At 36.6% G+C, this 70,638-nt stretch overlaps 9 protein-coding genes across 15 annotated transcripts in view; 2 read left to right on the top strand and 7 right to left on the bottom strand.

Annotated features, from left to right (window-relative positions):
• Positions 706-1,575, bottom strand: LOC18781936 (ethylene-responsive transcription factor ERF084). The gene has a single exon (XM_007217506.2). The coding sequence runs from the start codon at positions 1,573-1,575 to the stop codon at positions 706-708; it is 870 nt and encodes a 289-aa protein (XP_007217568.2).
• LOC18784355 (acetylornithine aminotransferase, mitochondrial) lies at positions 13,121-22,299 on the bottom strand. The gene is made up of 3 exons (XM_020560920.1): positions 21,019-22,299; positions 19,279-19,713; positions 13,121-14,047 (listed from the first exon to the last, which is right to left on the bottom strand). Exons 1-3 carry the CDS (start codon positions 21,403-21,405, stop codon positions 13,514-13,516), a joined length of 1,356 nt encoding a protein of 451 aa, XP_020416509.1. The 5' UTR covers positions 21,406-22,299; the 3' UTR covers positions 13,121-13,513.
• Positions 22,799-25,573, bottom strand: LOC18781991 (F-box/LRR-repeat protein 14). 6 transcript variants are annotated; one of them, XM_007217662.2, is made up of 3 exons: positions 25,323-25,573; positions 25,159-25,191; positions 22,799-24,479 (listed from the first exon to the last, which is right to left on the bottom strand). In XM_007217662.2, exon 3 carries the CDS (start codon positions 24,437-24,439, stop codon positions 23,033-23,035), a length of 1,407 nt encoding a protein of 468 aa, XP_007217724.1. In that variant the 5' UTR covers positions 24,440-24,479; positions 25,159-25,191; positions 25,323-25,573; the 3' UTR covers positions 22,799-23,032. The 6 variants fall into 6 exon arrangements, with proteins under 6 accessions (XP_007217724.1, XP_020415942.1, XP_020415939.1 ...); XM_020560353.1 differs by lacking the exon at positions 25,159-25,191 and adding an exon at positions 24,664-24,713 and having other exon boundaries at positions 25,323-25,572; XM_020560350.1 differs by having other exon boundaries at positions 22,799-25,191; positions 25,323-25,572.
• On the bottom strand, positions 26,104-31,858 carry LOC18782169 (BRCA1-associated protein). Its single transcript, XM_007215221.2, has 12 exons — positions 31,548-31,858; positions 30,776-30,891; positions 30,570-30,678; positions 30,307-30,421; positions 30,101-30,198; positions 28,544-28,650; positions 28,183-28,417; positions 28,030-28,083; positions 27,788-27,925; positions 27,586-27,650; positions 26,841-26,895; positions 26,104-26,679 (listed from the first exon to the last, which is right to left on the bottom strand). The coding sequence occupies exons 1-12, from the start codon at positions 31,788-31,790 to the stop codon at positions 26,551-26,553; spliced, it is 1,464 nt and encodes a 487-aa protein (XP_007215283.1). The 5' UTR covers positions 31,791-31,858; the 3' UTR covers positions 26,104-26,550.
• Positions 34,244-40,124, bottom strand: LOC18783227 (3-isopropylmalate dehydrogenase 2, chloroplastic). Its single transcript, XM_007215414.2, has 11 exons — positions 39,666-40,124; positions 39,212-39,341; positions 39,004-39,115; positions 38,618-38,693; positions 38,421-38,509; positions 37,193-37,279; positions 35,935-36,051; positions 35,692-35,799; positions 35,494-35,547; positions 35,261-35,413; positions 34,244-34,673 (listed from the first exon to the last, which is right to left on the bottom strand). The coding sequence occupies exons 1-11, from the start codon at positions 39,877-39,879 to the stop codon at positions 34,599-34,601; spliced, it is 1,215 nt and encodes a 404-aa protein (XP_007215476.1). The 5' UTR covers positions 39,880-40,124; the 3' UTR covers positions 34,244-34,598.
• LOC18783301 (F-box protein CPR30) lies at positions 55,289-57,213 on the bottom strand. Its single transcript, XM_007216629.2, has one exon. The coding sequence runs from the start codon at positions 57,211-57,213 to the stop codon at positions 56,146-56,148; it is 1,068 nt and encodes a 355-aa protein (XP_007216691.1). The 3' UTR covers positions 55,289-56,145.
• Positions 60,605-63,483, top strand: LOC18781758. The gene is made up of 4 exons (XM_007216279.2): positions 60,605-60,738; positions 61,103-61,167; positions 62,348-62,638; positions 62,750-63,483. The coding sequence occupies exons 3-4, from the start codon at positions 62,360-62,362 to the stop codon at positions 63,326-63,328; spliced, it is 858 nt and encodes a 285-aa protein (XP_007216341.2). The 5' UTR covers positions 60,605-60,738; positions 61,103-61,167; positions 62,348-62,359; the 3' UTR covers positions 63,329-63,483.
• Positions 65,859-67,888, bottom strand: LOC18784055 (60S ribosome subunit biogenesis protein NIP7 homolog). 2 transcript variants are annotated; one of them, XM_007214975.2, is made up of 2 exons: positions 67,628-67,888; positions 65,859-66,708 (listed from the first exon to the last, which is right to left on the bottom strand). In XM_007214975.2, the coding sequence occupies exon 2, from the start codon at positions 66,651-66,653 to the stop codon at positions 66,090-66,092; it is 564 nt and encodes a 187-aa protein (XP_007215037.1). In that variant the 5' UTR covers positions 66,654-66,708; positions 67,628-67,888; the 3' UTR covers positions 65,859-66,089. The 2 variants fall into 2 exon arrangements, with proteins under 2 accessions (XP_007215037.1, XP_007215036.1); XM_007214974.2 differs by having other exon boundaries at positions 65,859-66,700.
• LOC18783442 (putative UPF0481 protein At3g02645) overlaps positions 68,483-70,638 on the top strand; it is a 2,174-nt gene continuing 18 nt past the window's right edge. Inside the window, exon 1 of the mRNA XM_007217360.2 lies at positions 68,483-70,638. This exon is cut by the window's right edge and continues 18 nt beyond it. Coding sequence (XP_007217422.1) covers positions 68,696-70,381 — 1,686 coding nt within the window. The 5' untranslated portion in view covers positions 68,483-68,695 and the 3' untranslated portion in view covers positions 70,382-70,638.

The raw sequence follows: 70,638 nt of genomic DNA, 5'->3' as shown, positions 1-70,638 counted from the left end.
CCACTCGGCTAGACATCATATACATATATACTGTTGCTCGCACTCCAATTTTAACCTTTTGATTCCCATATCAAAAAAATATGTAAACATAGAGTGGAAAGCAATAGTAAAAAAATGGTGTCAGTTTCATGTAAAACAGTGCAGCTAGGGTTTGGTTTTTAGCTAGACTTTATTGGTTATAAATTGTACTTGGTTGAGGGTCCTTTTTCTGATCCTGAGATCTCAGTGAGTGCTGTGCATAGAAAAAGGTCACTACTATTTGGTTGGTTCTAATTGTACTCCGAGTTAAGGCCAGGAAATACTCAAAGTCTCCAGGCACACATCATCATCATCATCCGCTCAACAAAAATGTATGCTCAGCATTCAGTACGGATACAAGATAAAATCCTGCAAAATCAGAAACTTATCAGACTGTTACTTGAATGTATGTGTAAATATATACCACATGAAGAATCTTAAACAAGGTCAATCCTCAGAAGTTTTCTTCAACACTAGTAAAAGCCCAGGTCACAAACATGAAAATATTCTTGAAAACTCGAAATCTTAATACTTTATATATTGGTTACAAAATCCACCAAAGCCATTTGCTTGCTTACATTGTCATGCACATCCAAGTTCCAACCCATGCATGACTTAAGAACCCAGAAAGGAAAAAAACCCAAATTAGAAAGTTAACTAAAGAACAGTTAGAACACATAATTTCCATTATGGGGTTGTTTTACCAATATCACTCTTTCTAACTCCCAGCTTCAAATCAAGCTCCACATTTTCTTTGATCTCCATAACTTGGCTTCTAAGATGGGTTGGAGCCTCACTAAACAAATGAGCCACACAAGTCACCACTGAACATTTTCTCTTGCTTTTCAAACCCTTAATATTATTTTTACCCCTAATCACTCTCTTTGCGTCTGAAGAAGAAGATGATGAGCAAGGTGAGGAGAGCGGAAACACTGATGGGATTTCAAAGTTGGTCCGAGCCTTTGCACCTCTCAGCCTCCTCGCCGCCGAGTCGTAAGCACGCGCCGCCTCCTCCGCCGTGTCGAACGTTCCCAGCCAGTGCCGGCACCTCCCGATTCGGTCTCTTATCTCCGCGGACCACCTTCCCCATGGACGCTTCCTCACTCCCCTGTAGTTCTTTTGCACCGAAAGGTTTCCGATACCCTTCTTGTTGTCGGCATCTTTTTTGGAAGTTTCGGCTGAACCGATACGCTCCGAACAGTAACCGAATTCAGGAATTTGTGTCGTTTCGCCGTTGGTTGGGACGTTACAAGTCTTTTGGCTTCCATAGAGGACATGTTGGCCGACAACGGCCGCGATTCCGTCAAGAACCGGAGGAGTTCCGGTTTGGGACTCCGATTCTTTACCACTTACACCACAAATCGGGATTTCAGCCGAAACGTTGGTATGACATGGTGGGTTGAAGATGTTAAGCTGGTTTGGGGACGAAACAGAAGAAACCGAGAAGTGGGTTTTGTTGAAAAAAGACTCGTAAAGAGAATTCGCCTCGGACAGAAACCGAAACTTTTCGGGTGCATGAAACGTTAACGGGTTACGACAGAACGGAACGGAGGCCATTGTCTTACTGTTCATAGTTGTGGTGAACGGAGAAAACGTGAGAGACATTAATGGAGGTTTTGTGAGCCCACAACCCACAGCTTAAGAATTTATATATACAAAATAAAATAATAAAAAAACCATTTTTAATATTTAAAAAAAATCAGATTTTATTAAGATATTGCTGTCAAGTTCGATGAGACCGTAATCCCTCAGATTTACGTCATTGTCTATGCTTGGCAGGACGGGGATAAACCATTTAAAATGTCGATAGTACCACTACCATACTGATATTGGACTCGTGTGGTCAAGGGGCTGGTTGAGTCATTTAAGTTCCTTATAAAATGTGTCGAGTTATCATGGAAATGTAGAATTACGGAGTAGCCTCTATTGCTAGGGCCACAAATTACTCCATTAAATAATTTGCTCAGGTACTTGTTTTGTTTTATTTACATAAACAAAGATTTGAAAAAATGAAGTGTATACTTCGTAGATGTTGCCCCACTATTTTGCAAGAAGGACTATCACAAGGAGGCTCGACCTAGCCAAGCCCTCTAGGTGAAATACTTTCTTATCTTCGTTGTATTGTTTTTTTTATTTTTTATTTTTTTATGTAAGTAGTTTACATTACGAGAAACAATAAAGAGAAATAATGTAATTATGTAATAGATACAAATATGTCTATGTTAATGAACATCTAACTATGTCCACAAAACTAGATTATATGTATTTTTTTCTCAATCACAAAAAATAGTCCAAAACCAGTTGATAAAAAATGATTTAGTTCAAAACCAATGGCAGACTCAAGAATTTTTGGACTACATTTTTTTTTTTGGGAAATCTTTTATAATCAGGAATTTTTGGGCTAATTAAATTTATATTGTAGGATTTTTTTTATTTTTTTATTTATAGAAATTATGATAGTATTTCAGTGGGTAGAAGAAAGAAAAAAAATCTAATTTGGGTGGCTAGAATAACTGAATTCTAAAAGATAAGTGGGCTAATATTTAATTGTAGTGGATTTTGTTGTACAATAAAGACTAAAGTACAAAACCAGCATTGGGCGAAAGCCCAGTTGAACCCCTTCATAAGTTCGCCCCCGCTCAAAACTTTATGTATTTAAATGTGAAGTTCATATATCTAGTATGTGGTTAAATTGATCAAATACATGGATGAATTATATTACATCACATAGAATTGTAGTTGACTTCTTGTTAACTTGTGGATAAATAGTCTCACTTTAATACCATGTAAAAGTTAAAAAAATCATTCTAACTAAAAATATAGGGGAAAGAAACTGTGTTCGCACCCAAATTTCTCTCTACACCTGTTATACTCATACACCGTTACTTATTATAAATGTAGGGAGTGTAAAGAGTGTAGAGAGCATTCTAGAGGTGTCAATAGAATTCTTCTAAGCTCAATTTGTGTTTTGAAAATATAATAATGAAATTCAATAGACATAAAAGGTTAAGAATAGCTCTTATTTTTAAAAATTGGCACACAATTTGACACCAAGTAGTTCTCAAGATTTTATACATTGGTATTGAAGGTTTCAAGTTTTATATTATATGCCCACTCAAGATACGTAGTCCACTGCATGGAGTCAATGAGGGTTCATCGTGTACATAATGATTTGATGGGTTTTAAGAGTTCATGATCTCGAGACTTTGGATGAAGGGCAGTTAATGGCCGTTGGATTCAGTATCGGAGGGCGAGAAATGCGTCACATTGTGGTCAAGAAAAGATTGTTCGACTGATTACATCCAATTTGTGATGTTATTTCTCGATTGCTTGCCTTAAGAGAAGACAAGTTCCGATATTACGCAGGTGCACGAAAGTGACCGTGAGGATGCAGGTGAAGAACCGTCATGCAAGAGGAAGATACCGTGATCAGTGATCTTGTGTAAAAATAAAAATAAAAGTTGACGATTGATATGATTTCATCATGTCAGTCAAAGGTTACTTGGTACCCACTGAAACATTTTCATATTTGAAAGTTTTTTGGTGATTAAAATTTAAATTTATTTTGATTGAATTTCGATTTTTGGGGTCAAAACTCTCTTTACTTGTAGCCTTGCGATGTTAGGTGATGTCAGTAGATCCTACGGTCATGAGGTGCTAGTGCAACTGCTGTATTTGTACATGAAATTTAATGGAATTATTGCCTCCATAATATAAATATACATTATGAAGTTATCATTACATATATGTAGTCAGAGATATGCTCCTGGCCCATAGATAAAAACAAATTGATGGCTGGGGACAAATCATATGGCATGCAATAAGAACACGTAGATGAACACGGTTTTAGTGGCCTTCATAGCTCAAATGACATATACCCTTTAAAAAAAACTTAATTGCAATCGAAATAGCAAAAGTTATCCCGGCTAATAATTCTATTATATGTCAAAGTGTTATTATTCATGTCAGAGTATTATTGATCGTTAATAGTAAAATAATGATATCTTCATTTTACAAAAGTCTTTTTCCTGCACTGCACTGGAGATATTAAAATGACATTTATCTTTACATTAGATATTCTAAATTTGATTATCTCATCTTTCAATAACGCTTGTATAGAAATAAATAATAATGAGTGAAGTTTGGTGGAAAAATAGGTTCATATTTTGATTAAAAAATATGCATCATCTGACTTGGACATCATTTGAAGAATTGTGCAAGGTTTTTTTTTGAGGATCTTTCCTATTGATATAGGCGATAATATACTAAACCTATATAAACTACACGGATGCTAGGACTCGAACGCAGAACCTTACCTAAATGAAGTAATTACTTCAAACTATTACATTAGTAGGCCCTTTACTTGTGCAAGGTTTTTTAATGCAAGAAAAAAGGTTCAATTTTACTAAGACCCTTGAGATATTTGGCATAATTTTATAAAGCCACCACACGTTTCGTTTATTACACGAGAACTTTTTACAATCATCCACTTTATTTAACTGAAAACGTTAGTTGATGGAGTTTGATTAGAAAAATGTGTACATTAGCTTCTAACCCAATTAACAATTGGTAGAATCTTAAGATCCCCCAATTTGAAGTAGGTCAAGTCATTTACAACTCAGCAAACATTACTATATTGAAAATAAGATCCCCCAAATTTAAGAAGGTCAAGTAATTTACAATTCAATTTAAAATTTTGGCCCCAGCAGTCTAAATATTTTTCTTTTCTGTATTTTCACAAATATGTTACGCGTAGGATATGAATGTCTAATTTGCAGTCAATGCATATATACACACAACACAGGACTTGAGGCTCTTCCCAACAAGATTCTATTGCCTGACCTGAACCCTAATCCAACCACCTTAAAGAAAAGAAAAAAAAAACTATACAGTGTTTGTAGGATAGAGATTTATAATTCCTATGCATATAAATCCACGAAAATTTAGGCTTTTCCCAACAAGGTTTGGTCACCTCACCTAAACCCTAATCCAATCACCTAAAAGCTGCGTGCCTGTCTGAGGATATGCATGCATGGAGTTGATGCAACACAAATAGCAAAGGAGTTGCATTAAAATCTGCACGCAAAGGTCTAAACCTAATTACGTTTCTCAGTTGAAGCCTTAAGGTCCCAATCTTTTCTACCTTATCAAATGTGTGCACAATGAGCACGCAAAGGTCACGTGAGAACCTCTCAGAACATGAGCTTTGGAATTATAAAATAATGCAAATCAATGTTTCTCATTTTGGTCTTAACCTTTGCAATAAACAAACCAACTTCAGAGGCCTTGTAGAAAACTGTGGATACGAAAAATTGATCGGTGGTCCATAAGGTGGACTATATTATCCTATCCAGAAAAAAAAAAACAGATTAGTTTATTTCAAAAGTGAACTTTGAAGTTTGAAGTCAATCTTCTTCTTCTCGTTAATCTTCTCTCTGACACACACTCAGGCATACAGACGAAATGTGAATCTATTGAATATAAATTGTTGGCTTGTTTTGGGCAATACCCAAGGTGATGGTGTGTAATGAACTTATCGATGTTTTGATATTTGCAGAAACATTTGGTGGGAACAAAAGAGAATGTCTGTCTATATATATGACCCTAGGCTCACTCTATGTTATGCGTTTGAGAGAGAGAGAGAGAGAGAGAGATGTGTATAGAGAAAGGAAAAGATTGTTTTCCCAAGAGAGAGGAGGGTTGAAGCACGCGAGGGTTTTAGTGTTTTACACTCTTTGGACTGAGAGTTTTTGTATTGCCATGAGAGAGAGAAGTGGAACATTTTCTCACTTGGGTTTCGAGAAAGAGAGAGAGAGAGTCAGTGAGAAAGATAGGGGGTCAATTGAAAGTTAGGTACAAGTTCAGGGGGAAAATCACTTGTATACCCTTATATAAAATCAACAGACCGTCATCTTTATTGAAAACAACAACGTTTTTTAATAAAACTGTTGTCTTTACAGATAAACAACGATGGTGAAAAGATGTTGGTCGATTTAACAACGGTTTTTAAAGCATCACAATGATAGTGGATCCATCACGGGACTCAATAGAAAACACGAGGTGTGGCAAGAAAACGACAGTACTCCTCCGAACAACCATCGGCCGGGTCAAGTAGTTTTAGCTTCTCACAGAAATTTATTCATGTGCTTTCTTTTTTGTAACACGGCGGCGTTTTCGTCAGCTAGCATCGTGATTGGGTTTCTTGTGGCTAATTTTCCATTTATTTAGAGATACGGCTAGACTTGTTTTGTATGTCAGCTACGTACGGTCTGTCAATTGATTCTTTATCTTCAGCCTCTATCCACAAAGGATTCGTATATGTTTCTTTCTTTGCACCCTATCTCCTTAGGCTTGCGGTTGAAGTATGCAAATCAGCGGCGGCTCATGCAAGTTGGAACTTGGAACCCTTAGCTGCAGTTCGTGTGTTAATTATCCGATTTGTCTGCTTAATTTAGTTTGAAAAAATTACTGACTATTGCTAAATATTGTAGTAGCGGAATAAAAAGGCCATATGTTATGCTTCGTCATGTTGGTAGGCGTCTACGAGGTTGCTCCTTAGGTAGCTTTATTGAGCCTTATCATTCAACACTTGGCTGTCAAGAAGTATAGCATTTCCCATATATAATATAGTACTAAATTGAATAGAAAAACAGGTAATCATTTTGATATATGAATTACTTTAGTACTAGTTAGAAGCAGATCATATAAAGTAGGTCAATTTCATGTTGCATTCCAGATGACTCGAGGCAGAACACATTACTAGGAATCACATGTAAGATTTTTATGTCTTACATCTCACTCAAGTGGTCTACTAATCAACATAGAGTTTCAAACCAATGTGGAGACTAGGAATTTGATTATAACTGGACTTGTAAGTCTTGGAAAGAAGTGTTTCAGTTAAGTCCAAGACTGCTAAGGTTCCTAATTCATAGTGGATGACTCCTAATTCTAACACAATAAGGAGAGGTTGAGGACTCCTTGATGGGCAAGGAGTTCCGACTGATGCATATAAATACATAAGTCCCTGCTCATATCGAATGACTCCACTCTAGAGAGCTCATACCCCATCTGTGAGACGGTATACATAAATCGATATTGAGGAGAAGTGTTGTGTGTGTCAAGTTGCTCTTTCAATCATTCCAATGGCTACAGAACAAGGTAGTGTTCTCTTATATGCAATCTACTTAGTTAACACCACCTACAAAAGAAGAAAAATTATAGAATGATATGAAACAGAGCACATGTGTTTATGGCATGGCAGTGAATAGATCTTACTCATTAATTGCTCGAAGGAATTGCATGACATTCGAACTTTGCCTTTAATCCAGTAACTGTGTTCACTGTTCACAAGTTATGAAAAGAATCAATTCAGTCATGTAGATCATACAAAGCAGGTTGACATATTATAAGAACTCTTTACTGAGGAAGCAGCAAATTGTTGAAATTTACTTACCCTTCGGCAAACTTGTATTGTTGAAATTTACGAATAAGAAATGACCTAATATGGTAAATTGCAATACCTTACTGAAGTAACACTGCAGAAGGCATTCCTTCACCACATCATCACCCATACCATAAAAGTATAGCAAGTTCAACAATACCTCACTGAAGTATAGAAAGATTTGCTAAAATATGAATATGGTTTGAATACTTTGGGTTAGGTTTTATTCTTCTCCATAAGGAGGTATATATAAGAGTTTATATGAGTGCTTTACAAGGAAATAGATACAGTAATCAATTAGGATAGTATCTCCTAATTATACAATGATTGGTCAACTACATAGAATAGGAAATTAAATCCCTTAATTAATCAAGGAAATAAATCTCCTTGATTAATTAGGAGACTCACATCAACACTCCTCCTCAACTTGTTGCATATATGTCACCAATGCCCAACTTGGTAAGTGAGTCATGAAATACTCTGCCACAAACAGGTTTTGTTAAGATATCTGCCAGTTGATTTTCTGATTTTACGAATGGTAGGTGAATGATCTTCTTCTCAATTTTTTATTTGATAAAATGTCTATCCACCTCAACATGTTTGGTTCGATCATGTTGAACTAGATTATGGGCAATATCGATAGCTGACTTGTTGTCGCAATGCAACTCCATTGGCTTTTTTGGCTTGAAGCCCAATTCTGTCAAGAGTCTTCTGATTCATAAACTCTGTGAGTCATTCCTCGATACTCTGCTTCTGCACTAGATCGAGAAACCACATTTTGCTTTTTACTCCGCCAATTGACTAGGTTACCTCCTACTAATGTAAAGTAACCAGAAGTAGAGCGTCTATTTGTAATGAAACTAGCCTAATCAATATCTGTATATCTAACAACTTCAAGATCTCCATTTTTGAGAACATTAATCATTTCCCAGGGGCTGACTTTAAGTATCTTAAGATCCGATCAATTGCATTCCTATGAGCAACACTGGGCGAAATATAAACTGACTAACCACACTCACAGCATATGCAATATCTAGTCTTGTGTGTGCCAGGTATATCAATCTTCCAACAAGGCATTGGTACTGTTCCTTATTGGTTGGTTCTTGGTCCATGTCTTCACACAATTTGTGATTCATCTCAATAGGTGTGTTAGCAGGCTTACATCCAAGTATTTCTGTTTCAGTGAGTAGATCCATTACACACTTCATTTGAGACAGAAATATACCAGTTTTTGACCTTGCTACTTCGATTCTGAGTAAGTACTTCAAATCACCTAAATCCTTTATCTCAAATTCATGAGACAAATACTTTTGCAACTTCAGTTGCTCTTCTACGTCGTTTCCAGTTACGATTATGTCATCTACATAAACAATCAATACAGTAAGTTTTCCTTCATCACGCTTCAAGAACAGGGTGCGATCTGAATTACTCCGTGTATATCCAAAATTCTTTATAGATTTAGTAAATCTGTCAAACCATGCATTGGGAGATTGCTTTAACCCATATAATGACTTTCTGAGATTGCAAATTTGATTTTTCTTGTCAGGAGCTGAATTACATCCTGGGGGTAAGTTCATATATACTTCTTCTTCCAAGTTTCCATGTAAGAATGCATTTTTGACATTAAACTGATGTAGTGGCCAATCGAGATTTGTTACTAGAGACAATAGGACTCTAATAGTGTTAATCTTGGCTACTGGGGCAAAGGTCTCCTCGTAGTCTATCTCATATCTTTGTATGTACGCCTTCGCCACCAGTCTAGCTTTATATCTTTCAACGGATCCATCTGCTTTGAGTTTCACAGTATATATCCACATGCATCCTACTGTCTTTTTTCCATGAGATAAGGGCACGAGTTCCCATGTGAGATTCTTTTGGAGAGCTCGCATTTTTTCATTCATAGCTTCTTTTCATTTTGGGTCTTCTAGTGCTTCAGTTACACTTTGGGAAAAAATATGTCAGCCAACTGCTTCACATGTGCACATGTGACTTTGATAATCTGTTGAGAGATATATAATTATTAATGGGGTATTTCCCTTTGGCTTTAAGATCTGCTTCATATTGTACTCGAGGTTTGCCACGGTTTTTCCTTTTTGGAAGCTGATATGTAGGCTCTGTGCCTTCTGAAATCAAATCATCATGGGATATTTCATTCGTGTTATCAGTTTCAGGAAAATTTTACCTGAATGACTTCCTCAGTAGGTGATTAGTGCGGTATTGGAGCTGAAGCGGGCAAAATCTCATAAACCGGTTCAATTTCCCCATCCTGATTTTGGCAACCTGGAGACAACTGAAAGTTTTCCCCTGGCGACCGGTCGTTTTGAAGCAGGTTCTCTGTAGTTGAAGAACTAAGGGGGGCGACCGATTGCTTTCCACTGTCGACGGGTAATTTTGATGCTGAGTGACTTCCTGAGGAAAAAAAATCGAGAATTGGAGCAGTGGTGGATTCTCGATTCTCCTCCTGGGCTGTTGAAAAATATGTCATGTTCCTGAAACACATCTATGGAGGTAAAGACCTTCTGACTAGGAGGATGATAACACCAGTATCGTTTTTGATGAGGTGCATAGCCAATGAAAACACACTTTTCGGCTCGGGGATCCAATTTGCTTTGTTGGTGATCATGTAAGTGGACAAATACAACACAGCTGAAAATCCAAGGTTCCAGGATTAGGGTGGGAGGTGTTTGGATATGGTGGTGAAGTGTTTGAAGTGGTGTTTGGAAATTTAGGATACTAGAGGGAATCCAATTGATAAGGTATGCTACAGAGACGACAGTTTTGCCCCAAAAAGATCGTGGCATATTGGCACCAAAGAGAGAGGCACGAACGACTTCTAATAACTGTCTGTTCTTTCTTTCAGCCACTCTATTTTGTTAGGGGAGTGTAAGGGCATAAACGTTGATGTATGAATGCCATGATCTTGTAAGAACTGGTTAAGATCATGGTTGAGAAATTCTCCGTCATTGTCAGAATGATGAACCTAAATTCAGGCATGAAACTGAGTCTCCACCAGTTGATAAAAATGTTGAAATCTGGAACTGACTTCCCCTTTAGTTTTGAGAAAGGAAACCCAAGTCATGCGTGTGCAATCATCTATAAACGTCACAAACCATCGCGCCCCTGCCGGAGTGGCAATTTTAGCAGGTCCCCAAACATTAAAATGAACAAGATAGAAAACGGAACCAAACTCTTATTTGAACTTAATGGGAACAGCACACGATGGCTCTTAGCCAATTCACACGTATCACACTAGAAGCTAGAAACATCAAAAGCGAAAAATAATGATGGAAACAACTTCTTAAGATAACCGAACGAGGCATGCCCAAGACGTTTATGCCATAACCAAATTTTGTCTCTCTCCCCCTCAGAACGAGTTCCACTGTTTGTGAAAGCTTGACCAACCTTGACCTCACTATCTGGTGCCCAGTCCAAGTAGTAGAGTTTGCCCTGTCGAGTACCACAACCAATCGTCTTTCCTATGAGGATGTCCTGAAAAACATAATGATTCGGCCAAAATGTTACAGTACACCCCAAAGTAGTAGTAAGTTGTGCAACAAATAGTAAGTTATGGTTCAAAGATGGAACAAGTAATACAGAATCCAGATGTAAGGAAGTAGAGAGAGATAGAGAACCCTCCCCAACCACAAGGGAGGGGGTACTATTAGCATTAGACACCACTGACGGAGTGGATGATTTGCGACTAATAAGTTGGCCAAGATCAAATGATATGTGATCCGTAGCACCGGAGTCAATAATCCATGCGGATTTTTGAAAGGACGTATGAAAAGTAGAACCTTTGGTGATGGCGATATAAGCATGAGTTCGGGTAGCCGGGTCAACAGGATTGACCGCATGCTTTTGTGAGTCTGCAATAAGGGGGAGAATCGTAGGGGTCCTAACAATGCAGCGGAAGTAAGATGTGATATGAGAATATAAGGAACTGTGATTGGAGGAATTTGATTTGAGGAATTTGATGTATGAATTTGATGTAAGAATTGGATTTGAGAGGTATGTGTATAAGATTTGAGGGTATGTGTTTAGGGATTTTGATAAGAGGATTTGAGGACTTTAGATTTGAGGGATTTGGATTTGGGGAAAAATATGAGGAATTTGATTTAGGGTTTTGGATTTGAATATGAGAAATTTGAGATAAGGGTTTATAGACAACCTAGGATCGATTGGTCTGATACCATGCTAAAATATGAATATGGTTTGAATACTTTGAGTTAGGTTTTATTCTTCTCCCTAAGGAAGTATATATAGGAGTTTACATAAGTGCTTTACAAGGAAATAGATAGGGTAATCAATTAGGACAGGATCTCATAATTATACAATGATTTGTCAACTATATAGAATAGAAATCTCCTTAATTAATTAGGAGACTCACGTCAACAAGATTACTCAAAAACAGTAAGTACGGGTAGCAATAAAAATGTCAATGACGTGGGTGTAAGAGCATGCAAGAGGCATATGGTAAAAAGAAAGAGATTATATTCAAGTGATGTGAAAACTCTTAACTCAACGTTGGCCCCCCGGCAAGATATAGATTAGAGACGTACACACAAACTCAATAAATTAACCCAGAACCTATAGAAATAGGTACGTTAACTTAGTTCCCTTATGCATTGCCATTTAACAATGTCAAAGAGTTGTCGTCCATAGGTGCGCAGCTGATGGAGAAAACCAATTTTGGATATTGTAAGAGCTTCTCTCCTCCATGGTACTCTTGCACTCTCATTTTGTGTTTTGTTCTTCTCTTGTGTTCCATTAATTATGTTTCGGTTACATCTCACTCGAAATTTTGGGATAGTTTCTACATACATGTTGATATCCAAATTCTAGATCAAATTTTGCCTAATATTATTAATTTCAATAAGGTTTTGATCGTGGCAAATTACCAACTTCAGCTCCTTCATGCATGTTCATACTTATTTTCTAAAGTTGACTTTAAGAACTCATCAATATAGGGTTGGAGTGGATTCTCCATTGTTTGTTTTTTAACTTGCCCCTCACCACACCCTCTGTGCATAAATTTGCTTTCTCATGTACTGGGGTGTGCTTGTGATTGGTTTTTCTTTTTTCAGTACAAGAGGTTGGGGGAAGGGGTTCACCCAAATATTCATTGGGTGCATGGGGGGTTTACACCCTCTGTGCAAATTAATGAGTGGAGGTGGAAGCTCAATCAACTGAGCTATACTCTACTGATTTTTTTTCTTTGTTTTTTATTTTATTTTTATAGATACAAGCGAAATATTCAGTTTTTTTAAATAAAAAAAAAAAAATGAGATACAAGCGATTTTAAGGAAAGGGGGATTGAACAACATCAATTCAAATGCATATAGGTAACTACTCTAAACTACTTAAACAACTACAAGCCTCTTGCATGGATAGAGAAGTTCTAATGAAATACAATCATGTAGCAACATACGTGTGGATATAGAAACTCCCCCTGTTTGTTTAGTTAATTATTGATTATGTATCATAAGCAATCATTGTTATTTACAGTTGGTATATGTATAAACTATATATTCAATACGAATATTACTATTAATTCCACTGATTTTCAAACCTAGCCAAGGGGTGAGTTTTACTCACCTCAATAAGCTACAATCTCAAGTGATGACTTTCAGGTCCTGTGCAGGGAGGAGCTGATGTGCTGAATTAGGGTTGTGGCCTGCATCTGTGTCTTGTTGTGTTTGTCTTTCTAGTAGTGTTATGGGACTATTTGATCATATCAATGTTCATGCTTGTAATTACTATGTACTTATGAACTAGTTTCTCACAAATAAGAATCAAAGAGATGGATCTTATCCATCCATATCAAATCTAACAGCTAAGATGTAAACCCTCATGAGAATACCTACCACCATAACCATTACATATAGCTCTATGTATATAAAGATGCAATTGATAGCTTAACGATCGGACTGCGCAAAACAGAGACATGCACAAACTGAGCTAACATAAAACCCAGCAATAACGTACATGTCATATATGAAGCTAAATTTTCGACCAAAAAATATATGAAGCTAAATGGTTATAGGTACTTGAACTTCAATTAGAGCCATCAAGGACCGGCAAACATTCAAGCAATACCTCAGCTGCATACTCCAATTCTTGCTTAGAGATAATCAAAGGGGGCACAAGCCTGAGAACATTTCCTTTTCCTGCTGTTATTATTAGAAGACCCAAATTTCGACAGGCATCGACGAGTGGTGAAGCAGAAACATCTAGCTCTACACCAACGATAAGTCCTGAACCACGTACTTCTCTCACGTGTGGATTTTTTCCCAGCTTCTTTGTTAACAATTCTTTGAAGTACTGACCTTTGTTCGAGACGCCGGATAGAAACTCGGTCTTTGAGATTTTGTTCAAAACAGAAAGGGCGGCATTGCATATAAGCGGCCCTCCAGCAAATGTGCTTCCATGTTCTCCATATTTTATTGAAGCAGCGACTTTTTCTGTAACTAAAACAGCTCCTATGGGGAGGCCTCCTGCAAGAGGCTTGGCCAGCGTCATTATGTCTGGGAATACACCATAAGCTTCATGTGCCCAGAGATAACCAGTTCGGCCTAAGCCGCATTGAACCTGGGAGTAGTTAAAACATCAAGAGGAGCTTTTCAGAATCAGAATAGGATACGATATATCACAAAACTAAGTATCCCCAAAAGTATACATATATGAAATATCAGAAACTAATTTAGAAAATATAAATAAACAACAATTTCCATAGCAATCTTCATCAGAAAGTGAAGTTAGACATGTTTTTTGGGACTGAAAACTGTTGGTGTATAGGTGTAGCTGCTGTGATGGAATTAGAATATGAAGGTTCTATTCTTGTTAGGAAGGCTGCCTTGGATCATAGTCCAAGTGTACAGCAGAGAATGTAATAGCATTTTGCCACCTGTCATTATCTTATAGGGTAATGATTGAATGACTAGATTTAGTGATGTAATAGGGAATATCTCCTCCCTAACGGTTTTTGTCAGTGTCATGATATATACATGTTTTGGTGCTGGGCTGATACAGCTAGCATTCTTCTAAAAGCTCTCTCTCTCTCACACACAGAAATCTGACCTCTCTTTACTCAAAAGCTCTCTGCATTTTCATTGAGATTTATTACATGTTTTGATTGAATCTATATGCATGATAATGTTCTGAATATGCTAACATGGCCTCAGAGCCAGGTTTGATCTTGTAATACTGGGAGTTTCTCTGTGCTAAGCTATTGAAGCTGCAGCTGAGCTTGAGTTCTGCAGATCTAAGTCTAACATGGCTGGATCAAGTGGTGGTGAGTTGAGAGCACCAATTTTCAATGGTGAGAACTACGATTTCTGGAGCATTAGGATGAAGACCATCTTCAAATCTCATGGACTGTGGGATTTTGTGATCAAAGGACTTGATGGTATGGATCTGAAAAAGTCAGATGAATCTGGTGATCAGAAAAAGGAGACAGAAGAATCAAGTGGGAAAGGCATGGTTGCTGAGGTACTCATGAAGGATGCCAAGGCCCTTGGATTGATTCAAGGAGCAGTTTCAGAGGAGATATTCCCACGAATATCTCATGAAGAGACATCAAAAGGTGCCTGGAGTATTCTGCAGCAAGAATTCCATGGAGATAAGCAGGTAAGGAGTGTTAAATTGCAAGGCCTTAGAAGGGAATTTGAATATACAAGAATGAAGGATGATGAATCCTTAACTGTCTATGTTACTAAACTATTTGATTTAATTAATCAAATGAGAAGTTATGGGGAGGAATTGCCTAGGGAGAGAATTGTTCAAAAACTGCTTATTAGTCTGCCATCTACCTATGACTCTATATGTTCAGTTATTGAACATTCTAGAGATCTGAATGAGATTGAGGTGCAGGAGGTTGTTGCCTCACTAAAGAGCTTTGAGTTGCGTTTAGATAGGCATTCTGAAAACAGAACAGAGAAGGCATTTGCTAGCCTTAGTGTAGATGCCAAACAGACTAAGAATGGAGAACAGAACAGCAAGCAGAATAAGAATTGGAAATCCAAAGGCAAGAAGTGGGATAACAAGGCAAGTGAAGGCACTAAAACTCCCTGCAAACACTGTGGTAAGCTACATTTTGGTGAATGTCGATTCAAGGGCAAGCCAAAGTGTTATAACTGTGATAAACTTGGTCACATTGCAAAAGACTGCTACAGCAAGAAAACACCACAGCAGATCAACTATGCTACTCAAGTGGAAGCTGCACCAACAATGTTCTATGCTAGCAATGTAAGTGGTGCTGATGTAACAAGGGATGAAGAGATCTGGTATTTGGACAGTGGGTGTAGCAATCACATGACAGGAAAAGAGGATTTGTTGGTGGATATTGACAGAAAAGTGACTGCCAAGGTTGAAATGGGAACTGGACAGCTTGTAGAAGCAACTGGAAAAGGCACTATTGTGGTTGAAACCAAAGCAGGCAAGAGACATATCAAAGAAATAATGCTTGTACCTGGACTGAAAGAGAACTTACTCAGTGTAGGACAGATGATAGAACATGGCTATTATTTGGTATTTGGTGATCACAAGGTGGAAATCTACAATGACAGCTCTCATACAAATCTGGTGGCAAAGGTTCAGATGAAAGGAAACAGAAGCTTTCCTTTGAAGTTGCAAGCTGAAATGCACTTTGCTTATAGAGCAAGTGTAGACCATTCCACTGATCTCTGGCATAGAAAGGTTTGGACATCTCAATATGACTAGTCTAAAACTATTGAAAGAGCAAGATATAGTAGTAGGGCTGCCAGAAATTAAAGAAGATAGACAGGTATGTGAGGGGTGTGTTCTAGGCAAGCAAAGTAGAGAAGCATTCCCAAGAGAAGCTATTTCTAGAGCATCAACCCCACTAGAACTTATTCACAGTGACATCTGTGGTCCTATGCAGACAGTTACCAAAGCTGGAAATAGGTTCTTTCTCACTTTCATTGATGATTGCACAAGGATGTGTTGGGTCTATTTCTTAAGGCACAAGTCAGAAGCTCTTTGTGTGTTTAAGAAGTTCAAAGCCACTGTGGAATTGCAAAGTGGCTACAAACTAAAACAATTGAGAAGTGACAGAGGAGGAGAGTACACTTCAGTGGAGTTTGAGAGGTTCTGTGACAATGCAGGCATTGAAAGGCAGCTCACAACCCCATACACACCACAGCAAAATGGTGTGGCCGAGAGGAAGAATAGAACTATAGTAGAAATGGCCAAATGTTTGATGTTGGAAAAGAAAATTCCACTTGATTTCTGGGCAGAGGCAGTCAACACATCTGTGTACATTTTGAATAGATGTCCAACTAAAGCCTTAAGCAAAAAGACACCATTTGAGGCTTATGGAGGGAGGAAACCAGGAATTAAGCATCTGAAGGTATTTGGTTCATTGTGTTATGCTCATGTACCAAAACAGCAAAGACAGAAGCTAGATTTGGCAAGCAAAAGGTGTATTTTCTTGGGGTATGGCAGCTGTGAAAAGGGATACAGGCTCTACAATATTGAAACTGAAAAGGTTATTATTTCAAGAGATGTGATATTTAGTGAGAATGAGTGTTGGGATTGGAATACAAAGAAGGAGACTAGTGTGAACATTCAGCTCACTGAAATTAGAGAAGAAGAACAAGGAGCAGAAGGGAGTTCTTATGAATTTGAAGAACAATTGGAAGTGAATGAGATGCCTAGCTTAAACACTGAAATCAGTGACCAAGAAAGGGAAGCAGGATCACAGGATGTTGATCACACTCCTCTCAAGTACAAGAGCATTGCAGAAATTTATGAAAAATGCAACATGTGCATTATAGAACCAGAAAGTTTTGAAGAGGCAGCAAAGGATGACTCTTGGAAGAAAGCAATGGAAGCTGAAATCACCATGATTGAGAAGAACAATACATGGGAGCTTGTGAATAGACCATTTGATAAACCAATCATTGGAGTCAAATGGATCTATAAGACTAAACTGAACCTAGATGGATCTGTGCAGAAGAATAAGGCTCGGCTGGTGGCAAAGGGATATTCTCAAAAGCCTGGAATTGACTTCAATGAGACCTTTGCACCAGTGGCTCGACTTGATACTGTGAGAACCTTGGTGGCTGTTGCTGCACAGAGAAACTGGAATCTGTTTCAACTAGATGTAAAGTCTGCATTTCTTAATGGAGTGCTAAATGAAGAAGTTTATGTAGATCAACCATCTGGTTTTGTGATGCAAGGAAGTGAAGATAAAGTGTATAAGCTGAAAAAGGCTCTATATGGTTTGAAACAAGCTCCAAGAGCTTGGTATGATGAGATAAATTCCTATTTCATCAAGACTGGTTTTTATAGAAGTCCAAGTGAAGCTACTTTGTACACAAAGATGTCTACAAGTGGTATTCTCATTGTGTCTCTATATGTAGATGATATTATCTACACAGGAAGCTCAAAAGAAATGATGGCTGCATTCAAGGATGATATGATGAGACAATATGAGATGACTGACCTAGGACTACTTCATCATTTCCTTGGTCTTGGGGTCCTACAAACTGATTCTTGCATCTTTCTTCACCAGAAGAAGTATGCAAAGACTTTACTTGACAAATTTGGACTTAAGGATTGCAAGTCTGTTGCAACACCTTTGGCAGTGAATGAAAAGTTGTCAAAAGTGGATGGAAGTGAACTAGCAGATGAGACATTGTATAGGCAAATGGTGGGAAGCTTGCTATATCTGACTGCAACCAGACCAGATATCATGTTTGCAGCAAGCCTCTTGGCTAGATTCATGCATAATCCAACCAAGAAGCACATGGGAACAGCAAAGAGAGTGCTGAGATATGTTCAAGGCACCATAAACTATGGAATTGCCTATGATAAGGGAAAAGGAGCAGTGTTAATAGGCTATTGTGATAGTGATTGGAGTGGAAGTGAAGATGACATGAGGAGCACATCAGGCTATGCTTTCAACTTGGGGTCAGGTGCATTTTCTTGGGCTTCAATCAAGCAAAGTAGTGTTGCTCTGTCAACAGCAGAGGCTGAGTACATGAGTGCAGCAGAAGCTACTGCACAAGCTATGTGGCTGAGGTTTGTGTTATCTGATTTTGGAGAGGAACAGGTAGAACCAACTCAGTTGTTGTGTGACAACACTTCAGCTATTGCTATATCAAAGAATCCTGTTCATCATCACAAAACCAGACACATCAACCGCAGGTTTCACTTCATAAGAGATGCTCTACAAAATGGTGAGATTGATTTGCTATATTGCAAAACAGAAGTGCAGCTTGCTGACATTTTCACCAAGCCATTAGCAAGAGACAGATTTGAGTATTTGAGGAAGGCTCTAGGTGTTATTTCAGCACAACACCTAGAAGGGAGTGTTGGTGTATAGGTGTAGCTGCTGTGATGGAATTAGAATATGAAGGTTCTATTCTTGTTAGGAAGGCTGCCTTGGATCATAGTCCAAGTGTACAGCAGAGAATGTAATAGCATTTTGCCACCTGTCATTATCTTATAGGGTAATGATTGAATGGCTAGATTTAGTGATGTAATAGGGAATATCTCCTCCCTAACGGTTTTTGTCAGTGTCATGATATATACATGTTTTGGTGCTGGGCTGATACAGCTAGCATTCTTCTAAAAGCTCTCTCTCTCTCACACACAGAAATCTGACCTCTCTTTACTCAAAAGCTCTCTGCATTTTCATTGAGATTTATTACATGTTTTGATTGAATCTATATGCATGATAATGTTCTGAATATGCTAACAAAAACTAGCTTCATATATTCACAAGTACCAGTTTCTCCGAGCACCAACTTAAATGATTATTGAGACAAGCTGAAGTTTTCCAGTGAAGTTCCTACCTCATCAAAGACCAGTAGCGACCCCGAATCATCACAAGCACCACGCAAGGATTGCAAGAATTCTTTAGTTGCGCTAAGTATGCCACCTTCGCCCTGGAGAGGTTCAAGAAACACAGCAGCAATTTTGCCAGAATGAATTAGTTTTGTTGCAGCTTGTATATCGCCATACTCCAAGAAAGTAACTCCAGGCATGACAGGCTCAAATGGCGACCGATAATGCTCCTTACTCGTCAAAGCAACGGCCCCCATCGTTCTCCCATGGAAGCTGTTGGTGAAAGAAATGAATTCTGTTGCAGGCTCTTTCTTTTCAGGAAATGAGAATCTTTGAAACTTTCTTGCAAATTTTATGGCAGCTTCATTTGCTTCTGTGCCAGAGTTGGAGAAAAAGACACGATCAGCAAAGGAGCAAGCCACCAAACGTTTTGCTAGCTCCACCTAAAGTAAGAACAACTGCCATATTCGTGAGCAAATTTCACGAGGAATAAAAATACATTTACAAGCGATGGTACTGAAACTAGCTTCAACAGCACATAAAAGCAAAAGCGTCTGTCATTGAAAGTGCCTTCTGGCTGGCCCCTTTTTTTTTTTTTTTGTTTTTTTTTTTTTTGGACAAAGCGATATCTACTCTGTGTGTCAAACGGGACGGGCAAGTCCAACACTGCACGAGCTGTGCTCAGCATAGCACGAAAGTTTAAGCCGGGCTGGAATCAAAAAATGAAGTCCAAAAAATCGGATTGGCCTGTGTCCCGACATGAGCCTGACTTAGCCCGAGCTAGCTTCAAGCACGACCCGAGCCCATGCCCGAGCCCGCTTCAAATATGGCCTGTTTTAATCTCTGCTTTATATTGTATATTGTGTTTTGTGTAAACAAAATGTAGCCTTTTTCTTTGTTGCAGCTAAACCAACTATCTTATTCATTTCCCCACATTTTTCTCTGCTGCCAAACACCATATATGCAGTTATTTTAGTATATCATTAAACAAAGATCACCCCTTTTTTTTATTTTTTCTAAGATGTTAGTATGCCTCCTTTTTGGTTCTTCCTCACTTGGTTTGCCGATTTGTTGCTCAATGAAACCAAATGCTTGTTTGATTGTTTGTTTTTTGTTTTTTGTTTTTTTCCAGGAAAGGTTGTATTGTAGGCTCTATGGGGGTAATCTTGGGTAAATATTGAATTTCATGAACTTTTTAGGTGGTGGTGATGATGAACAAATTTCGATTTGGGGTGCATTGGAATAAATAATGGTGATATCTGTTGTAGGTTACCTTCACGAATTGTCTTGTTCGGTTGACTAAATAAAGCCTTTGTTTTATTAAGTGCTACTTCTCAGTAAACATGTTATTCGAATTTTGAATTGTTCTCAAATTTTCTTAGCAATTAACACAGCCCTTGCTTCCAATTTGAAAAGAGAGAATTTAAAATTAAATGAGCTGGTTCTTGGGCCAGAGTATGGTCCGAGTTTGATTCAGCTCGTTTTAATATGAACTGGAATTTTGAACTTGGTTGGAATTCATAATTTTACTAAATGGGCCAACACAACACGACCTGATAAATTAAATGAACCAATCCAATCCAACACGAATATATTAAAATCATGAATTTAAATAGACCGAACCGATCTGTTTGACACCTCTACTCAATGTGCAAGTTAGCTTAACCTATGTATACAGGTTGGCCCTATTATTTAATATAAAAAAATGACAGTAGATATATAATTGCAGTGAAAAATTCAATTGTGACCTGAGGGATGGAATAGTAGGCGTTGCTGACGTGGGTGAGCGTACGGGCTTGCTCTGTGACAGCCCGTATCCAATCAGGATCCCCGTGTCCAAGAGCGTTCACTGCAATCCCAGAATACAAATCCAAATACTCTCGCCCTTCAGGATCGTACAATTTACATCCTTTGCCACTGTACAACACCACGGGCGGCCTTTTGTACGTCCCCACCAGAACCCTCCCCTCCGCCTCCATCACCTCCTGGCTCCCCACCGCCACCCCTGGCTTCGATTGATCGACCGTGCGCACGTCCACGCTAAGGCACGCACGTGGAGTGGCCGCATTGGCCCGGGCGAGAGTGCTTCGCGCTCCGGCGAATATTGGGGGTTTGAGAAGGTGGAGAGAAAGCATTTTGATTCTGCGCTTCGTTTTGTTTTTGGAAAATAGAACCGCTGGTCGGTTTCTGGGAGAGGGGGAGATTGGGACGAAGTGATAATTGAGGAATGAATTTGATTCCGATGCTTGTGATTATGAGTGAGAGGTGGATGATGATTTGATTCGAAGGAATTTGAATGTAGGGGGACGAAAGCGACGTCGTATGAGGCTGCGTGGGGCTTAAGCAGCTTGACAACTTCGAGCTCAGGCATCTGGAATTTTGAGTCGAACGTTATGCTTTCAAAGTAGATGGTATTTGTCTGGTTTTGAGAGAGAGAGAGAGAGAGAGGGAGGAAGGGAGGGAGAGAGAAACGGGCAAGGAGCGGGTCTTATTCGAGTACTAATTCGTGTCCTTGTCTGCGTGGTCGAATTCCCGTTTACGTTTAAGTTCGTATGGATCATTAACCGACAACGTGCAAATTACGGAGACATGGTTTAGTCAGTTGGTGAAGACAAGATGTGCGTTTTTTTAGAGCACGTTCGTGTCAGAGCAAATAGAAATTATTTATGTAAATAGTGATTGTCTTTTTTTTATTTTTTTTATTTTTTTATTTATTGCCATGATAATTCAAGAGCAATTATTATTCATATGAGATTAATTTTATTTATATGTATGAGATTAATAATAATAAAAATTGCTAGGTATGTATAAAAAAAATATTTCTGAATTTTTTAGAATTTTTTTCAATTAAAAAAAATTTACGTTAATGACATCAACGCTGATGTCATTACCTCAGGATATTCTTGCTTTAGGCCCTGCCCAGACTTGGTGGAGCCCACCATTTGCCCAAATTGCTGCACTGAAAATGGTTTTTGAGGCCTAAGGACCTTTTGTTTGGGCTAGGCTGTTGGGGTGGAAATGCTCTTACAGACTTATTAGTTACTTTGTTTATAAAAAATCCAAATACATCCGTACTTGGTTATTGTAGTTCATGTAAGAACCCTACTACTTTGTTACTACTCACAGTTTGACATATATGCATAAAATTTTGTTTTTGTAATTATGATAAATTATTTTTGCTTATATGTTAAACTATGATTTGTAGGAAGTATAAAATATGTCTTGTTTTCCGGAAGGAGGTAAGCAATGTACTTATACACGTGTTGTAACGTCAAAATTTCTGTTTGTTCAATCATAAAATGTAAGGGATCATCCTTGATATATTGGTTTTGTAATGAAAAGGATCATAAAAAATTAAAAAGAGAGATCAGATATTAGTAATGAATTATTAATTCTTTTATTTATTATTATAATAGGTCTATAATGGACATTACACTGACAGCAATTGACAAAAACTCCTCTTATAGATGAAATTAGCATTATCATGCACTGTGGTAGCCGTTTCAATGAATCAGAAGCTTGCAAAAATAAATATGAACCTCACAATTGCCATTTCATTATGCGGTCATCAGCGAAGGCAAATAAATCAATACAATTATTTATTCTTACAGATCATTGAATTAAATTAAAAAATAACATTCACAACACAATAGTTTACTTACAGTAAGCCATCTAAACCTAATACAACTGCTGGATAAATGAAAAGCTGCAAAAACCAAACAAGCCCTTGATACTGCTTTTACCTGATCCAGTCACAAGTTTTCAGTACAGCCATGACAAGTCTTGTCTGAAAGATACAGACTTTGCAGCTCCCAGAACTCCTCTTTCAGAAATTTGAGGACAATCTTCCACAGCCAACAATTCCAATTTGTATGACCCTACAAGTGGCTTTAAACCATCATCAGAAACCCCTAAACACTTGATTAAACGCAGAATGGACAACCGGGGAAACTGCCCCACAAGCTGCAGCCCCTCGTCGCTTATCTCTTGGCATTTGACCAGCTCCAAGGTCTCAAGATACTGAGCCAAGCAAAGAGCTTCCATTCCAACATCGTTAAAGGAATACACTTGGTCGAAAGCAAGTTCCCGCAAAGGGCACTTCTGAATCAAACTAAGGATTCCATCCAATGTAAATGAGGAAAATGAAGGGAAATCCCCATCAGAATACGATATCCTGACAGATTCAAGCATCGAACAGTTCTGAGCCACGGCTTTTAGACATTCATCGGTTAATCTCAGTGGATTATTCATCAGAAGAGGAAGTGAGAAATCCGATGGAACTCGAAGGAAAATGGAGCGGAGGTTTTTTGATTTTTGGGCTAAGCCTATGATATCAGAGTCCCTTACCCCAACACACTTGTCCAAGTGAATCTTCTCCAAATTCTTGCACTTCCCCAGCACACAAGCGAGCCCCCTCCCAGGGCTGATGATACAATTTACCAAGCTAAGTTCCACCATGTTCTCACATGCGACCCACTGCTTTTGCCAGCGATCCACAGCTGAACGATCATAAACTTTCATATATCTGTAATTCACATCTACCTCAAATTGCAAGCATTTTAGTTTTTTCCAACTAGAACCTAGCTTAATCAAATCACCCTCCCCAATAGCTCTACAATTCTTAATTGAGAGATCTTCAAGAGTTTCAAGCTTTCCAAGATATTCAAGCCACTCAAAACTGCTAACATTTAGACAACGTACAAGGTGGAGGATAGTGAGAACTTTGCAGCCCGCAACAAGAGATAATATGCCACAGCCAGTAATTCTTGTTGTGAAATTCAACTTCAAAGCTGAAAGTTTTGAGCAAGAAGACAAGTGACCAAGGCCCAAATCAGTGATGAAGGTGCAGTAGCTTAATGTGAGATCAACCATAGAAGGGCAGCAATTGGAAAGAATAAGAAGCCCTTCGTCATCCAACTGCTTTCCTAGTTTGGACATCCAACCAGCGTAAGTTATCTCTACCTTTGTCAAGTTGGAAAACCTACTGCAGAGAGAAGTCAAAGCTTCATTTGCAGGGTCTAATCCACAACCAACCCGAAGAGATTGTCTCTGTTCATTATCCAATCCGTGCAGGCGTTTACACGCCAAAGACAAAGAGTTTCTATCAGTGGTTTTCTTAACCCTGCTCAAGATCTCCCATACTAACTGGTCCGGCAAACAATCCATCATAATTCTGTAATTTCCTTTATTGACAATAGACTAGCACCACCTGAGATTACAACAAAAGCCAATACGAGAAGTTTTAGTCTGATTACGGGAAAATTGGAACTTGGAACAAGAATATTCATAATAAAAGCTCAAGAGATGCTGTTTAAAACAACTCGATATCGTTGTTCTAAACACTTGAATAAACAGTAATGAGTGTCATGAGACTTTCTCACATGTGCACCCACCCTCTTTTCATGAACTGGAAAGGAAAATGCAAGCTCTCCATCAAGACACCCTACCACCAAGGAAGCCATTCCGATAACGCTCAGATACCAACAAAACTAGGTTCTTTACGACAGTTTCTGTTATGAAATTACATAAAACTAACAATTCTATGGTATGAAATGAAGCTTTCAGTATCCTCCTTAGAATTTACAAACTCAAGGATAAAATCCCAAGAAAACCAAAAGGCCACTTGCTAAATAAGGAATAAGAAAACAACCGAAAGAAAGCAAATTAACCACGAACGGATAAAGAAAGCTATAATCACCCAAAAATGAGGGCCTGTCCTACAAATTAGTGATATCCTATAATTCCGGAAACCCATAGAAAGAAACGAAAAGAAACTTTAATTCCACAATTTGATCCAAAGAAATTGAAGAAACACCATTTCCCATGAGACCAAAAACAACCAACCCACAAAATTTTCACAAATTAAAAGAATTAAAATCGACAATTACCCATTAATCATGCCAATCCCTACAATAACCAAACTGCATAGAACAATAACAAAGGTAATCAGATATAGTTAATCTCAAAGGAAATTAAGAGATGAAATGACAAACAGACCAGAGCTATAACGTCGAAAGCTGAAGCCAAAGCACAGAAACATGAAAAATCATACCATAATTTGGACAGGAGCAGAGGGACAAGATGATGATGATGATGATGCTCAGGATTAAGGAAGGGCGAGGAAGATGGATATTATGAAAATGCCAAATTTATTTGTGTTTCATTTTTCAGTCGGCATAGGAACCTTTATTTGACATTGATTGCGTAGTGGAGATGTATCTGTTTTAAGATCTAAATCCTCTGAGGTTGGTCACACGATCATAGGGTGCCAGATAGATCTGGAAGGTTCAGGTGGTAAACTCAACGGTAACAGTTATCACCTCATATAGTCAACCTTATTAAACTAACAAAAGTAAGACGAATGTCTGTTTTTGACAAAGTTAGGAAGGAGGGAGTTTATGGGTTCAAATTTAGGATCACTGATCTAGAAATTATAGCATTTTCCGTTAAGCTAAACTCGTTAGAAAAAATGAATCTCTTAGTTAAACATTTTTCATGTGGGTAGCTAATATGGTTGAAAAATTCATACCTACCTAAAGCCCGGGTTGCGTGTTCGCAACCTCATATCCCTGTCACTTGTATAAATAAAATATTTTTCATGTGAAAAGAGATAGACAATAACACCAAGTGTGTGTTCCGGACTCCATGGAGTCCAAACATTAAAGTCTTATCCAGTTTATATATGTATATATATATATATATATATAAGTTATTCAAAGAATCAAACAACGGTGTTGCAATAATTTTTGAAAAATAAAATATGTAGAGTTGATTTTACTACTTTCACCCAATATCATCTATAAGAAAGAAAAATCGGGAATACGTAGTTTAGGTATTTAAAATGTTTTGCTCAAGAGCTTTTGATACTGTAGCAATGCAAAATTCTTTTGGGATGTGCAACTGCTAGCTTTGGAGTCCACCCTGGATGATATATGAATATACACAAATTTTTTACACAACCTTGAGCATCTTTACAAGTATCCACCCCTTTACCATCCATCATTATCACCTAGGGGGGTTTGAATGCATAAGTTCTCAACCACCATCAAGCATTACCATAATTTTGCAACTCATAGCCCCCTTACACATCTTGGCAACCACCAAAAAAACAAAAAAAAAACAAGAGGCACCCGAGATGAAACAGAACCAGCTCAAGGAGCAGTACAAGAGGGGAACCATCCATCCTTCAACTTAGCTTCTCCTCCACCTGTTATTAGTCTTTAAGCCCTCTTCCATACATTAATTGAAAACTTCTGGAAGAGACACTGGTGTCCTTAATATCATTTGCTACTTGATGGCTGCGACAACTCTATCGATGCTGGCAAGGCAGTGCCATCCTTTATTTCATTTGATATCGATGGCTGCTCCATTGTCTTCCCAGTCTCAAGATAGAGCATCAAATTCCTAAGCTGCAAAAAGGTGTAAATGAACAAAGGAAGTCCTTAGTTTACACAGATGCTTAAATATTAAGGCCAGCCAGATACGAAGGTATCGGGCTTTAAAAATTGTCTAGTATGAAATTTCTTTCCCTCTCTCTGAAAGGAAAGGAAGAATGACAATCTTATATCACCTGTTCTTCTAAGTCGCTAATTTTATCATCCTTTAGTTTCAAAGTCTTTTTCTCCCTGAAAAGTACAAGAATTAGGACCAGTTAGGCAATAATAGCAGAAAAACAACCAAATAAATTTACACTATATTGCAACATCTACAAAATGGTTCAACAAGATTCTCATAAACGTTAAAAACAAAACAAAACAAATCAAGGAGCAAATGGCAATTTCATTTTAATGAGGAAATGATAAATAAATCTTTTTTTTTTAATGATAATTTTTTTTACTATTGTTGCATAGACTACTTTCGTATGATACAAAAAGAGCAACTTTTCAAGGGAAAAATTTGCATAATCTTAAAGAGTGGGTCAAGGGATTACAATCTATATAAGCTCTTAACTAGTGCCAAAAAAAAATCTGTACACCGCAACAAGAAAGCCTAAGTGATCAGACATCTAATAGTGGATACATCTCAAATATTTACCACATCTCCATTTTGATATTGCCATAATCTTAAACCTTGATGGTATAAGTCAAATCAGTAGGACATCCAACCATGCGAAAGTTTTTTGTTCCTTATCGATGACAATAAGGCATAAAATCCAAAGAGAAAAAATTAGCTTGAAGTTGATGATCTGTGTCCACTTAGGTTAACGTAAAAACAAATCAAAAGTCAAATTACTTACTATCACATCAAGTCAATGAACTTAGGATGATGTAGAAAATAAAATTCAGAAAACAAGAAAGAAAGGGAGAAACCAATACCTCTCTTCAGCTTCAAGTATCTTTGCTTTCCAAATCTCCTGATTCTTTAAAAGGTTTTCATTAAGCTGCATGTAGAAGCAAAAAGATCTTTAGATAGTTACTGGCTAGGTGATGACTCATACCAAACTCTACAGTGTGGCCCAATTAGAAGGACATGAGTTTCTCAACCAGCTACTCTAGAAGCACAAGAGTTAACACTTACATCATCAAGAAATTTCTTCTCTTTTACACATCTGTCCAGCTTGGCCTGCATTTTCTTTAGTGGTACAGCCTTCTCAACAGCATTAGAAATTTCTCTTTCAGTTCCTTCTTTAACTTCTTGCAGTAACAATTCAAAATACTGCAATCCACATATCAATTATGGGTAATGTAACACTACATGTCAAGCTCAAACAAGTTTAAATAGTAAACTATTTCAGCAAGGAATAAGAAGAATGATCTTACCACTTTTTGGTTCTCAAGTTGAGTAGCAAGCAGTTCATTGTACTCATTAACAATCTGCAGATAATGTTACAAAATGTGAGAAATGCAAACTACAAAGAACATAATAGCAATGTTACTGTCTGTATCAAGTGACATGAAGGGTAAATTTATTACCGCTTCTACTTTACTGTTCAAAAGGGCCTCACTGAATCCAGAATCTACACATTCGCAGCTTCCACACTCATTATACGGTGAATTCAATTCAACCAATTTCCCATCAGTTTTAGATTGAATTAGGCGGTGAACATAATTGTCTCCAGCATAATCCCACACACGCTGCGTTTCCAATTCAAGAGAATAACAATGTTCTGTATCTTTCCAATGTCTTATGGCATGTCCTTCTTTATACCTACACCAAATATTTCAGAGTATGCAACAGAGTATGATAAAGATACATACAGAGAGAGGGAGATATTTTTTCCCCAAAAAATTATAAGAAAAAAAGAATTAAATAGTCTCATGGAAAATAATATACCTCCCACAGCCAACAAAGCCACAGATAACACACATCCACAAATTCTCAGAAGTTTGGCAAACAAAACAGTTAGACTTTTCAGGCTGCTGCTGACAATATCGACATACCTGACATAAAATGTGGTAGACAAGTCAATGAATATTAAGGACCTACCTTGCAAAGTCATTTGCAACTCTTTAGCCGCAACCTAGCTAACGCTAGCAGGAAAGTGAATGTAACAAATTTGAATAACAAAAGCTGTAGACAAATCATAGACTGCAGCTTAACCACAGGTTGACCAAAGAGAACTGGTAACCTAAGTTCACCACCTCTTACGCATTCAAAGAACTTAGATGTATTCCGTCAATAAGCACATTTGTACGTTTTATTTATCACAAATGAGAAAATTTATACTAGGTATTATGACAATGTATTAGAATATGAGAGTTTCCTTAACATGCTTTCTTTTTTTGGCTTTAACTGCTCTATCATGGCTTTGGTTTCTTTTTAAGCTCAGTTCAAACTTTGAATTATAGGGTCTTAGTGTCATGTTTTCCTTTCGTTCATGTTTTGCTCTCTTTTACTGTCACTAGTCTCCCCTTTGATTATTGTGAATGATTCTTTGTAACCATGTACTTGGCCTCCATCCCCTCTGCACTTCTTGCTTAATCATTTATCAATAATAAGAGGGCTAAACCATAAGTGGGGAATAAACACCCAGCACAGGTGGAAAATTGATATTGTGATATAAACGGATAAACTCCCAAAGAATTCATGCATGACCTTGATCAAGTTTGTATGTTATAACTTTCCTACTATATTACTTAATTTTGATTTTTTCCTTACTGTTCACGGTCTGATGCAACAAAAGCAATTCTAGATGTGAAATCAGGGTGGGCAGCTCTAAGTTTTTTCTTTTTCACCCCAGTAAAGAGGGTTGAAGAGGGTAGATGACCTGAAAAAAGATAGTCTAATTACGGAGGCACTGATACAAAGACAAATTTTCCCATTAGCATGGCTGTCATGCCTACTACAGTACTACTGCTGTGCAGAAAAAGAAAGAAAAAAAACGTATTTATCTTCGAAGATAGAAACCGTTTCATTCAAAAGCAATATGATGGGCTATTGTCTACATCAGTAGATTGTCCTATTTTCTGCTGGAAACTACCCCTTTAAGATCCATAGATTAAATTTTCACCAATTACAGTCCTTTTGTAGAAACAACTAATTGCAACAGGTGACCTAGCGTTGGTCCAACTACCCTGGGAGAGGAGATTTGGATACAGACATCTTTCTCCACTTCCATGAATCAAACACAATGCAAGCGTCCAATCACTTTGATTGAGTTCCATCACTTTGTACATAGGGTGGTGCCCGAGTCTCACAATATTATAAACAAGCACGTGATAGAGCATGCTAGGGAGAGGGAGGGAAAAAAAAAGAAGGAGTCCAATCAATTTAGTGCGCTAACTTCTGAACATGGTCTTGTACATGCATTTATGCCTGTTCACACACATATACACATATACACAAATCTAAAGGGAGAAAAAAGTTGAAACACTTGCAAAAATTACTTACAGGACAAGAAGAATCCGTCCATTTTGAAATGCAAGAACAATGGAAAGAATGATTGCAGATAGTCGTGAGAATTCCACCCATATCTTGGTCTAGTCTCTCTGTAAAATAAGGTTAAGTAAGAAATCTCCAAACATTAAAGACACAAGGAAAAACAAAAAGTAAACCATAAATATACAACTTATATTTTCACATAGATAAGTGCATACCAAGACAGACTGGACATGATGGCTGCTCAGTTGAGCTTCCCGATGATGCCTGTGCATGTTCTATTGAACCAGTGTATTGAACATCTACCGTGAAGAGAATGCGACAAGCCTCCACCTATATTAAATCCCAGATAATAAATAGGACGACAACAATAAAAGCTTAAAACTGTTGTAACTGTTGAAAATTTGTACAAGTCCTCCCAAGTCAAGTGTCTATGTATCTAATGTCTATAGGTATAGAGTATGGAGTTAGTGGAGAAAACCTCAAGCGACGAAAATCGGCTTCCATTGAAATGCTTGTAAAAATCATCTGTGGAGTCCTGACTATCAAACCTAATCAAAATGCTGTAACGATCTTCCATTCCATCATTCCTAAACCACAAACAAGAAAATAAAATCAAGATTAAATTCAACAACACAACAAAAGGAAATACAGGACCAGAAATGACAATATTTTCAAAGATGAAACCTGACAATCCGCATCTCCAAAATGTGCTGAATGAAAGAACCACAAAACTGGCAAAAGTCTGCATATGTCATGTGATTCGGCACTCCAAGCACACAAACAAGTGGCTTCCTTCCAACCTACATAAAGTGGACATCCACATGAATCTTGCATTGTCGTTTTTGCTTTACCCCAGGTTCTTCAATTACATCTAACAAACTTCGACATTTTTATAGACTCTGGAACAATAAATTTGTTGGAAGAAGTTACGGAAGTTCAACACCTCTTGAACAATTGGAAAATCAATTTAGACTTTGACTAGCCAAAAAAACCAATTCTTAGAAAGGAACAAGTTTGGTTCTTTCAATAATAACCTCCCTAGAAAGGGATCTTTTTAATGCTCTTTGTAGTCATCAAAATATGGAGTTCACAGGATAAGAATATGCTTTGTATTGTTAAAGAAACTTTAACATAAGTGCTACTTAAACTATTTTCCTATCATTTTCTTCGCAAATCATCTCCACATTACTGGATGCTGAGAAACATTTTATTTACTGTTAAAATTTCCTCAAATTTTGCTTCATAATTGACGAACACAAATCCAGTAAACGCCCAATTCTACCAATTTCCATGCATTTTTTTCATTGAACAGAAAATGCTAAACATTCCCTTAAATTTGATATTAACACTTTAATTTTACTAAGTTTAGGGCCGAAACATTACTTAGCACATCGAAAGACACAACGGAACGGGCAGTCAAGATGAAATGAAATGAAATGAAAGGAAATGAGCTTACGGGGAGGTGAGAGGACGAGGTGGAAACGACGTCGGCGTCATCGCGGTAGAGAAGCATGATGCCTCTGGTCTCTTCGATTCTAGGGTTTCCAGAAGAAAAAGGAAAGGCCTGCGTGATGTTGGAGATCGATGAAGACGACGAATATGAGGAGTCACTCAGATCGCCGGAGATAATCGCCGGCTGCGACCTGAAAACCTCGCCTGGCGAGGCTCCGGCATGTGCCGTGCTCGAACTTGGTGACATGGAAGTAATAGAGATGACAGAGTCTTCAGTTTAGCGGGAGATTATTGGGCTGGCGCTCTATCTATATATGTAGTCTGGAGTCCAATCTATATAGATTTTTTCTTAGATTTTTTTAATGTGTAACATGTAAAATTAAATGTTTTTTTCCAAAAGTTTAGAGCTTGTTTTTTTTTACCTTATAAATTCTTTATTATCCTTCTTTGCTTAATTAATTTTAATATTATTCATCCTTTTTTATACAACCAATATTCTATTTTAATCTACTCTAAATTACGGAAAATTTAAACTTAGTTGCAAAGTAGGAATACATCTTCATATCCTTTCACATATAACTAATAAAAATTATTCTCCATGTAAAAATCCGAGTTTTATGTTGTTCTTACTTTTATAAAGTGTCGGCATGATATTTGATAGAAGAAGTTAAACTGACAGGAGATGTACATTGAAACCACTTTTAACCTTTGAGTTTGACATTCAAAGAATGTCTAGATTTGATACAATTGAAGTTTACCCTGTAATTCAAAAGTGCATGTATTTTACAAACTAATCTTGGTCTGATACTAAACTTTTCATAATTCAAATGTGCCTTTTGCGTTGACCCCATTTTATTTTACATACACAATATCAAAAGATTTGGGTATTTTCGAATAAATATGCTCTTTTTTTTAGGGTCAAAATTAAAAAGAGGGAGGGAGAGTTTTCTCACACAAATATTGACAAGGTACCATAAAAATCTAAACATGAGACCACTGATGTACAGGTCAATTAAAAGAAACTATTTATATTAAATATGAAAGAGCTATTTGCACTCCAACATAAAACTGTGGAAGTACAACAATGCAGTCTTGAAATGCAACTTTCATATCCAATTTGCATGAATATGAATGTTTAACACATAATTCCATGGTGAAGGGAGAAATATGCAATTACATTCATTAGATAAACTATGTTCTTCATTTTTTTTTTGGTCAAAAGATAAACTATGTTCTTTATAGATAAATTACAATGCATTTGTGTACTGATTTTTAGGAGAAGATCAACAAATACTACACTATTCAAAATTCATTTTTATTGATTCTATGTAATCAATTCTACACTAATGGTTTTTTCACACACATTGTGTCATGAAAATTCGAATATACAACTACTTGTATGCAAGTTAATGCCATTTTTTCACTGAATTTTACCCTATTAACTCATGATTTATGCTTAGGGATGGGATATTTATGAGTGGGATACTTAGGAATGGGGTACTTAGGTATAGGACATTTAGGAATGGGATACTTACGAAGGTGATACTTAGTGGGATATTTAGGGATGGAGTATTTAGGTATGGGATACTTAGAAATTGAATACTTGGGAATGCGACATTGACGAATGGGATACTGACGAAGGGGACCCTTCACGGGATATTTAGGCATGCGATACATAGGCGTGGGATATTTAGAAATAAAAGTAGAATTGGGTTTAGAAGTAGGCTTAGGAATCTTAGTAACATAAAGATCAACCATAGGAGTACATGTTGGAACATCAACAATAGTACGAGTAACATGTTTCTCAGGAACCTGTTTTTTAGGTGACACCTCCATGAATTTTTCTTTTGAAAGTAGCAAGAATTTTAAAAATGTTACGAAATTTAAAGAATCATCATGTGTAAGAGATGAGTCCAAGCAAGAGGGAGTTTCAGAAAGGAAACGAGATGTGGTGAATTGAGAAAAATGAGAGTTTTCCTTGTCAGCTTGCACTAAAACTAGCACAAATAAAATCAATACCATCATCTTCTTCTTTATACCTAGGTTCTTTGTCTCAATACCTTTCTGTATATATAATTATTCTTTATTCTCTTAATTTTTTGAAGTTATTTATAGTGTTTATAACTTATATACAAGTCCAAAGTGGACAAAGAAAAAAAAGAAAAGAAGAAGAAGCCACAACACACTAAACATGCCCCAATCAACACATTATGGCAAGTTCTCATGTTCAAATTCCTAAACCTGCGAAAGGCCAAAGTAAAATCACCATGCCCGCATCAAATGAAGCCCAATAAGATTAAGTTTGGCATGTAAATTTGACTTGTTTATGGAAATAATGGCTTTTTCATTTTATTTATTTATTTCTAAGTGAAAGGGTGGATTCTTATACATCAATCATAACATTTATATTTGTTAGCATCTCTCCAAAAGTTAAAAAAATTTTATCTCAGTTTTAGGAAATGACCCTCAACTCATGATAAAGTCGACCAGCTCCTGTGAGAGCATTTCCAAAGTAAATTTCATTATGGATAAACAATGAATCCTTTAAATAGTTTTTAAGTAATTAGTAAAATTACTATTCAAAGGAGATGATAAAAATTAAAAAAAAAAGTTATATGTATTGCCAGTCAGGAAAACACCACACGAACAGCTGCCGACGCCTAGATCAAAACGGAAAATATAAATAGCTTCAGCAGGAAGAGAACGAAATGATCTTACGAGCTTCAAAATGTAATGTCTTTCAATCTCCACTCTAGGCACCAATGTTTCCGAGTTACAACAATCCCTGGATGGATATGCATATTTTAAACAAGGATAATGTCTAGGACATAATTCTAAGTCAAAAGGTTAAAATTAAATAAAATCTCTGGGACAGTTACAAAAATGGTCTCATTTCACCCCAAGAAGCCCTCCAAATTATGAACAAAAGAAAATCATACTGGATGAAATCTTTGGATTTGCTTTCAACTGACCAAAATTACATCTTCACTCCAGATATCATGCATTGAACGATATTGAGCCCTTGTTGTCAGTGCTGATCAATGCGTGCATCACTTCATACTGAAGAAGGAACTAGCGAATCTACCGACTTCAATACCTCTTCACCCATTTCTTTGCAGCCTACCAACTTCTGTATAAAGCCAATATTAGCCATCAATGGTCAAACAATCAAAATAGGAGAAGCTTACACCGAAAAATAGGCAACTATTACTGTACAAATATATGAAAAACAAATTTAGACTCAAGAATTTCAATTGAATTTTCAAATAGCCCATAACTAAATACAATATACATTATTCTCACTTCTTTTTTCCCTTCTTTCTCACCTCAAGGAACCATTGCACACCATACCCAAGGCATGCTGGTGTACCAACCAGGATAGTTAAATCAATGGTTCTCAACCAATTGTAAGATGATCAAACCAAACATTAAGATAGGCTAAACCATCGACTTAAAATATTACAACATGAGAAGTTGCATTACTTACTCAAAGACTTTTAACAAGGATGCAAAGAGGTTAAGAGAACAAATTGTTATTTGACGTGGACTTAGGTAGAAGATAGGAAATTGGGATGCCAACAACTAATTTATGCTAAACATTCCATAGCTTCTTTTGTTTTTCACAAAAGAGAAGAGCATTGCAATATTTTGTGGTATCATGTTTTCCAACCAAAGAGAGAATCAAATAAAAAAGTGAGAAATAAAAAATGTACATACAGTTCCTGCCGAATAAATGTCACCCGTTCGAAACCCCTTATTCAAAGTATCTAGAACTGCAGCCTCAATTCTCTTGGCAGCTTTTTCTTCCCCTAGACCGTACTTTAAAAGCATAGCAGCACTGAGAATTGTTGCTAATGGATTTGCTTTATCCTGCATTTATACCGTTATATTCCACATTATATGGCATGTTACTCCAAGGAGAAAAAAATTGATAATGTAGGCAAACCAACCTGTCCAGCAATATCAGGAGCAGAACCATGTATTGGTTCAAAAAGTCCAGGACCCTGTGCCAACGGGAATTTTAATATAGTCAGATAAAAAGGAATCCGAACTTACCCTAAGGCACAGCTGGAAATCCCCATCAGAAGGAAATTCCTAACACATATAAAGCTTAACTTGAACCACTGAGAGACAAAAGTTTGCATTACCGATTCCCCAAGACTAGCAGATGGAAGCATCCCAATACTTCCAGTAATCATCGACGCCTCATCAGATAATATATCGCCAAATATGTTGTTTGTTACAATCGTATCAAACTGCAAATTTTGATTGGCAAAGATCATGACATGAGCAATTATCATTTAGGATGCTCTAGAATTTTGTTCCTCTCGTCCAATATTCTTGATCCTATTAGGATTAAAGAAGGATAATTCTAACGGACTTAGACAAACCTGTTTTGGATCACGAACAAGCTGCATTGCAGCATTATCAACATACATGTGTGAGAGTTCAACGTCAGGATATTCCAAGGCTATTGCCATGATTCTTTTCCTCCAAAACATTGATGCCTGGATATCCATTGAATCAAATATATCAATATTATAAACATACACTATATCTTAAGCATGCCTGCACGGAAGAAAAAGCAAGTGGCATACATCAGAAACAATATTGTCAAGTAGCCTATCAATATTTGCTAGCATTTTTTTCCCAAAATATCACAGGCAACATTTGTAGTAATCCAAATTTAGCCTGCACAGTGTCAATGGATCATTATGACCCAAAAATTAGCATACTTGGCTAGTAACTCTTGAAATGCTATGATCAGATTGATGGCAATAATCCGTTTGATTGGATCAATCAATGAAGACGATACAAGAGGGCAAAACATGGTAGACTCATTATCATTTATCTTTCGTTTTTATTTCAGTCACACAAACTAAAAAGGAAATGGACATCGCCCTTTACCCTTTGTAAGATGGAGGAGATGTTATCAGGCCCAAAGGCCATTGGCTTGATTACTCATTTTCAGCAGTAATTTGATAATTATAAGATATATTAATATCTCCGGTACTTATTGTTTTAAGATTGGCATGAATTTAGCACAAGAACTTATTTAGCCTCCTTTGCAACCACATATGCCAATATACAGAGAGAGACATGTCACAGATGCTACCATATATGGTGTATCATTATGAAATATTTGGTGCCGCTTAATCAACAAACATCCAGGTTAAAAAAAGGTTAAAGTGTACGGGTCACGCATCATCTGCATATAGAAGCCAGGTTAAACACCCATAAATTTCTTTTACAAGTGAAAGGATTTTATTTACAGTACCGAAACAGTACTGAAGAGGCACAACTGGGTATTTTATATGCTTTTCACAACTCAAGCCAAAAACTAAGCTGAAATACTCAACCCACAAAATCATAAATGCACATGTGTAGAAACCATGTCATCTTTGCTGACAATATGCCAAATTTCTTGTAATCTCTAGGGGAGAGATCAGACACAATCAACGTACTGGTTATGCATCAGGATGTTGAAGAGAAGGCTCGCTAGTCTCATAGCATGTAATGCCGTTATAAACACAACAAAATGTTCGATGCTTCTCTTTGGGAAAAATCTTAAACAAATTCTCACAATTTTCCCAAATAACCTTAAATTGAAATGAGCAGAAAAAAAAAAATTATTCTAACAAAAAGTACCTCCAACACATTTGCTTTATCAACACTGCAGAGCTTTCCCTTCCGCTTCCGAGCAGTCTCAAATGCAACACGAGCAATGCGATCGATCTGCCAAGAAAATTTGTCCATGTTAAATAACCACTGAAACACTGACCTGGCAATTATAAAGTTATAAAAGGAGGAAAAACTAACAAGACAACTTCTGAATAGAATTTACTAAAAGCAGACCTGGCAATTTTAAAGTTCCCATTACAACTAAGAAGTTCCATATTGGTCGTAATTTACCAGTAGTCCCAATACAATGAAAATGCTTGTGAATTCTTCACAGGGAAAAGTCAACACAAACTCGCAAGGATTTTGCATATTTGTTTTACACCAAGAAACTATGTTTCATGTTATAGACCCCCTTACCCAGCTCCCACCACCCATTATAAAATATAAACAAAATATTAGGCCAAACAGTAAGCCAAATGGGTGGTCCTCTCCCAGCTTTCTTTACCTTTAGCATGGATAAACTATTTCTAAAACTTACGTGCCTAATTTATGCATTATTGATTGTTATCGCATATCCTCATGTTCCATTTGAAATTTCTATGTCTCGAAGCACACTTTTGTGAGTTTTTGTTTTTCACGATATCAACAAATCTATTGATATTTCCATTAATCTGAACCACCAACATATCTGTTGATATCGATATCTTAATCCTTGGTCACAGTGAAGTTAATTTTTCTGAATGCAGACCAAAACTTTCACTCTCACAGAAAAAAGCATCCCCCTTAATACACTTTTACAACAACTACGAATTTCAGTTGTTCCTGACTAAATCAGTCCACTAATATTACAAGGAAAAGTCTACAGGCTTGAATTAGAGATAAAAGGATATAAGAGTGACTCTGTTTAAACCCAGAAAATTGCTCTTTTTTTGGGCAAAATGATCTCTATACCCCACCATTTCTTTTTTGGGTAAAATTACATCCTGATTTTACAGGCTGTAGTTTTACCCCCAAAAAACAAGGGAACTCTTTTTTCTTGAAAAATATTTTTCCCCTGCTGTCCCTCTAGCCATGGTCAGCGATGGCGCCGAGGCTATGCACTGGTGACCAGCCACCAATCTTTTGACCTTTTAGCTTTTTGAAGAGTATAGGATAAAATGGTAGTTCCAATAACTTTTCTGGGTGGGGTATAGAGATAAATTCTTTGAGTGTTCAAGAATTTAATGTGGAACTCTCAGAGAAATCAGAAAACAACCTCATAGGCGGCATACACCTCCGTATTGAAGCCAATCTCCTCTCCATTTTCATTGGTGCCAAAACCCCTTGGCTTTCCAAAATATATACCTATTCCCAGCAACAACAAAAAAAGAATCAAATAGTTAATTCAAGTGGGGAAAAACCAACACAAGAAAGTTCATTTGATTGATTACTATTCGAGTCTTGTATACTAACCTCCAGTTAGCTCTCTTACAACCATAAGGTCCACCCCTTCAGCAACCTCTCTCTTCAAAGTTGAAGCATCCACCAACTGAAAGAGCAAATACCATAAAATGAGACACTTTTCATAGACAAGTTTGAAATGAAGATACATTGGTTTTAAGAGAATAAATCAATTATGTACACTTTAGTTACTCCATTATCATTACATTACATACAAAAACATCAAAATTCATATAGGTCAAACACCACTTTTCAATGCAATCATTTGCAGTTTGATGTTCTGAACACAATCCTAATGTACCAAGGCGCATTTAAATTAATAACTAACAACTAAGAGGAAAAGCGAAAAAAGTACCTTAAACCAAATTCTGAATCATTTGCATTAAAACAGATATTACCTGCGGTAAAACAGTTGCAGGCCTCAAATTCGCAAATACTTTAAGACCTTCTCGAAGCTTAAGTAACCCAGTTTCTGGTTTCAAATGCTTTTCGTTTTTGTCCCATTTGTACCTTAAAAACCAATAATCTAATTAAGTAAAATTACACCACTTGCAAATGTCGGCATACTGAAAAAATAAGTAATGAGAAAGGAATTGTGAGATCTACCCCCCAATTGCTCCGAGCAGAACTGCATCAGATTGCTTAGCAGCCAAAAGGGTCTCTTCCGGTAATGGAACTCCGGTCAAATCCAATGCAGCTCCGCCCACAGGAACTTCTTGATACTTGAACTCAATCCCTAATTATACAAATATATTCAGTTATATAAATTGCAAACAGTAAATAAATACCAAATTCCCAGCAAAAGTTACTTGATTACACACAGAGACGCTTTATTGTTAAACAATAACTCTGAAAACTATAAGCACTAACGTAATCAGTGAGAAATGTTGGGAAAGTAAGGGACTTTAAACACAGAGGAACTAAAGAGAACCCAAAAATATGAAAGTCCAAGTACGGCCTTCCTTTTCCGTTTCTATTTTCCTTTCCTTTCTCGGAAACCAAACAAGCAAGATCGAACTTAAAATGAACAAATAAATAAAAGAAACGGAATTGAAGAAACCTTCGATAGAGGCGGCGAGGTTGAGAACGTTCCTGGCGACGGAGATGACTTCGGGGCCAATGCCATCGCCAGGAAGCAAAGTGATGGTGTGGCGTTTGGAAGGCGAGGCTGCGGAGCAGCTGATCCTACCCAATTTCCGGGTGCCTGTGGAAACGGGGTTAGGAGAAAGAAGAGGGCTGAAGGGTTTAGCGTTGAGTTGCAGACAAGCAGCCATTGTTGTCAAACTCTGGCTCCACTTTGTTCGCAGTCGCCAAAGAAGGACTCGTATTTTTGTTTTTGTTTTTTCTTATTCTTTCAGTGTGTTTTTGCGAAGCGTAGATGCACTTAAGGCTAAACAGAGCAGCTGATCACCTTGCGAACTAGGGGTATGAGTTACTGGGTTTCATAACTACGAGTCTGCTCCTATCTCCCTCTCAAGCTTGCTGCTAGATGTGAACTAGGGAGAGCCCAAAGTAGGGCTGTGCCTTGTTAGCGTTTTTTAACTTTTCTGTCTAAGGCCTGCCTTGTAACCTAAAAAACAAAAAAAAGGCCCAACCCACGCACAACCGCGTGTGCCATTTGTTTTTTTTTTTTTTTTTAGTTTAATTTTATTTTTAGAATTAAAAAATAATAATATGAGTAGTTATCTATATATACTAGTCCCTTGGCACATGCGTGAGCATGTGCAAATTGGTTTTTTATTATTTATTTATTTATTTATAATTTTATTTTTAGAATTAAGAAAAGATAACATGGGTAGTTATGTTCCATAAAAGTAAGACCTATCATCTGATTTTATTTTAATTTTTAATTTTTTAATATAAAAAATGTGAATTTATCGTATTATCCTCATTTAATTAATAATTTCAATTCTTAATGTTTGAATTAACTAAGGGCATTTTTTTGATATTTTGAATGTTTCACCATTCTCTACCTTTTGCTTTATCTATATATATAAAGCAAAAGAAAGAGAATGGTGAAACATTCAAAATACCAGAAAATGCCCTTGGTTAATGCAAACATTAAGAATTCAAATTATTAATTAAATGAGGATAATATTGTAAATTCACACTTTTTCATATTTAAAAAAATTAAAAAAAAAAAAAGTAGATAATGGATCCTATTTTTATGGAACACAACTACTCATTATCTTTTTTAATTCTAAAATAAATTTATTTATTTTTTTAAAAAAACCTTTTACAAGCGCGGAAGCGCGTGCGGAGAGGCTAGTATAGATAAAGCAAAAGGCAGAGAATGGTGAAACATTTAAAATACCAAAAAATGCCCTTTGTTAATTCAAACATTAAGAATTGAAATTATTAATTAAATGAGGATAATATGGTAAATTCACATTTTTTAATATTAAAAAAATTAAAATTAAAAACAAAATAAGATAATAGGTCCTACTTTTATGGAAGATAACTACCCTGTTATCTTTTATTAATTCTAAAAATAAAATAAAAAAGAAAAAAAAACCAATTGGCACATGCGTGAGCATGTGTCAAGAGGCTAGTATTCTATAAAAATAGAACCTATTATATGATTTTAATTTTTTTAATATAAAAAAATATGAATTTACTATATTATCATCATTTAATTAATAATTTTAATTATAATGTTTGAATTAACCAAGAGCATTTTATAGTATTTAAATGAAGTAAGGATGCATTCATGCCATGGTTGCATGTTAACTTACCAAGTGAAGTTGTAGCCTTTGGTGTCACCAAAAAAAATTATGACAAAAATGTCTCAGCAAGAAAAATACAAAGATATTCACCTGTTTAAGGATTGCTTGAATTTATGCTTATGCCATTGATTTTGCTTGAATTTACAGTGACGCTATTGATTTTGCTTGAATTTACGATTATGCTATCGATTATGTTTGAATTTATGATTATGCCATCGATTTTGTTTGAATTTACAGTGATGCCATAGATTTTTCTTGAATTTACGATTACGCCATTGATTTTGCTTGAATTTACGGTTATGCCATCGATTTTGCTTCAATTTATGATTATGCCATCAATTATGCTTGAATTTATAGTGATGCCATCGATTTGCTTGAATTTAAGATTTTGCTATCGATTTTTATTGAATTTACGATTATGTCATCGATGTTTCTTGAATTTATGATTATGTCATTGATTTTTCTTGAATTTACACTAATGCCATCGATTTTGCTTGCATTAACGAGTATGCAATTACTTTTGCTTGAATTCACAATTATGCCATCAATTTTGCTAGAATTTACAGTGATGCCATCAATTTTGTTGGAATTTACAATGATGCAATTGATTTTGCTTGAATTTACAATTATGCCATTGATTTTTGCTTTATGATTATGCATCGATTTTTCTTGAATTTATAGTGATGCCATTCATTTTGCTTGAATTTACGATTATGCCACTGATTTTGCTTCAATTTATGATTATGCCATCGATTTTACTTGAAAGTACAGTGATGCCATTAATTTTGCTTGAATTTATGATTATTCCATTGATTTTTCTTGAATTTACATTCATGCATCGATTTTGCTTCAATTTACGATTGCATCGATTTTGCTTCAATTTACAGTGATGCCATTGATTTTGCTTGAATTTACTATTATGCTACAAGTTACGATTATGCCATCGATTATGCTTTGAATTTACAGTGAAGCCATCAATTTTCTTGAATTTACAGTTATGCCATCAATTTTGCTTGAATTTATGATTATGCCATCGATTTTTCTTGAATTTACGATTATGCTATTGATTTTGCTTGAATTTACAGTAATGCCATCGATTTTGCTTGAATTAACGATTATGCCATTACTTTTGCTTGAATTTACACAATTATATCCCATAGAGTTTCCTTGATTTTATGATTATGTCATTGATTTTGCTTGAATTTATAGCTATTGTACTAAGTCTAGTTGGCATTATTCGTTGAGCAGAGGATATATTTTTCTTTTGACTTGTTCATAAAATAACGTCTTTTTTCTTTTGCATGACATAATTTTGCTTGACTGATATATATTGTTTTGCATGTATATATTCGGTGTGGAAATATTCACAAATGCTTGTATATATTGAAGAAGAGACAAGCTTGAGAAAGCATAAGAGAGTTGGGTGTGTTGCCTCCTTGAAGAATTCATTTATCTTTTGCACTGTGTGATTTTGCTTGACTGGTTTGGTAGAAAGATTAAATTTTTTTTTTCTTCTTTTGGTTGGGGTGATCCCACTTTTTTTTTTTCCTTCGTTCTTCAGCCCGTGCCCCGTTTCTTCTTCTTCTTCTTCTATCTCCATCTTCACAGTCTGAACGCTAGGGTACTGTTCATCAGTACAAAAATCATATTTTAGAAGTTCAAATAAGAAAACTTCATTCATGAAAGTTGTTCATCTGCTCGAGCACTATCCTGTAAAATTTTGAGTTTTTTTTAAAAAAAAAAATTTTTAATGCCTCAAACTTGGTCTGCAACTTATGTGCTCATCCATGGCTGGTGAGTTTTTGTAGATTTGGTTTCTACACTTGTTTTTAATTTCTAATGCTCAGATTCTTGTTATTCCTTCATGAAAGTTGCTCAAAATTGTGTTATTTATAACATATCCAAAATTGAGAATCATCCAACCATTGTAGTGTTCTCTGCCTTCATTTTTCTAAAATACGTTCATGAATTGATGTTAATGCCTTTGTTGCATGTTTGTTTTCTATGCTTGAAGCTTGAATTACTTTGTACTCTCAGAATTTATGAGTTAGGTACTAACTACTGAGGTTGATATTTTAATTTAAGGTAAAGCATGGTGATGAACAAAACTCATACAAGCTCACTTACGTAAGGCGTACCAAGTGTTTGTGAAAATATTTCAAGGTAGCTTGTGGGCTATGTTCTTTGTACTTTCGAAATATATATTTTTTAATATAATCTGAACTGGATATTTTGACACATGAAATTAGACATCTCAATGGTTATGTTGGAACTGGTCTTGTGTCATTTGAAGCTAAATTGAATTTTTGGTGCAATTTCAAAGTAAGATTTAAGTTGGTGGAATGATGCAGTTTTCTGCTGCATTGCCTGTTTTTGGGAATCTGTTTGACATGCTTCCTTACAGTGCAACGAAATTTTGGGAACATGAAGATATTTCTAGTTCTAATCTAGAAAGTTTGATATTTGTTGGTTGTACACTTGATTTCTAGTGATTTTCCAAAAGTGGGATGCAGCTAGAATGCTTGGAAAGCTTGTGTATAAGTTTTGCTTGACATATTTTAGCATTGAGTATTTGCGTAATTTATTTCTTTATGAGCTTGAAGTGTGGATATAGTATATGCTATGTGAATTGGTATTATGCCATGTGAAATTGTCAAATGCTTGATTAATGAGTTTGCTTGCTACTTATGCATCATTTTCTACTTTGTTGGAGTTTCTTTAAAGAAAATGAGAGCAATGATGCAAGTCCAAGGTGCTGAAGCATCTATCTCCATAAAACAAGAATCTTAAGTTTGCCTGACAAGAATAATGGTGATGAGGTTATGATACAAGGGAGATGATAGATTTCAAGGATGAGAAGATATGAGAAATTACATGAGGACATGATAATGTGTACTTGTTCAATTGAGGTTCCCACAAGATCCCTATGGTTCATGTTAGTGATTGTGGAAAATTGCAAAAGCCAAAGAACTCGAGTTTTCTAGTGATGTCGAACATCGAGAAAGATTTTGAGAAAGATATTAAAGAAGTTGGTGTCTTATACCACGTGTATGTAAATGGGTTATTGATTGCCTTGCCAGAGGGTGTGTCTTGTCCTAGAGAGGTAAAGAAAATTTTAATAGATTTTCAGGAGTTGATTTCAGATTATTTACCTAATGAGCTACCACCCATGAGAGACATGCAATATCAAATTGATTTGGTGCCAGGAGCTAGTTTTCCCAACATGCCCCACTATCGTATGAGCCCGAAGGAGAAAGAGATTCTCAGAGAGAAGATAGAAGATTTGCTGCAGAAGGGTTTATCTGAGAAAGTATGGGTATGGGTGTCGTTCCTGTATTGTTGGTATCGAAGAAGGATAGTACATGGCACATGTGTGTTGATAGTCGTACAATCAACAAAATCACTATCGAGTACAGATTTCGAATTCCACGCTTGAAGGACATGAATGATGTTGTGGAGGGCTCTAAAGTGTTTTCCAAAATTGATTTGAAGAGTGGTTACCACCAGAATTGGACCAAACCTGGAGATGAGTGGAAAATAGCATTTAAGAGTAAGGATAGAATGGTTGGTGATGTCGTTTGGGTTGTTAAATGCACCGAGCACATTTATGAGGCTTATGAATTAGGTTATGAGTCCCTTTATTGGTTCATTTGTTGTAGTTTGTTTTGATGACATTCTGATTTACAGTAAAACCAATGAGGAGCATATGATACATTTGAAGGACGTTATGAAAATTCTGCAGGAAAAGAATATTTGAAGGAGCATATTATTCTTTTTCTAGGCAAAGTTGATTGTGCGATGATGACTCACTAACGGTTTGGCTAATGGAAGGGGCAAATTGTAGGCAGAGTCGGTCCTGGGTTTTCTAAGGCCCAGGGCAAATCTCTAGAGAGTGCCCTTTTAGACAAATTAAAAACTAAAATTACAAAAAAAATTTATCAACAAATTAATTTTATTAGGTAACAATTTTTATTTTATTTTATTATAAAAACACAAACAATAACAATAAAACTAATGAACAAAGGATAATAAAATTTGGATTTTGAGCATTTTTTTTTCTTCAACTGGAAACTTCAAATTTCCAATTGTGAAGAACAAGAATCTCTGTTGAGTTTTTTGCTAAATCAAATTAAAAGAAAAATAAGTTAACAAAGATGTCTCTTACAAAATTGCTATTATACATCTATTTATAAAAAAGAATGACACAAGGAAAAGACCTTCAAATTGCTAAAGCTTTCCAATGTGTGTTGCAGCTACTACCAGGTCTCTTTTTTTGTCTAAGATAAGAACATTCGTTTGGTTTTTTTTGTCTTTTTTAGAACTCTTTGTTTCCATATGTTTAGTTTCATTAATTTTTGTTCTTTGAAATATTATATTATATAATTTATATTTAGTTTCCTAGAGAATCTCAAAGAGATTTGGTGCTGCCATGATTAATGATTACATCTACTTCCTTCTAGGACACTACGGTTTTGGATTTTTTTTATAAAAAAAATGTAAATAAATAGGCTAAAAAACCATATTTTTGTGCCCCCACAGTTTTGAGCCCTGGGCCAGGGCCGTCTCTGATTGGAAGGTTTCCGTGACATTGATTATGTATTGGTAAATATCCGTAAAATCGGATATGAACTTGTAAATGACCCTATAAGTTGGAGGTTTTATGTAGTTTGTCCTAATAACATTTGTTTTTTTTTTTTGTTTTAACAATTAAAAAGCACTTGTTAATTACCGGTGGCTCCATTCAAGAGGCAGAATATTAATTCAGCATTCTTCAAGAGTCCCCCATAATTTTCCAGGAGCCATCGTTTAATATTATTTTTTTGCTGGAGAAGCCATCGTTCTTGTTTGCGTAAAAATACATTTCAAATTCTTGCCAAAAAAAAGAAAAAAAAAGAATCTCAAATTAATTAAATAAATAAATTAGAGCAAAATCATCTTTTCCAGCACTATAAATTGCAAAGTTGTACTTTAGTGCCTATACCAAAAAAGAAAAAATAGATGGACAAAAATAGAGCAGTAATTGTGATTACTAAAACTACGGTAATGTTGATCATATTTGTGTTACTTTTTGTTCAAGAAAATTACCCTCTTCCTCCCTCTAATTCACCCCATCCTTTCTTCGCCGTCTCTTTACCTGAGGAAATGACACACAAGAATGAAACCTGCTTTCATTTTTTCACACGCATTGTGTTCATCCTATGATTCCTATTGTAGATATAACACTGGCTGAGTTGAGACCATAAAATACAAGTTCATCATATTTCGTATATAAGCTTCCTTGCCTACATCTCTCTTTCTCTTTCTCTTTCATTCTTTCTTCCTTACAATATTTTTTTGGGTAATTTTCAATTTACCATGGTAAATGTTACCGACTTTTAGAGTTCGATACATAATTTTTTTTCGTCTCAATTACATACACAAAGTTGATTTTCTTACCACTTCATTAAATGTCGTCAGTCTTTCTATTTTTTTGGCCAAAATTTTGGGTACAATATTGGGATCATATGCAAGAATCCCCACCTGTGCTTATTATTGGGATTTGATGGGTCTAGTGTACATAAGCTAAAATTATTGGAACGAATAGGAATGAGACTCTAGGTTTTTGTTAGCAAAACTTTGAGTACAGAATATCAATTGATTTTGATTTTTCATGACACAGAAAAATTGGGAACAAGGTAAAAAAAAATATAAATTTTCTCGTGTATATCTTTCAAAAGCCCCTATTTGTAGCTTGCTTTTCTGTTTAATTTTGTGAAATTTTCTGATTCTTGTTTTCTTTTGGTAACTAAGGAAAGAACCTGTTGAAAGTTTAGCCCATGATGACAAATTATACTTGTTGGCAGCTCGTCTTGTGATCCATGTTTCAATTCTTTGTGTTAAAAAGGACCTTTTGACCAACAAATATTTAGCCAACTTATTACTTTGATAGCATAATCCATTCAGATGACCAACCCTCACACCATACGCAATCAAACTTTGTAGGATTAATCAGCAAATGAGGATACAAAAGCATATAACGGATCCTTAAACAGTCATGACTATTAGATTCAGAAAACTGCAGCACAGAAGTCATAAGCGTATTATATCAGAGAACATCAAAACAACTCCAGACACTATACCTCCTCCTAACTTTGAAGATGATGAATGCACCCCACAGAAATAATTGTGTCAAAACATTTAGGCATATCATCATGGAAACCAAACAATATCATACCATCAATTCGAACCGTTTTACGCTTCCCGTTCTGTTGATCATACCAAACAAGGTAGTGGGAGTCCTGCAAAAGAACCATTTTACCACAACTTGAAAGCATTAAAGGCTTGCAACCGTCAATCCAGTTATTATCAATTGAATAAAGCATAGTCCAAGATTCAGCCACTCCGTATTCTCTCATAATCCAAGCCGTACTTCCACACTCTTTTCGATAAATACATAAATACCCTTCCACCACTACTAAATTAAACCTAATAGAATTCTTATCAGATATGTCTCCATGAAACATATGGATGGGTAAAGTAAACTGGCAAAACTCCTCGCTTACGAGATCAAGGGTTCCAATTATGATCGGTTCATCGTCTATTTCGTGATGCATCAACCAATGCAAAGTACCCTTCAAGAACACACCCATTGAGTGAACTACAAATTTTTTGAGAGGCAAGTCTTGAATTCTTTTCCACGTACGAGATTTTAGGCTATACATGTGTACTAAGCAATACGTACCACAGTCCATGAAACTCACCAATTTATAGTCATCATTGACCGAATCATACCCGAATCCACCGTAGCTATTTTGATACCAGAGTATACTAAAGGGCGACGAGGGGATCCTCTTGAACTTTCAGATGGACGGGTTCCATAAAAGAAAGCATGCACCATCGCGCATGCAAACCAGACCATTACAGTAGCCGAAGATTATGTCTCTAACTAACGGAGGATGTTGCCACGGCAGCTTGATTCTCAAAAGTTTCCAGACGTAGTGTCGTTGAAAAAGTTGAGTGAAAAATAACAGGACATGATCGGGCTATATGGGATAATAAAAATTGTGGGATGGGATTTGGTTTTGATGGAGCGCTGGAATTGCATTATGGCCAACTGTGGATCTTGGATGGTATCGTTCCATTCTTTAGAAACGCACGTCAATCGCACCAACTCCTTGGTTGAGAGTCGTGCGAGGATGTTGATCCACAGTTCTGCCGGGAGGTCTGGCATGTTGGTTTGCCGTTTGTGACGGTTGGATAAAGAGGATTATTATATGCGTTGGATCGGGTTAGGGTTTTTCTCTTTTGCTTTTTCACTTTGGGGCCATTTCGATCACGTGAAGTCAAGGAGGCCCATATGGATCATGTTCTATCACTATAATTTAGTGACATTTAGTGACATTTGTTAGGCGCATCCGGAATTGACAATCTACTGCTCCAATTCTCATTCCAGAATGGACTCTACTAGAAAAAGGGGCAAAATCCACAGTTTGCCTAGCCACTGGTTATGTGTGGCATTTGGCCAGACTAGAACTTGGTATAATTTCTTCAATACTGCGTATAATTTTAAACAAACATTCACAATTTGGTTTCTTCAAGATGGGTGTAAATCTTCTGCAAACTCTCAACAGGTTACAGTAACTGCAAGAATAATTAATGATCAGCTGATTCTTAGCAATATTGAGAGGGAAGGAAAGGAAGCATTTTGTACATAGCTGCTGAAAAGGCACAAAACAGTGCGCTATCTTCAGCAGCAGAGAAGATGCACACACTGTTCCGTCACAATAATTTTTTTTCCCTTCTTTTGAGAAAAATTAGGGATTTTTTTTCATTACAATTGAAACAATCAACTCATAAGGGCAGAGCACCCTGCAGAAAAAAAAAAAAAAAAAAAAAAGGCTTCATCACACTTAGAAGCATAAGTGGAACTCATGCATTTCAAAATATAATGTGTGCTGGCAACCACCCATATGAATCCTGGCTCACAAAAAAATCGACTTTTAAGGTGGCTTTGTCTAACGTCATGAATATAACCAATCCATGAACATGTAGGAAATAATAGTGCTAAAATGCTATAAAATAAACAAATAAACACTACAAACAAAACAAATTTTTACAACAGTAGTATGTAATTAAAAGAACCTTAATTGAGTCGAGGCAAGTGTTGGACACTCTGACCTTAAGACGAATTACGCCCCACACTGGTGCTTATGGTTCACTATCGTTCGCCTCCCAGGATACAACGACTCCCCTCCTTATGAAAGAAGCACTGCAATTCACAAGGAACTTTGAACCAAAATTATGCAGGAAACTCTCTTTATGCAAACTCTAATGCTCTCTATATATGAAAGTATGTATCTAGAGAATTGATTGAATGAATAAAACTGCAGGAGGATTGCTCTATTTATAGATGATGAAATACCCTTTCCAAAAAGGTATCCCAATCTGAAAAGGCAAACAGTGCATCCTTTGGTCTTGAAGAGTTGCCACCCCAAACAATGTATCCCTTAGTTTGAAGAGTTGTCACCCCCCAATTGAAGATGTCTTTACCCAAGGGTCATGTCTTTAACCCAATGGATTTTATTAATTTCCATTCAAATAGAAAATTAATATTAAATATAATATTAAATTTCTCACAATCCCCCACATGAATGGAAATTAGTTTCAACAATATGCAAATGATAATGCAGACTTAGAGAGAGTTCCTATTAGAAGAATATGGCATCTGGATAGGTAGCTTTTGGCTTTGAACCTTCCATAGTGAAGTACTATCGGATTTACTTGGCTAATCAATGAACGTGATGTCTTGAACTGTTCAGCCGTTTGTGTAAACCCAGACAATAATACCCACACAATACCCTTCTAGACATATCTGGTTCGATCGGTTGTGCCCGTTTTGGCCCTGAGCAACTCCTGGCATTCATAAGTGCTTTAGAGAATTTAGCCCTAAAAATTCTCATGGAAACGGCCCTATTTCACACTTATATAGGTGATTTCCTATTGGTAATATCCTCTCATATCTTACTCGGATAATCAAGGTATAGGAATCATTAAAAGCATAGCTTAACCTAAACACATTTCATACAACACTGTATCATCATAGGATATGGGTAGGAGAATATATCTCTTCAGTGTTATTTTTGAGTTATCATAATTTAGTTGTCCCTTTTGAACCTAGATCTTGGGATCTCCAGTCAACTAGGTTGGGTTTCCACTATGACTACTCATTTGACATGGGCTTTAACCCCATTCCCCTCGATGATCTATAAACTTGTTCTCCGTTCAAACCTTTAGTAAATGGATCCGCCAAATTATCTCTTGACTTTATGTAGTCAATGGTAATTATTCCACTGGAGAGCAGTTGCTTAACGGTGTTGTGTCTTCGACGTATATGTCGAGACTTGCCGTTGTACATATTGTTTTGTGCCCTTGCAATTGTAGATTGACTATCACAATGTATACATATAGCAGGCACAGGTTGTGGTAACATGGAATATCTTCTAAGAAATTACGTAGCCATTCAGCTTCCTCACCAGCTTTATCTAATGCTATGAACTCAGATTCCATAGTAGATCTAGCTATAATAGTTTGCTTAGTAGATCTCCATGATATAGCCGCACCTCCAATTGTAAAGACATATCCACTTGTAGAATTGGAGTCTTTAGTATCAGATATCCAATTAGCATCACTATATCCTTCAAGTACAGCTGGATATCTTGTATAATGCAATCCAACATTTTTGGTGTTTCTTAAGTATCTTAGAACTCTGACTATAGCTTTCCAATGATCCCTTCCAGGATTACTAGTGTATCTGCTTAATTTATTAACAGAGTAAGCTATATCAGGCCTTGTGCAATTCGTAAGATACATGAGACTACCAATAATACGAGCATATTCTATTTGTGATACACCATGACCTATATTCTTCACAAGATTAAGACTTGGATCATAAGGAGTTTTTACTGGACTAGTATCATACTTGCTAAACTTCGCAAGTATTTTTATAATGTGATTGGGATAAAACTAGTCCATCAGATGTTCTAGAAATTTTAATTCCTAGAATCACATCTGCTACTCCCAAATCTTTCATGTCAAAAGTTTTGGTCAACATTTTCTTGGTAGATTTAATCATCCCAATATTGCTACCAATAATTAACATATCATCAACATAAAGACAAATAATGACAAAACCATCTTGAGTGCTTTTCATATAAACACATTTATCGCACTCATTGATCTTGAAACCATTTGACATTAATGCATTGTCAAATTTCAGATGCTATTGTTTTGGTGCTTGCTTTAACCCGTACAAGGACTTAACAAGCTTACATACTTTCTTTTCTTGTCCAGGAACAATAAACCCTTCAGGTTGTTCCATATAAATTTCCTCATCTAAATCACCATTTAGAAAGGCCGTTTTCACATCCATTTGATGTATCTCAAGGTTATGCAATGCTGCAATTGCAATTAACATTCTTATTGATGTTATTCTCGTAACTGGTGAATATGTGTCAAAATAATCCAATCCTTCTTTTTGTTTATAACCTTTGACAACAAGCCTTGCCTTATATTTGTCAATTGATCCATCAGCTTTCATCTTTCTCTTAAAAATCCATTTATAACCCAATGGTTTATTTCCAGGAGGAAGATCCACAAGTTCCCAAGTGTGATTCTGCATGATGGATTCAACTTCGGCATTAATAGCCTCTTTCCATAAAAGAGCTTCAGGAGAAGTCATGGCTTCTTTGTAAGTTTGAGGCTCATTTTCTAACAAATAAGTTAGAAACTCAGGACCAAAGGATTTGGTTGTCTTAGCTCTCTTACTATGCCTGGGTTCATGTCCAGGTTCTGGTTCTGCAGTCTCTTGGTCTATATTTTCTTGATGACTTTCTTGGTTATCGCTATTAACAGCATCTAAGGTTCTTTTAAGTGTATTTCTTTTTTGTGCATCCTTATAAGGAAATACATTTTCAAAGAAAGATACATTCCTTGATTCAATAATCGTATTCACATGTACATCTAATATATCATATTTGTGTACAAGGAAACGATATGCACTACTGTTAATGGCATAACCGATAAATATACAGTCAATAGTTTTGGGTCCTATCTTAACCTTTTTAGGGGTTGGAACCGCAACTTTAGCTAGACACCCCCACACTTTCAAGTATTTATAGGAAGGCTTGTGACCTTTCCATAACTCATAAGGAGTTTTGTCTAACTTTTTATGAGGCAATTTGTTGAGAATGTAATTAGCAGAAAGTAAAGCTTCCCCCCACAAATTCTGGGGTGCTCCAGAACTTACTAGCAACGCATTCATCATTTCTTTTAAAGTACGATTTTTGCGTTCAGCAATACCATTTTGCTGAGGTGAGTATGGGGCAGTAGTTTGGTGAATAATTCCGTGTTGGGAACAAAACTCACCAAAAGGTGATTCATATTCACCACCTCTATCACTTCTTAATATCTTTATTTTCCTGCTAAGTTGATTCTCAACTTCACTTTTATAATGTTTGAACATTTCTATGGCCTCATCTTTGCTTCTTAGCAAATATACTTGACAATATCTTGTACAATCATCAATAAAAGTAATAAATTACTTTTTACCACCTCTAGTTTGTACAAATTTCAAGTCACAAATATCACTGTGAATTAATTCTAGAGGTTCTGTACTTCTTTCTATAGACTGGAATGATGATCTAGTTAGTTTTGCTTCAACACAGGTTTCACATTTATTATGGAAATCAATATGAAACTTAGGTATTAGTTCCATGTTAATTAATTGACGCAATTTGTCATAATTAACATGCCCTAATCTTCCATGCCACAAATCAGATAACTCAAGCATATAAGCAGAACTAACTTTATTAGTATTAACTTTGTGTACAACAGTCATTACATTCATCTTGAAGAGTCCATCAGTAAGGTACCCTTTCCCCACATACATTCCATTCTTTGTAAGTACAAACTTATCAGACTCAAAGACTAGTTTGAACCCATTCTTGCTAAGCAGTGATCCAGAAACCAAGTTCTTCCGGATCTCAGGGACGTGAAGTACATTATTGAGAGTGATTTCCTTTCCAGATGTCATCTTTAGAACTATTTTCCCTTGGCCATGAATTTTGGAGGTGGAAGAGTTTCCCATGAATAAAGGCTCTCCTTGATCATTTGCTGCATAGGTAGAAAACATCTTCCTTTCAGAACATATGTGGCGTGTAGCTCCAGTATCCACCCACCATTCCTTGGTGTTGCCCACCAAGTTCACTTCAGACACAACTGCAGAAAGATTAATATCTGACAAGTCAGTTGAAAGCTTGTCTTCTTCAGTCATGTGTGCCTCAATCTTGCCCTTTTTCTTTTGGTTGCCTTGTCCATTTCTACTTCGGCAATCCACAGCTCGATGGCCTTGCTTGTTGCAATTGAAACACTTTCCCTTAAACTCCTTGGATTTCTTGGAGTTCCCTTGACTTGAGCCTTCTCCAGAGTGCTTCCTCTTCTTGTTATTTCTTGACTATTTTTCCACTATGTTAACCTTAGCTTCCATTATGGATCCAGACTTTTTGTCAGCACGGCGATTGTCCTCTTCGATCCTTAGCCTTACTATCAAATCCTCAAGTCCCATCTCCTTACGCTTATGCTTAAGGTAGTTTTTGAAATCCTTCCAAGAGGGTGGTAATTTTTCAATGACAGCAGCCACTTGAAAAGACTCACTCAATTCCATCTTTTCTGCATGTATCTCATGTAGAATGAGTTGCAGTTCTTGGACTTGACTTATGACAGTCTTGGAGTCTACCATCTTGTAGTCAAGAAACCGACCGACAATGAATTTCTTCATTCCTGCATCTTCGGTCCGATATTTCTTATCTAGTGACTCCCATAAAGCCTTGGCCGTCTGAATTGGACTATACACATTGTATAGTGCATCACTTAAACCATTTAGGATGTAGTTCCTGCAAAGGAAATCCGACTGGTTCCATGCATCAGAAGCAGCCACTGTTTCTATTGTATCACCAGGTCCAGGAGGATCTGCTTTCAGGATATGAGCCAAATTCAATGTGGTGATGTAGAACAACATCTTTTGTTGCCATCTCTTAAAATTCATCCCATTAAATTTTTCAGGCTTCTCTGCATGATTATGGGATGAAGGCAACACTACAGCAGGTGCACTTGTCTTCACAGAAGGACCCACTTTCTGTATCTCATTCGACATTTTCCTTAATTGAGTGAACAATCTCAATGTCAATAAACAAATATTTGGTAGTTTTTAATAAATAATGAATCACAATAGTGTGTTACAACAAAACACACAGAAATAAATAATACAATACCGATAAGAAGTATAGCAAACGCAATATGCAATTTATTCAAGATAACAGTAATACAGAATGCTATATTTCACAGATACAGTCAATTTTAATGTATGTAGATAAATATAATCAAAATTTATAAACAGAATAATAAAAATGATGCCAAACAGAAAATAGATTCCAAATAAAAATGATGCTGTATATTTAGACTTTGTCTAACAATAGAAACAGAAGGCAATTAGTGTTTGTGGCAATCTTTATTGAAAGGTTCCGATTATTATAACTTAGCTTTGGTTAACTTCGAATTGTATAAAACAAAGGAAACTAACAGGAAACCAAATCAATAGAATAAACAACTAATAAAAAGATGTTTTGCTGTTTGTACCAAAATCAAACCTTTTGCAGCGTTAACAATTAAAAACACAGATTAATGTATATAGCAAATAACACAAATAATTCGTCTTAAGATTGTAGGAAATAATAGTGCTAAAATGCTATAAAATAAACAAATAAACACTACAAACAAAACAAAATTTTACAACAGTAGTATGTAATTAAAAGAACCTTAATTGAGTCGAGGCAAGTGTTGGACACTCTGACCTTAAGACGAATTACGCCCCACACTGGTGCTTATGGTTCACTAGCGTTCGCCTCCCAGGATACAACGACTCCCCTCCTTATGAAAGAAGCACTGCAATTCACAAGGAACTTTGAACCAAAATTATGCAGGAAACTCTCTTTATGCAAACTCTAATGCTCTCTATATATGAAAGTATGTATCTAGAGAATTGATTGAATGAATAAAACTGCAGGAGGATTGCTCTATTTATAGATGATGAAATACCCTTTCCAAAAAGGTATCCCAATCTGAAAAGGCAAACAGTGCATCCTTTGGTCTTGAAGAGTTGTCACCCCAAACAATGTATCCCTTAGTTTGAAGAGTTGTCACCCCCCAATTGAAGATGTCTTTACCCAAGGGTCATGTCTTTAACCCAATAAATTTTATTAATTTCCATTCAAATAGAAAATTAATATTAAATATAATATTAAATTTCTCACAGAACATTCATGACACTAATAGATGCACGGCACATAATCTCATCCATAACCATAAGCTTATTATATTTATCTGTAATCTGTCATTATGTCCAAGTACAATAAAGATACGCACCCACTGGCCTGCTAAAACTTACACACGATACCATTTGAATAGAAAATCATCATATAAAGGAAAATCAAGCAGCCAATAACAGAATTTAGTCTTTAGACAAAAGAAACAAATAAAAAAAAACATATATACTAAGACCAAAAAATAGCAGGTCCTTGGATAAAAGAAAAATAATCAACATCCAACATTTTACGAAAAGAAACCGTCATTTGGTCTATATGATTGAAGTACATATATAACACCTAAATCAAAGAGATCAATTCCAATCAATGTGAGTTTCCCCCCTCCCTATTCCCAACTTCGGCAAAAAAAGAAGATCAATTCCAGACTTCAAAACATCTTCAGACATTGTACCTCCTACTAACTTCCAAGAAGATGAATGCTCTCCTCACAAATAATTGTGGAAAAAGATTGAGCCATAGGACTTTGAAACATTTTGCGCGTCCCATTATGTAGATCGTACCAAACAAGACGGCTGTAGTTCTCTTCCAAAAGTACCATTTTACCACAACTTGAAAGCAATAAAGGCTTGCAATTGTGACCCTGCCCATCAAAAGAATAAAGCATACTCCAAGATTCTACCACTCCATATTCTCTCATAATCCAAGCCTTACATCTACTCTCCGTTAGATAAATACATAGATACCCTCCCACGACTACTAAAGAATAAATAGGACACCTACAAACCTGATCAGATATGGGAGCAGGAAATATATGGACGGGTAGAGGAAACTTGCAAAACTCCTCGCTTGCAAGATCGAAGGTTAGAATATTTAACATCCGTTCACCATCTGTTTCTTGAAGCGTCAACCAATGTAAAGCACGCTGTAAAAACACACCCTGTGAGTCAAATACAAGACCCTTGAGAGGCAAGTCTTGAATTGATTTCCATGCACCAGATTTTAGGCTATATGAGTGCACTGCGCAGAACGTATTCAAGTGCACGAAACTAACCAATTTATAGTCAACATTGACCGAATCATACCCGAAGCCACCATGGATCTTTGCAAACCGGAACATACTAAATGGCGACGAGTGGATCCTCTTGAACTTTTGGATGGAAGGGTTCCATAAACCAAAGCCTGCACCGTCGTGCATGCAAACCAGACCATTAAAGTAGCCGAAGATTTTGTCGCTAGTTAACCGAGGAGGATGCTGCCAAGGCTGCTCGATTATCAAACGTTTACCGTACGTCGTATCGGTCTCAGAAAAGTTGAGTGAAAAACAGTTGACGATCGGGTTAGATGAGATAATTAAAATGGTAGGATGAGATTTGGTTTTGATGGAGCGTTGGAGATGCGATTTGGCCAACTGTGGATCTTCGATAGTAGCCTTCCATTCTTTAGAAACGCAAGTGGATCGCACCAAGTCCTTGGGTGAGAGGCGTGCGAAGATGTCCATAAACACTTCTGCTGGGAGGTCCCGCATGCTGACTTTGCTTGCCGAGGTAGGGTTCGCCGTTTTTGAGTGATCAGGGGTTAGGGTTTTTCTCTTTTGCTTTATAGTGTAGGGCCTCTTCGAACAAGCTCCCCCAGTTCATCAGAAAAAAAAAAAAAAAAAAAAAAAAGAAAAGGAAAGACAAATAGGCCTGCAAGCTGTTTGGCATACAAAAAAAAAAAAAAAAGAGGGAAAGAAAAATAACAGTTTTGAGTTCCCTTAAATTCGTTCAATCTTGCTCAACTTTAAACATGGGCTTGTGACAGTTAAAATAAGTAGTAAAACTTTGGGATTTATGGGCTTTTTTTTTTTTTTTTTTTTTCTTAATGTTCGTTTCATTCTACAATCTCTACCCATCTTAACTAAATCTGACTTAGTTGAATGCAACAATATGTGCTATTAGCATAATTTTCCTTTTTTACTATCATAATTTTTCGGCCCTGTTTCCGTTTTCCTTCCTCTTCTGTGGAGCAAAATTAAACCCAACATGCCTTGCTTTGCAGGTTCAAACAAGATCTATTCTACTGCACATAGCGCTGCTAATTAACTTTAATTATCAACTTCTATGTTTGGCACAGCACTAAACAAAATCTGTATATAAAAAATGTGTGCAAGAATTCGATTTTGAACCCTTATTCTAATTGCCAGAAGCTGCCAAAAAGGCACATAACAGTGTGCTATCTTCAGCAGTGAAGATGGATCAAACTTGGTGGTACAACGATAATCAACCTCCAATATTGTATAAAATATTCGCTTCATCAATATGATCAAACATAACAGCTAAACCAAAGAAACTCACCAATTTATAGTCATCGTTGACGGAATCATACCCGAATCCACCATAGCTATCTTCATGGCCGTGAATACTGGATGGCGACGAGGGGATCCTCTTGAACTTCTGGATGGACGGGTTCCATAAAAGAAAGCCTTCACCATTTTGAATGCAAACCAGGACATTACAGTAGCCGAAGATTAGGTCTCAAGTTAACAGAGGCTGTTCCCAAGGCAACTTGATTTTCAAAACTTGGCCCGACGTTGTATCTTTGTCGGAAAATTTGAGTGAAAAATAGCAGCTCATCGGAGTAGATGGGATGAGTAAAGTGATGGGATGGGATTTGGTTTTGATGGAGCGTTGGAGATGGGTTATGGCGAACTGTGAATCTTGGATGATAGCTTTCCATTCTTTAGAAACGCACATGAAGCTCACCAAGTCCTTGGGTGAGAGTCGTGGGACGATGTCGATCAGCAGTTCTGCTGGGAGGCATGGCATGCTGAATTTCTTTAGCCGAGAGGTAGGGTTTGCCGTTCGTGAGTGAACTGTGACTGCTGTGTGAAGAGTAGGGTGTTTCTTTTTTGCGTTTTATTTGAGGGAGAGCCATTAGCATGAAGTCAAAGAGGCCCACATGATTGAATGTTGTTGAATCTGGCCCAACTTCAAACACGTGCTTAATGAACTCTCTAAGAGCATCTCCTATCCTCTCATCTCTATCTACTTTGGCTAAAAATAAGAAAAATTCACTTTTCGGCGGACTCCCTACTTGGCTCCTACTTGGCTCTCTATTTTGGAGAACCAACTTTTGACTCTCTACATCTAGCAAGGAGGAGAGAGAAATGGAGCTTGCCAAATTGAGGAGAAAGAGAAAGAGAGAGAAAAGGGGGGGAGAGAGATAGAGACATTTGGGAGGTTGATGGGATTAGGTTTCTACTTTTCTTTTTAATATATTTGATCTGCAAGAGAAAGAGGGAGAAAGAGAAAGATAAAATAATAATAATAAAATATTTCAAATTAGTCAAAATAGAGAACATTGCTGGAGGAAACACTTTTTAAGTGGTTTGCTATAATAGCTTTCTAGCTATTTTAGTTAGAATTTGACTAAAATTTGGAGACTCTCTTGGAAATGCTCTAAGCGACCCTTTTTTCTTTTTTTTGTTCGTCCAAAAAAAAAAAGCGTCCTCTTTTTTTCTTTCCTTCTTTCTTATATAACGTTCTAACTTCTAACTTAAAATTGATAACGTTGTGATGTATTCAACTAGGAACAAAAAAAAAAGAAAGAAAAAGAGCCAAACCTAAAATTCATTATATCAACCTCATTTGATCCGAGGCCAAAATATTGGTTAACGTAAGAAATTTTGGGTTATTGAAAGTTTGGAACGGTTAATGGATTGCCCTCTCTTGAAACAAACCAATCTATGCTTAGATCTAGATCTTCAATTTAGAAAAATATCACTCCAACCTGGTTGCCACCGCGTTTGGAAAAGGATTTGGAGAATAGCTAGAATGTTTTTTTAGTTTTTTCAAATGTTATGATACTCTTTTTTCTTGACCGAATTTTCCTCCCCTCAGGTTTTCAAGATAAGGTTTTAATAAAGCCACATCGATGACATTTGGTTTGCAAGGAATTCTTGTACTGGAGTGATTACTGAATGAAGTTTTTTCTCCTTCTTGATCAAACAAGAAAAAGAAAAAGTAGTTCTCACACACACTCTCTCTCTTCTCGTTTCTTTCCTTCATTTTGCTTTCTCTTTTAATAGACAATATACTAATTCTTCATTTCCATTCTTGAATGGAAATATTTGATAATGAAATGTCGTAAACTAAGCAGAAAATTCAACTTTTGAGGTGTCAATATATTTAAATGACCTTTTTGAATTAAAAAAAAACTTGAGCTTTATTTTGTCTCATGGGTAGATAGTTTGTATTTTGATGAAAATTACCCCTTCTAAGTTAACCGATGACTAATTTCATTGAAATTTTTTATGGAATATTATAACACGGAACAATTTGATATGTAGACCAAAAACTTTGAGCCCAAGATTGGTTGATTTCAAGGACTTCAACATTTTTTCTTTTTTTTAAAAAACAAATTCAATGACCATTTAAATAAAAAATTCAACTCATTATTTATTAATAAGTTATTTAAATTAACATCCCTTAAGGTTTTCAAATTTTTTTCACAAAACCCCCTTAAGGTTTAAGAAATTATACGAACACCTCTCGAGTTTGTTTACACAAAACGACTTTCCGTTGATTTTTTGTCCAAAGATTGGTGATTTTATATAAAAATTAATGACAAAGTTAGGCTTTGAGATTAGATTGCACATACATTCGTTAATGTTAATTTTGAAAGTTTTTTTATATATATGAAATCATCAATTTTTGGACGATCAGTCAACGAAAAGTAGTTTTGTGAAAACAATTTGAAACTTAAAGAGATGTTTATGTAATTTATGAAACTGTAGGAGGTTTTATGAAAATACCAAAAATCTCAAGAAGTGTTAGTGTAAATAACTCTTTACCAATTAAATAAGCCTTTGAAATAATGGTTATCTCAATGAGTTAATGACTAATTGTAAATTGACATGTGGTCCTTCCTACACAGAATCAACCCCACAAACCGAACACCCAAAAATCCCTCATTTTTGTATCTACTCTCTTCTTCTCTGCCTCAGCCCTTCCCTCTGCAGCTCTTCTGCCGCCCAGCGTCGCCTGCAACTATGTTGCTCTTTGGACTAATGGTATCTCTCTCTACCACATTGCCTATTTGGTCTGGTTTACTTAACGTTGATGCATTTGTGTAGTGTGTTTGTTTGCTTGAGCTAATTTGTTATTATTATGATTATCTTTAGTTTAATTCTTTTCTTAATTTAGCCTGCTGTTAATTATTTATTTTACATGTTTACTCTCTGTTTCTGTTGATTTGTTCTGTAATTTTTTTGGGTTCGTGTGCTTGTGTTGATTTAATTGTTCTGTTAATTGTATTTTCCGTTGTGTGTGCCTCTGTTAATTCTATTTTCAATTGCGTTTTTTAATGTTCCATTGGCTATTGGTGTGCTTCTGTATTACTAATTGTGCTGTTAATTGTAATTTTTATGGTTGCAGACTTGCAGGTTGAGTTAGTATAAGGCTCTTGAACTAGGAGGTTTACCTGCAGTTTCTGACTACTTGTAAGTTTATTTCTCTTCCATACTTTGAGGGCAATGTATAAGAGTTCAATTTTGCATCGTAGTCCTGCAGAAACTATGATATTTATCCAACTGGAACCACAATCGTTTCACTTCCTCCATCTGCAATGTGTGGTTAGAAGATAAAACAATTTAGGGCCCCATAGTGTATAAGATTGCTACCCTCAACAGAAGGTGGTGAATGCGAGAGTACCTAAGGACTGCATGTAATACTATGAGGTGTGAGACATGAATCATTTGGTTAATCATTGTAAGAAACACCCGTACAGAATCCCAGTAACTGAGCTAGGACTTTGTTTTCGGGGGAGTGGGGTGTGTGTGGATTTTTAAGTGGGGGGAGGCTGGAGCCTGTAAACTGGGCTGAAGATTGAAACTTTTGAGTACAAATTTTACTTAAGAATTTTTTGTTTTTCTGTGGGCTAGCCTGGCCTATAGCACGGATTATCCAACTAGCAGCTTGGACCCCTAAGAGTGCTGGACAAAGGGCAAAGAAAGAAAATGATGAGTAGTAATGCGAATAACATCATTGCTGCGGGGTCTAGTGAAGAAGTGTGTATAAAGTATGTATTGGGATGAACTTCTTAATGAGCTAGCTTGTGGTTCATAGAGGGAGAAAGGTTTTGATCCTGTTGTAATGTGGTCTGTTTGAAGTTTGGAGATGACACGAAAGGAGATTTGAATGTTTTCATTGAGTCATGTTTGCCATATTGGGGTTTACAAAGGGTGTTTATCCTTATTGTTTGATGATGGGTCTGCAAATGATATTCAAGTATATGAAGAGGCAATTGAGGGACTGAAATGTTAATGCGTTATTACAATTTTACGTTTCTGGCGTTGTGATCTAGTTTAATTGGAACTTAGGGTAGACATGCATGATGACATTGCTAGAGTATTTATAGTGAGAAAGACGATATACTCCTGATAAGGTTACAAAAAATTACAGCATGTTCATCTATTTGATGTCATCCTCTGTTTTAAAATTCAGAAAGTTGTTAAGCTGTTGGAATAGGATTACAATATTGTCCTCTCTACAGTTTGAATTTTGAACCATTCAATTGTTCAAATGCATAGAGTTTACTCTTCTGTTAAAATCAGCCTGCCCACTTATGTTCATTTTTTATTGTACTTAAGTTTGATTAATCATTTTTATCCAAATTGGAAGACTCAACAACCAATGAAAAGGGGAAAATCATTCACATTGGAACAAGATGTGGCTATTTGCAATGCTCGGTTAAATATCTTCCAAGATCCGTTCAATGTTGTTTCAAAACCGCAATATAATTTCTGGGATCGAATATACCAAAATTATGTTGAGTTAACTGGTGATCAAAATGTACGATCCCAATGTTCAGTTCAGTCTAGGTGGAAATTAATCTTCGGGAGTTGCAAAAAAATTCATGATTGTCTTGCTCGAGTAGAAGATAAACAAAGTGGATTGACGGAATCTAACAAGGTAAGAATTCGTACTTTCCTTTTTCCTAGCAATAATTTTTCTCAAATACTTATCTTTTTCTTAGCAGTTAGTAATAATAATCCTTTACTAACTTCTTTAAACCCTCACTAGGTTCTTCGAGCAAATATGCTGTACTTTGAGCATGAGAAGAAACGTTTTGCATTCAATCATTGTTGGGAAATTTTGCAACATAAGATGAAAGATTTGGTACCAGCTAAGAGTCCTGATCCTCGTACTAAGGATAGAGACCCCAACATCCATTCCTCATTCTCCTCGCATCCTCCAGACCCTAACACACTTGTTTCACCTGAATCTGACAAAGATTCATATTATATAATGGAATCTCGAAAAAGCAAAAGGCCTACAAGAAGAAGAGCTGAAAAAGAAGCACACAGGAGGAGCAAGGTAGTCAATACTTTGGATTCTCGCATTTGCGACTTGATGGAGCAATTTACAAAACAATTGGCAGAGAGTGACAAAAGAAAGGCAGAAGTTGCAGAAAGAAAGGTAAAGGTCATGGAGGAAATGAATGAAAGGCAGCAAAGAGAGCAAGATGACCGCATTATGAGTATGGACACTTCAAACATGGGACCACGCGCAAGAGCTTACTATGAGCACAGAAAGAGTGATATTTATTTCAAAACCATGGGGCACACTGCAGACAAGTCCAATATGGAGGACAAGAGCTAGCTTAACGATATTTATGCCAAAATGACGGCATAAAATTCATGATGTACGAATCACATTCTGCATATGCGTTGATGTTTGAATGATGAATTGATTCATGTTGATCTATCTTGAATTATGAATGTTGTGTAGGAATCACATCCCACACTATCGATCAAGCTCATGACACTAGCCGTTACGTATACGTACTTTAAAAATAAAAACCCTTCATAGTATGCCAAGAGGCACATTGCCCCCCTTCCCCTGAAAAAATGAAGATTTAATTTATCCTTCAATAGTAAACTGATTTGTATACTTAATTAAACACTTCATTTAGATTAAACTAACTAATTAATTCTACCTAAATAACTTGTGAAGAAGAATTTCAACACTATAAAATATCGCCTTCGTAATATAGATCGATCACGGACAGAAACAAGATGAGGGCAGTTGTTAATTATATGGTGCTGTTGAATATCATACTTCTTGTGCCAAGTAATGTTGTGGAAGCCAGGGACTCAAATTTGATCACTCCATCTATTGCCTCTGCTCCTCTTATCTCTTCATTTGTTGCTGCCAATTTATGGAGAAAATCATTTAGAGTTCCGAATCTAATTTGCCATCAACATTGCGTAGATGATTGCGATGTAAGATTCAAATGTGCACCATTCACTCATTATGGGCATCACCCTTCACTCATTACAGGCATTGTGTTGAGATATGTGACCAAGTGTGCAGTTATTCATAAAGCTTGGGTGGTAAATAAAAAATTAATAAAAAAGCATATTTCTACAATACTAAAACTTAATAAAACAAAGACCATAAATAAGATGGAGGTATTTATAAAGAAGTACAAATATGTGTTAATTCTAGAAGAGATAAAATAGTAAATAAATCTTAATTACAATTAGACTAGATAAACGGATAAATAACCAAAATCCTAACTAAATAAGGACTCGCCAACACTCCCCCCTCAAGTTGGCGCAAAGATGTTTCGCATAGCCAACTTGTCGAGTGTGTCATAGAACACCGTACTCGAGACTATCTTCAAGTTGGTCTTCCGAATTAAGAAATTTACGAAAAACCAATAATCTCTCTTCCCAAATTTTCTTTAGTGAAGAGTTGTCAAAAGTCTTCACCGGTGATGGGAGAAGGGACACTAGTAGCACTAGTGATATAGCGATGGCCGCCAAGCAGAATTCGAACGAACAACAAAGAAGGTCTTTTTGCAAACTATGAGTTAAAAAACAGACAAATCAAAGCAAAGATCACAACTAAAACACAAGAGAAAACCCTAAGAAATAGGATTAAAGCAAGGGCAAAGGCAAGGCAAATCAAAGACAAATGAAGGCAAGGACTAACGGATCAGAGAGGTTGGAGATGCTGAGTTCCATGAGAGAGAGAGAGGTCATGCACGTACATATTCATCTTTGGTTCGTTGTGTTGCTTGTGTTTGTGTTTCAAGTTTCAACCACTATAGTATTAGCAACATATGAAGCTGGATTTTTTTTTTCCTTTTGTGTTGTTGATTTATGATTTAGTTGTACATGCATGTAGCTAAGTAGCGCATTATAAAATGGTAATGGAGTAAGGCCACCTTATATAGCTTGTACACATATTATAATATTGGTGGATGGCAGACTACTAGTCATACTTGCTTAGTGTTAGTGCAACTTGTAGAGGAGCTGTGATCTATAGGATCTCTAGGAAAAGGAAAGTAGGGAATTTGAGGATGCGCCTAGAAAGAGGAGTACGCATAGGATTAGGAATGAAAGGAATGGGAGCTTCAGGCATCCGAGGTTTAGGAATGTGAGGTTCATGAACAGAAGTTTTAGGGTTGTTAGGTTTAGCAGCTCCTTTTAGTCTTAAGCTCTAAGAGCTTTGGAAATGTTAGGGATTTTTTTTTTGAAAAAAAAAATCATGATATGGAAGGTGTGAGCCAGGGAAAGAGGACATTTTGAACGGGAAATAGGTTACATAGAGAGAAGAAGAAGCATCTTCTTCATGAGCTTGCACTGCAAGAACCACAACTAAAATCGATACAATCATCACCTTCATAACTAGCATGAAAAAAGAAAAGGAGAAAAGGGCACTTGCATAGTTTTTTGTCTTCTAATAATGTTCTTGTTTGCTCAAAAGAAGACAACAACTTCAAACCATGGTAGCTATATTTATAGTATCAAAGAAATGATAATTCTGTAAGTCTATTAGTTTTATTCTTCTTTGGGGCTTATTGTCCATTGAGGTGGTTTTGAAAAAAATAAATAAAAACAAAGCTCCAAAACACAAAACAAACCTCAACTGCTGTGAAATTAGGCTCTTTGAAGTTGTTAGAGATTCCTTTCCATATCTCTGGAATATATTCCTTTTCTTGTTTTGGCAACATATGTTGCATAAAGTCCACTAACCCTTTGTTGGTTAGTCAGGACTTTATAATAATACATCTATTTCTATAAGTTAACATTTATTTCCACACCAGTTGGTCCAATAACAATTTATGCTAATGACTTTCGAATGCAGTGTGTGTGAGAAAACACCCCCTTTCAAATATCGCTTGTACAAAAAATAAATCAAAAATCAAAATCAAAAATAAAAACCAGATGGAAGAAGTTCCAGATAATCAAGAGTTAATACCAAAAGTCACAAGCACTAATGGAAATAATATTTAGGAAAATCATCCACATCCCAAAAGACTTAAAAGCTCAGATTGATCAAAAGCAAATAGATCCGCCTTACATAACCCACACAAATATCTATCAAAACCACCCAAATCACGTCCAATTATTCAAAGATCATCCTCCATCCTCAAGTACTCTCCAATATCTGTCTGGTGAAGCACCACAATTCCATTGGGATCCAACTTCCTACAATCCTGAGTAGACTTGGCCGCAATCCCGAAACCCAAGGGAACATCTGACATCGAAAACACCACCACACCATCACCTGGCACAATATTCTCTGTAATCCTCCCCAAACCACCTTTCAAGACATGGTTTCCGTACAAGAACGACATCTCAGAGGTAGGTTTGAGCCAGACCTTATGTTTAGCATTTGAGGCCACTAAACTCAAGCACTGAACTGTTAAGTGGAAACTACCACCATGAGTAAACCTACCGATACAAGTGCCCAGAGAGACTAACTGAGTCCGAGCTATATTTGTAGCACGCTTTACTAGTGATTCGCTAACATAGTAGACCTTGTTCTTGTGGAGGCGAAAGCAATAACGGCCTGAATCCGGGTCTGGGCCTTCATGAGAAGGGTTCTCGACTATGTTTTTTAGGTTGTTGCCTGTGAACTTGAAAAGCTTTTCGAACACTGCCGTGGTCTCAGTCTCATCTAAAGGTCTCATCTTTGTCCGGGACTTGAGGAAGGCTTTAGGACGGAGGTTTCTGAGGCCTGCTTAGCTATACACATACACAAGGATGAGGGAGAAACAGATACAGAGGATAGCATAACAAAGCATAACATAAAAACATCCAACAAAGCATAACTTAAAAAATAAACATCCCACAAAGCATATCATACTTAAAGCTGTCCAGAAACAGCCTTATTTATATCCTCTAACTCAGACAGGACAACCTCAGACATGGAGATGGAGGACGAGCACCAGAGCACCATCCAGTTAGGAGGCTCTGGCCCCTTCAACACCCATACCTTTGATTTTGAATGAATTTTAAAATGGACCATTTCTCCTCTCACACCTCCTTTATTCAGAGACAAGCCTTTGGATATGACTTTATCAATAGACATTAATGTAAATTCATGGAATGCATTATCTTAGAACACATAATTGTAACAAAAGTGAGCTACTCCTAGCCATACTATCCTTGTACATACATACTACATAGTCTCAAGTTTTTTAGCCACCAACTTGCTCAACTATCTTTGAGTAGCAGAATTAGTTCCAATTTTTGAATTCGTTTGATTTTGTTCTCTACCAAGCTGAAGACATCAGAAGAACACAGTCCAAATCACTGCATGTGTATCGAAGGGTTTGTTCATTTCCACAACAGTTTCCTTCATGCACAGCATAATTAACATCAAAATAGAACGACAAAAATACAGAACAAACCAAACCCAGATGAAAAAAAGTATGCCTTGATTTCAAGGGAAAAACCCAAAAACCTATGCATTTGTCCCTTTTTCCTTTCAACTCTTCTTTATTCTACTACACTATGCTTTGACACAGCAATGACAAAACCAAAATCAGTGTAAATATCATTTACCAGCATATTAAAACAGTCCAAAACACCAAATCTGAAACAACCAATTATTGAAACAGCCAAAAACAAAAAATAAAGAGAAACTCAAAAAATTTCATACCTTTTATGTAAAGCCAGAGGCAGTGAGAGGGAAGGATGTGAGTGAGACAGAGAACTGAGGTAGGGAGCTCGAACGAGGTGAGAGTAGGCGGAGCGAAAGTCGAGAGAACGAGGGTTGAAAGTGAAAACTAAAATCTGATTTTGAATCAAATTTTCCCTTTACCCTAAAACCCTAAACCCAGAGGTCGTGCTGTGAGGAGGACGAGGGAAGCGGCGCGAATGGACAAAAGAAAGAAACTTTGAGGGATTAGGTCTGATCAAGTGTGTTAGGTGTAACATAATACAAAACATATAACACATTAAATATTTGACACGTGGCAATCAGATTAGAATGGGCTTTAGCCCATTAATAAAAGAAAATCATATTACAAAATAGTTACCTTGTATCTTCTTTGAATATCTTTTTAAAAAGTTTATTTTTTCTATCCATCACTCATGAGGTAAACTTAAAAACCAAGTTACAAATTTGGCGATCAAAAGAGACACTGTAATGAATTTCGAATTAGTTACTAAATTAATTATGCTTCTTTTTTTTAATGTTAAAAGATCTTTTAAGTTCGAATCCTTAATTTCTGATAGAATAAAAGAAAAAAAAAAATTCTGCATAATCATCTAAAAACAGCCGCGCCACGACAATATAATATTCAACAATTACCATCTCTGGCCAATTAATTAGGCAAGTTTAAATCGTGGCTTTTGTGGACTTGACTTTGTATTCAAGTAGACGAAAACAAAATTGCTGGTCCCAAACCTATGGAGAAAAAGTTAGCACGGAACCTTCGTCCCAGTGTCCTCATTAAGCAACATGTAAAATAAAAATCTCAAATTCTCATATCAATATGTTATTCCCACCTGCACAAGTGGGTTTTAAAAATGTAAACAATCAAGCATGAGGAAAACGCATTGAACATTTTTTTTTTAATTTAACACTCAATTAAAGTACATTAATCACAGTATTAATTCATGGGGTCTCCTAAATTCTCATAACTTCCTCAACAATCAATACTCTCACAAACTGCCATCAACCCACCAAAAAGTTTCTCCCTAGCTACAAGAGAAAAACAAAAACATGTCTTCTCTCCAACCAACATTTTCTTCCAAATCCAGTTCAAACTTCAATGAGTTTCAATGGGTCATTCAAATCCAAAAAACACTAGAGGAAGAGCTTGAGGATGATGGGGAAATCCCTGTCTCCATTTTCAATGTCCCCAAGGCCCTTTTGGCTAGTGATCCAGATTCCTACATCCCTCAAGAAGTTGCAATTGGCCCTTACCACTATTTGCGCCCTGAGCTCTATGAGATGGAGAGGTACAAAGTGGCTGCAGCTAAAAGGACCCAAAAGCAGCTCCAATGCCTAAAGTTCCAAGACCTTGTTGAGCAATTGAAGAAGCTGGAGCCGCGGATTCGCGCTTGCTACCACAAGTATTTGGATTTCAATGGTGACACTTTAGGTTGGATGATGGCCATTGCTGCATCATTTTTCCTTGAGTTACTCCAAATCTATGGGGCCAAAGAAGGAAGGGTTTTTACCAGAGTTTCCTCAAGCATGTCACACTTGGTTGACGTTTCAGGGAGCAAGTCAGCTCACCATGCAATTCTTAGGGACTTGGTGATGCTTGAAAACCAAATCCCACTATTTGTGTCCAGAAGAATTTTGGAGTTTCAATTCACATCACTGGAACAAGCCGACGACCTCCTGCTTTCGATGCTGATGGGGTTGTGCAAGGAGCTTTCACCATTCAAGGTGGTGGATCAAGACCTGCCAAAGATCCAAGTCTCAGAATGTGCTCACTTGCTAGACTTTTTGTACCAAATGATCACCCCCAAGTTAGAACGTCGACCGTCTGAAATTGTGGAAGCTGAGGATGAAGGAGAGTCCACACCACACAAGGGATCAGAATCTTCTGATAGCCAGAATTTCATGAAGCAGTTTCTGCAGGAGGTATGGAAGCTGCTGTCGAAACTAAACAAAGGTCCGGTACGTCTTTTGAAAAAACTACTTGTATCTGGTCCTGTTAAAGTGTTTTTTAAATTGCCTTGGACAATCCTCTCCAACCTTCCTGGATTTGCAATGTTGAAACAACCTGTTTCTTATTTATTTTCCACCCAAGACAAAGAAGAAACCAAACCCGAAAATGAGAATTCGAGCAATAGTATTAGTAAACCACCATTGATAGAGGAGATTACCATCCCTTCCGTTTCTGATCTTGTAAAATCCGGAGTCCGTTTTGTGAAAACAAATGGTAGCCTTTCGACCATCTCCTTTGATCCTAAAACAGTCACATTTTACCTCCCTGCTACAAGCCTAGATGTAAATACAGAGGTGATCTTGAGAAACTTGGTAGCATATGAAGTATCAAATGCATCAGGGCCGTTGGTTTTAACCCGTTACACCGAATTAATGAACGGGATAATAGACACTGAGGAGGACGTGAAACTGCTTAGAGAGAAAGGTATAATTTTGAACCGTTTGAAAAGCGATGAAGAAGTCGCCAAGGTTTGGAATGGTATGAGCAAGTCCATTAGATTGACCAAAGTGCCATTCTTGGACAAGGCAATTGAAGATGTGAACAAGTATTACAATGGCAGATGGAAGGTCAAAATGACAAAGTTTATGAAGGTTTATGTTTTTGGTTCCTGGCAATTTCTTGCTGTGCTTGCTGGCTTGTTGCTCTTGCTCTTGATGACATTGCAAGCATTTTGCTCTGTCTATTCCTGCAGTCGCGTATTCCATATCACCACCACTACTACTTAGTGATGCTTTATGCCTAATTACCTTATTTCCTTCTTTTCTTTTGCTAATTGAAACCTCTTGATTTGAACTTCCTAAAGAAAAGGATGGCTTGGTGTGCTTTCTTTATTTTCAAGGGTGGATTGTGTAATGATCTAAAGATTGCAATAGTGATTATTTGTTAATGGCTTGATTCTTTCTTTTTCTTTTGTATTCTCCTTTGAGGAAATTAATTAATTATGCTTGTAATGATGATCATTATTCTCCAAATTTCTTGGCCA

Source organism: Prunus persica, chromosome G3 (genome assembly GCF_000346465.2).
Source record: "Prunus persica cultivar Lovell chromosome G3, Prunus_persica_NCBIv2, whole genome shotgun sequence".
NCBI lineage: Eukaryota > Viridiplantae > Streptophyta > Magnoliopsida > Rosales > Rosaceae > Prunus > Prunus persica.
This window is presented reverse-complemented; position numbering and strand designations above follow the sequence as displayed.

Coding starts and splice junctions, on each gene's coding strand:
- LOC18781758 (XM_007216279.2), top strand. CDS start 62,360: ATGAAAAGGGGAAAATCATTCACATTGGAACAAGATGTGGCTATTTGC. Junction 62,639..62,749: donor GATTGACGGAATCTAACAAG/GTAAGAATTCGT, acceptor AACCCTCACTAG/GTTCTTCGAGCAAATATGCT.
- LOC18782169 (XM_007215221.2), bottom strand. CDS start 31,790: ATGTCACCAAGTTCGAGCACGGCACATGCCGGAGCCTCGCCAGGCGAG. Junction 30,199..30,306: donor ATCATGTCCAGTCTGTCTTG/GTATGCACTTAT, acceptor CTTATTTTACAG/AGAGACTAGACCAAGATATG. Junction 27,651..27,787: donor AGAAGAAATTTCTTGATGAT/GTAAGTGTTAAC, acceptor TTCTACATGCAG/CTTAATGAAAACCTTTTAAA.
- LOC18781991 (XM_007217662.2), bottom strand. CDS start 24,439: ATGATGGATTGTTTGCCGGACCAGTTAGTATGGGAGATCTTGAGCAGG.
- LOC18781936 (XM_007217506.2), bottom strand. CDS start 1,575: ATGGCCTCCGTTCCGTTCTGTCGTAACCCGTTAACGTTTCATGCACCC.
- LOC18784355 (XM_020560920.1), bottom strand. CDS start 21,405: ATGCTTTCTCTCCACCTTCTCAAACCCCCAATATTCGCCGGAGCGCGA. Junction 19,714..21,018: donor CCTACTATTCCATCCCTCAG/GTCACAATTGAA, acceptor TTCTTACTTTAG/GTGGAGCTAGCAAAACGTTT. Junction 14,048..19,278: donor CGCTACTGGTCTTTGATGAG/GTAGGAACTTCA, acceptor AACTACTCCCAG/GTTCAATGCGGCTTAGGCCG.
- LOC18783227 (XM_007215414.2), bottom strand. CDS start 39,879: ATGGCTGCTTGTCTGCAACTCAACGCTAAACCCTTCAGCCCTCTTCTT. Junction 38,694..39,003: donor CTGCAACTGTTTTACCGCAG/GTAATATCTGTT, acceptor TTGCTCTTTCAG/TTGGTGGATGCTTCAACTTT. Junction 35,414..35,493: donor CTCCTGATATTGCTGGACAG/GTTGGTTTGCCT, acceptor GTATAAATGCAG/GATAAAGCAAATCCATTAGC.
- LOC18784055 (XM_007214975.2), bottom strand. CDS start 66,653: ATGAGACCTTTAGATGAGACTGAGACCACGGCAGTGTTCGAAAAGCTT.
- LOC18783301 (XM_007216629.2), bottom strand. CDS start 57,213: ATGCGGGACCTCCCAGCAGAAGTGTTTATGGACATCTTCGCACGCCTC.